Genomic DNA, 69,189 nt, shown 5'->3' on the forward strand with positions numbered 1-69,189 from the left:
AAGACAAAAAATTGTTTTCCGTGTTATATAATTATTAATTAACAATTTTCGGGTCCTTTCGTCTGCCTGTACTATGAAAACTTGCTTCTTGCCCAATTCAATGAGTTTATGTTAACAAGAGGAGTACACTGTAGGTTTTAATGAGCGAGTTTTCGAGTACCAAAATGTGTGACATAAATGGCCGTATCTTTTGATTGAATTGACGTAGGAGCTTAAAAGTTTTACCCCAAAGGGATCATCGAATTTAATGTGATTTTCTATAACATTGTTGGAGAACAGCGATCGTATTGTGATAAAATTATTTGAAAGCACTCTTGATCGCAGCCGATGATAACTTCTGATCGGTTTCGGCCTTTTAATTACAGGCCATCATCAGAGTTTGCACTGTAATAACAAAATAACAGTGCTATATTACATACAGAAGCCAATATTGCAAACGTATACCGTAAAACAATGTATCATTACCCACCTGTATGACGGTGATAGCGCCTGACCCGCTGTCGATGCCTCGGTTGCTGTAACTGATACTGATGGCTAAGCAGCCGCGAGTTGCATAGGGTAGAGAGAGGGCGCTCAAGAGCTTAAGGCATCGCCGTCAACCAATGAGGAACGACTTACGTATCGTTTGGAGACTTCATTCTTAAATATTTTTCTTTCAAATTTAACTAACCAAGAAACGAATTTATATTCATTTGTGGTTCATAATCTATGTTACAGCCAGCCTCATAAAATACATGACAATAATCTAGTGTAATTCATTAACTGACGTCCAGAATGTGCTCTGGATGAAATAATTAACATTATAAGATCTTTAGTTCTATAGGTACTGCTATTTATTCGTAATGAAGCCAAATGAATGAAGTATTAGTATGGAATTACACGTATTGAATTATTTGTATCAGTAGCCAGTTATTTCAAGTCTTAAAAAGCGCTGGAGAAAACTAAATGCATTGTTGTATATGTGTCTCATGTCTTTATGCCTCTAATAACGCACTAGGACGCCGTTTCCATGGACACATTTGTCATTTGTCATTTGTCAAAGATGTACTTGATGCTCGTATGACACTGAAAGTCGATATCACTCCCAAAAATAAAAGAAGCCTTGTTTACAGAAGTAGCGTCAGTTTAGCCACATTATGTTGTTATGCATTACATCACTGTTCGCAAGAGGAAACGATTTGTTAAAAATAATTTAGAAACATTTGGAGCTTACAACAAAAATATATCATACGAAGAGCAGTAAAAATGTGGAAATTATGTATATATATCATTTGTAATATCGCTGACGTTATTGGTATTATAAATTAGTATTTCTGCCACTGTTCCACGTTTTATATCAGAAGAGAGTCGCAACTATTACAATAAGGCGGTACATTTGAAAGATTTGTTGTCTATTTTGTGCTAAAAATCGTAAATCTGTCTGTAACATGTTGTTGTTGTTGTGGTCTTCAGTCCTGAGACTGGTTTGATGCAGCTCTCCGTGCTAATCTATCCCGTGCTACCTCCCTCATCTCCCAGTACCTACTGCAACCTACATCCTTCTGAATCTGCTTAGTGTATTCATCTCTTGGTCTCCCTCTACGATTTTTACCCTCCACGCTGCCCTCCAATGCTACATTTGTGATCCCTTGATGCCTCAGGACATGTCCTACCAACCGATCCCTTCTTCTACTCAAGTTGTACCACAAACTTCTCTTCTCCACAATCATATTCAATACCTCCTCATTACTTACGTGATCTACCCACTTAATCTTCAACATTCTTCTGTAGCGCCACATTTCGAAAGCTTCTATTCTCTTCTGTTCCAAACTATTTATTGTCCATGTTTCGCTTCCATACATGGCTACACTCCATACAAATACTTTCAGAAACGACTTCCTGACACTTAAATCTATACTCGATGTCAACAAATTTCTCTTCTTCAGAAACGCTTTCCTTGCCATTGCCAGTCTACATTTTATACCTCTCTACTTCGACCATAATCAGTTATTTTGCTCCCCAAATAGCAAAACTCCTTTACTACTTTAAGTGTCTCATTTCCTAATCTAATTCCCTCAGCATCATCCGACTTAATTCGACTACATTCCATTATCCTCGTTTTGCTTTTGTTGATGTTCATCTTATATCCTCCTTTCAAGACACTGTCCACTCCGTTCAACTGCTCTTCCAAGTCCTTTGCTGTCTCCATGGATTTTAATGCCTACTGCGAACTTTTCTTTTGTTTCCTTTACTGCTTGCTCAATGTACAGATTGAATAACATTGGGGAGAGGCTACAACCCTGTCTCACTCCCTTCCCAACCACTGCTTCCCTTTCATGCCCCTCGACTCTTATAACTGCCATCTGGTTTCTGTACAAATTGTAAATAGCCTTTCGCTCCCTGTATTTTACCCCTGCCACCTTTAGAATTTGAAAGAGAGTATTCCAGTCAACATTGTCAAAAGCTTCCTCTAAGTCTACAAATGCTAGAAATGTAGGTTTGCCTTTCCTTAATCTTTCTTCTAAGATAAGTCGTAAGATCAGTATTGCCTCGCGTGTTCCAACATTTCTACGGAATCCAAACTGATCTTCCCCGAGGTCGGCTTCTACCAGTTTTTCCATTCGTCTGTAAAGAATTCGCGTTAGTATTTTGCAGCTGTGACTTATTAAACTGATAGTTCGGTAATTTTCACATCTGTCAACACCTGCTTTCTTTGGGATTGGAATTATTATATTCTTCTTGAAGTCTAAGGGTATTTCGCCTGTCTCGTACATCTTGCTCACCAGATGGTACAGTTTTGTCAGGACTGGCTCTCCCAAGGCCGTCAGTAGTTCTAATGGAATGTTGTCTACTCCCGGGGCCTTTTTTCGGCTCAGGGCTTTCAGTGCTCTGTCAAACTCTCCACGCAGTATCGTATCTCCCATTTCATCTTCATCTACATCCTCTTCCATTTCCATAATATTTTCCTCAAGTACATCGCCCTTGTATTGACCCTCTATGTACTCCTTCCACCTTTCTGCTTTCCCTTCTTTGCTTAGAACTGGGTTTCCATCTGAGCTCTTGATATTCATACAGGTGGCTCTCTTTTCTCCAAAGGTCTCTTTAATTTTCCTGTAGGCTGTATCTATCTTACCCCTAGTGACATAAGCCTCTACATCCTTACATTTGTTCTGTAGCCAAGCCTGCTTAGCCATTTTGCTTTTCCTGTCGATCTCATTTTTGAGACGTTTGTATTCCTTTTTGCCTGCTTCATTTACTGCATTTTTATATTTTCTCATTTCATCAACTAAATTCAATATGTCTTCTGTTACCCAAGGATTTCTACTAGCCCTCGCCTTTTTACCTACTTGATCCTCTGCTGCCTTCACTACTTCATCCCTCAGAGCTACCCATTCGACTTCTACTGTATTTCTTTCCCCCATTCCTGTCAATTGTTCCCTTATGCTGTTCCTGAAACTCTGTACAACCTCTGGTTCTTTCAGTTTATACAGGTCCCATCTCCTTAAATTCCCACCTTTTTGCAACTTCTTCAGTTTTAATCTACATTTCATAACCAATAGATTGTGGTCAAAGTCCACATCTGCCCCTGGAAATGTCCTACAATTTAAAACCTGGTTCTTAAATCTCTGTCTTACCATTATATAATCTATCTGATACCTTTTAGTGTCTCCAGGATTCTTTCATGTATACAACCTTCTTTTATGATTCTTGAACCAAGTGTTAGCTATGATTAAGTTATGGTCTGTGCAAAATTCTAAAAGACGGCTTCCTCTTTCATTTCTTAGCCCCAATCCATATTCACCTACTATGTTTCCTTCTCTCCCTTTTCCTACTGTCGAATTCCAGTCACCCATGACTATTAAATTTTCGTCTCCCTTCACTACCTGAATAATTTCTTTTATTTCATCATACATTTCTTCAATTTCTTCGTCATCTGCAGAGGTAGTTGGCATATAAACTTGTACTACTGTAGTAGGCATGGGCTTCGTGTCTATCTTGGCCACTATGCTGTTTGTAGTAGCTTACCCGCATTCCTATTTTTTATTCATTATTTTACCTACTCCTGCATTACCCCTATTTGATTTTGTATTTATAAGCCTGTATTCACCTGACCAGAAGTCTTGTTCCTCCTGCCACCGAACTTCACTAATTCCCACTATATCTAACTTCAACCTATCCATTTCCCTTTTTAAATTTTCTAACTTACCTGCCCGATTAAGGGATCTGACATTCCACGCTCCGATCCGTAGAATGGCAGTTTTCTTTCTCCTGATGACGACGTCCTCTTGAGTAGTCCCCGCCCGGAGAGCCGAATGGGGGACTATTTTACCTCCGGAATATTTTACCCAAGAGGACGCCATCATCATTTAACCATACAGTAAAGCTGCATGACCTCGGGAAAAATTACGGCTGTAGTTTCCCCTTGCTTTCAGCCGTTCGCAGTACCACAACAGCAAGGCCGTTTTGGTTATTGTTACAAGGCCAGATCAATCAATCATCCAGACTGTTCCCCCTGCAACTACTCAAAAGCCTGCTGCCCCTCTTCAGGAACCACACGTTTGTCGGGCCTCTCAACAGATAATCCTCCGTTGTGATTGCACCTACGGTACGGCCATCTGTATCGTTGAGGCACGCAAGCCTCCCCCCCAACGGCAAGGTCCATGGTTCATGGGTTCTGTAACATACAAGCTTAAAAATCAAATAGAACGATAGATACATGGTGGAGCAAATATCTTCTATTTCAAAATACGGCTTCAAATAATTCAAAAAAGGCTTTTTCATGAAAATCAACTGTTCATTTAACAGAGCTAGCGGGCTTTTCCTGTAGTGAACAAAAATTTCCAATACTTCCAACATATTTAAAAGTAAACCTTTAGGGCTGGTGTACATGACCTGAAGATTATTCATGATGTCGCCTTCCGAAATCTTGCTGTTAGTAAGGTATTGCCCAAAAATTGATTTGTCACGTAATGTACCTGAGACGTGTAATTTAAAGCGACTTTTAACATTACAGTTAGTCTGGCCGATGTGTATTTTGTCACAATCCTTAAATCCTTACAAGTTAACTTATACACTCCTGATCGATAGTGTTGTTTATCAGATTTTCCAGTAATGTGTTTGAATTTATTGAAGAGCATGTTCGTGAATGAAAAAGCAGTGGTTATGCTAGAATTTCTAAAGCATCTGTTTATTCTGTTAGATACTGTTCCCATGTACATCATTTTAAAAAATGTCTGTTTTTAAGGTGCCTATGCTGTTTTGCTCGTATATTTTGGAAAATATCATTTACTATTCTCCAAATACAGTCATTATCAGATGCAACTTCTTTTAAAGCTTCGAGTTCTTTCTGTATTTGATATGTGCATAAATGAAGTTTGATCATTTTGTTCAACATGATTAAGAAGAAAGCTCTTTTTTTATTTCATGGGGTGGCACTAGTTAGCACTGATAATGGCATCACTCATGGTTGGTTTCCTAAAAACATTAAAAAAGTGTTTCCCTTTTCTATTACAAATAGTCACATCTAAAAAGTTAACGGTTCCCTGTTTTGCATGTTCTATTGTGAATAACAGCTTTGCAAATCTATCAGAGAACTCATTACAAAATTAAGATCTTCTTAAGACACATTATATAGCAATAACGCGTCATCTACATAATGTTTATACTATATGACTTTATTATGTATTTAAGGGTTGTCTTCAAACATTTTGTTTCAATATAGCTGACAAAAATATTGGCAATTGTACTCGCTAGAGGAATTCCCGTAGCTAAGCCATCCCTCTGAGTGTAAAATTTACCATTAAATGTAAAACTATTAAAATTTAAAGTGGTTTTCAGCAGAGTTGTGAATTCAGAAATTTCTTCACAGTTCATCGACTGAGGCATCCACAGCGGGTCAGGCGCGATTGATGTCAACCCATATGGGTAATTATACATCGTTTTAGAGTCTCTACGTAATATAACACTGCTACTTTTGTTATTACAGAGCAAACTCTGATGATGGTATGTAATTAAAAGGCCGAAACCGATCAGAAGATAACATCGACTGCGATAAAGACTGCTTTTAAATAACTCAGTATGTGACACAAATTTTGAACTTGATATGTCTTCCTGTTGCTAAGAAAAAGGGTTCTTAATAGTAGGATGGACCGACAGACAAACAACAAAGCGATGCTACAAGGGTTCCGTGTTCACAGAATGAGGCACAGAACACTAAAAATTATTAAATTTGTTGCATAATGTATACGTTATATTATGTATGGATGCCCACACACGTGCACACGCACCGCTCAGCAATGATGCTGTGCGTGCTGCATCGTCATGCATAGGAACATGTGGGGGAGTAGCGCACATCGTAAGCTAATCTTACCCAAATACCCAGACATGTGAGGGCAGCTGACGTTATTGCACATACATTAGCTTACTTTCTATCAATCGTCGTAACAGAACTATTGATAAACGAGTGCAGCTGCAGATAAGATCTAGTATGCATTAAATGAAATGGAAAACGTAAGTCGGAACTAACACTGCCTAATAAAGGTAAGGATTCAGTCTCGTGTCTTCTCCATGAGGTTCAAAAAATAGCGCATACTCCGTAGCAGGATGAAACACTCATGCTTGAGTACGAATACCCTCATTATAATCTACGATCTAGCACGAACAAAGCGGAAAAGAGGCTACTTACTCTCTTTTGTCTAACAGTCCGTGACACTATTTTCTTTATTACTTCAAAATTTTAAAATTATTCTTCATTGTGTGCAAGAGGAGACCCATGACTGCCATGAACGAAATGTTTCGTCACTTAACTCATCCTCAGGAATGCGCTCTGTTACAGCCAGCCAGCTGTGTATAGTGCAACGGAAGGAGTGGGGAGCGCTCCCGAGGAAGAAGGAACCCACACCGTTGCCCAAGCCTGTCTCCATCGTGGTTATCTGTGAGTATCCTACTCCACAGTGGCTCGGTCACTCTAACGAGTCACTAGCTTTCTCTTATTGGAGTGGAAATTCTTTGAGCGGTTTACAGGGAAACCTTATGGCACTTACTACTGTCGTCATATGTACCTGGCGCAAACATCACATATCCAGAGCTTGTTTCCTAAATTATCCGTAAACTCACTCGTGTTTTATGGACAATAAACCTTAAATTTCCTTTCCACGTCATTTGTTTCTACTCGTACAATAAAAAAATCTGCAAGTGTGTTTGTACCAAAATATATATTACCTTTGAGATTTGGTGTTGAACTCTCGTCATATAGGTCCTCAGGAATTTTCGAAGAGGCATATTATTTTTCTTTGTCTTGATTTATCATTATTTACAGCTCTAAATGCTCAACAGCTTTTAAAAATAAAATGTTTAATGGTATTATTTAAACACGTTGAATGTTATTTCTACTTCCAAGTACCTAGGATTGTCTAACCAACCTTTGCTCCATTTTTTCACACGTCTATTTTAAACCATTAAACCTTCTCGGGCATGGTCCCATTTATTCGTGCTTCGTAATTATGAACAGTATCTTTATAATAACTGTAACATTGTCCACTCGGCTCCCATTTAAATATCGAGACACTTATCGAAGAGTGTTTCTTCTGTTTCTTAAGTAAATACCGTTCTGGAATTTAAAAAAAAATTTAGTACGCTTCTCATAGCAAATTTTATTTTTCATGAAAGCCTGTACTTTAATTTACTTTCTTACAAAATTCCCGTCAATGGTAAGGCACTTTTCATTTCGTACAACCGGCTTTGAAACCATCCCCGTACAAATCTGACGCATCAGTATTAAGGCATTATCGTTTCGTACAGTCAGCTTTGAATACCACATTCGTAGGAATCTGACGCCTGAGCGTAATTTACGATAATTTAAACAAAAAAAATGTTCAAATGTGTGTGAAATCTTATGGGACTTAACTGCTAAGGTCATCAGTCCCTAAGCTTACACACCACATAACCTAAATTATCCTAAGGACAAACACACACACACATGCCCGAGGGAGGACTCGAACCTCCGCCGGGACCAGCCGCACAGTCCATGACAGTGGCGCCTTAAACCGCTCGGCTAATGCCGCGCGACGATAAGTTAAACGTTCTGTACCATATGTATAAGGCATATTTCTTGACGCTTGAGCCGCGCGGGGTAGCCGCGAGGTCTGGGCGCTTTGTCACGGTCCGTGCGGCTCCCCCGTCGGAGGTTCGAGTCCTCCCTCGGGCATGGGTGTGTGTGTTGTCCATAGCCTAAGTTGGTTTAAGTTAGATTAAGTAGTGTGTAGGCTTAGGGACCGATGACCTCAGCAGTTTGGTAGCATAAGACCTTACCACAAATTTCCATATTTTTGACGCGTGAGGAAGCTCATCACATTACGTTGAAATCTCAAATCGTCTATTCTCTGTCATTTTTTCATCAACTTTCTGGAGCAAATCGTAAGTAATGACTGAAAGTCGCCCATTTCGTTCCTCATCATGCGCATTCGTACGACCATTTTTAAAACTTCTCATCCATTTCTGTATCATATCCGTACCATCCCAGCACTCATAAAAAAGTGTCAGAAAGTGTGCTTTTAAAGATGGCAGTACGAATGCGTATGATGAGGAACGAAGTGGACGACATTCAGTCAATAGTGACGACTTGGTGCAGAAAGTTAATAAAAACAAAACAAAAAAAGAGAGAGAACGTACGCTTCACAATTTCGACGTTATGTGATGAGTTCCCTCAAGCGTCAAGCGTGCTTTATGCAACTGCTACAGAACGTTTAAGTTATCAAATGCTATGCTCAGGGGTCAGATTTCTATGAGGATGGTATTCAAAGTTGGTTGTACGATACGATTAGTGTCTTAAAACTAGTAGCAGCTTTGTAGAAAAGTATACTGAAGTACAGGCTTTCATGCAAAAATAAATTGCTAGGAATAGTCTACTTGCCTTATTTTTTGTTTGAAAACGGCACTTTCTTAATAAATGCACGGCGTAATTTCAGAGAAAACTTTTTAATTGTAATGCTATTGTATTGATTGATTCATTGAGAGCATAAAACACAATAGGGAGCAAGGAGCAAAACGACTTTTTACATTTTTGTAAACTCGCACTAGCCTCTCCTGTCTTGTTCACAAAATCCTTACACGAAATATACACAGAAGCGCCAAAGAAACTGGTATAGGCATGCGTATTCAAATACAGAGATACGTAAACAGACAGAATAAAGCGCTGCGGTCGGCAACGCCTATATAAGACAAGTGTCTGCCGCAATTGTTAGATCGGTTACTGTCGCTATAATGGCAGGTTATCAAGATTTAAGTGAGTTTGCAAGTGGTGTTAAAGACGGTGCACGAGCGATGGGACATAGCATCTCCTATATAGCGATGAAGTGGGGATTTTCCCATACGGCCATTTCATGAGTGTACCGGGAATATCAGGAATCCGATAAAATATCAAATCTTCGACATCACTGTAGCCTGAGAAAGATCATCCCAGAATGAGACCAACGACGACTGAAGAGAATCGTTCACCGTGACAGAAGCGCAATCCTTCAGCAAATTTCTGCAGATTTCAATGCCGGGCCTTTAAAAAGTGTCAGCGTGGGAACCATTCAACGAAACTTCATCGATATGCGCTTTCGAGGCCGAAGGCCCACTCGTGTACCCTTGAGGACTGCACGACACAAAGCTTTACGCCTCGCCTGGCCCCGTCAACACCGACATGGAATGTTGATGACTGGACACTTGTTGCCTCGTCGGTCGAGTCTCGTTTCAAACTGTATCGAGCGGATGGACGTGTACCGGTATGGAGACAACCTCATGAGTCCGCTAACCCTGCATGTCAGCAGAGGACTGTTCAAGCTGGTGGAGGCTTTGTAATTGTATGGGGTGTGTGCCGTAGCAATGATATGGGACCCCTAATATATCTAGATACGACTCTGACAGGTGAACCGTACGTGAGCATTCTGTCTGATCACCTGCATCTGTTCATGTCCACTGTGCATTCCAACGGACTTGGGCAGTTCCAACAGGACAATGTGACACCCCACACATCCAGAACTGCTATAGAGTGGCATTCTTCTGAGTTTAAACCCTTTCGCTGGCCAGCAAACTCCCCAGAAATGAACGTTATGGAGCATATCTGGGATTCATTGTAACGTGCTATTCAGAAGAGATCTCCATCCCCTGTTACTTGATATGTTTTTCCTTTCGTCACATCGAAATTAAACATATAACCAGTTTGTAATTGCCGTACATTTCTTTATTACAAACATGTGCTGTTAATAAAACCAACAGTAACAACGATTATAATACAAGGCACCTGCCCTACAGAACCAGCAGCAGTACTCAGATTAGAACGTTAATGCATTTAAGTGCGACAGACACAAATCTTTCGAAATTTAGTCAACCAATTTTCACTAATTACAACAATGCTCATAAAACCACCATTAATTAAATTTAACTGACATAATTGAATGCTTCATGACTGGTTTGCACATAACTCATATCCTGTTCTAAAACTGCTTCCAACAAATATCTTCCATGGACTGATCTTAAGCAATTGTAACAAATTAAAATTATTATCAGATTAATACACTTAATAAAACCACCATTAATTAAATTTAACTGACATAACTGAATGCTTCATGACTGGTTTTCACATAACTCATATCCTGTTCTAAAACTGCTTCCAACAAATATCTTCCATGGACTGATCTTAAGCAATTGTAACAAATTAAAAGTATTATCAGATTAATACACTTAATTAAGCTTCTCTTTAGTATTACTCACAGGTACAAAGTTCACATTCATTTCATGGCCATAATATAATAATAACATATTAAATACTCTTAAAACGGAGCCGTTTCAATTTTACGTTGAAAGTTAGTGATGGACGCGAGCAGACCAAAAGGCTCTACCAGATACAGGAGATCCAGGGACCAGAAGGTAAAGAGGAAATATACTCAACTTTGATATACAATCATGCTTCCAGTAAACCACAACGTTCCACCGGAAAGGTGGAATTGCAGAACACTAACAATGTAACCATAGACACCGATCCCGGTCCTTAAATTTCCCTCTTCCACCGTGATACCCCAACCAGAGTTTGCTCGCGTCGACCACTGCCAATTATCTGAAACATAAACACATCAGCGGTAGACAACATTCTGGCGCATCAGACACACAAAACACATCTGATCAACTCGTCATAAATAAGCCTTTAATTATACACTGCACAAATGAGCCCAAGCGGAACTAACCTACGTGACCACTTGCCCAGTAGCGGCTCTTAAAATTTGATTAGCCAATTCTCTAGAATAAACAAATAAAATAATAACATAAAGAAGGGAAATAGGAAAAATTATTTTGGCCCGCTCTTGAACGTCAGGCACAGGCTTATGTACTACATGACCTCTAGCTACGCATTAAGCACTACTTCATGTCTATTTGTTGTGCGTAGCTAGCACTCCCTTAAATACCATCAACATATCAGGCGCCCAGACCAAGTACAGTGACAAATAACTGAAAAAATCAAGATAGTTTTCAGCGCTCTCGGGTATTCAACTAACATGATCAGAGCCACCAGGAACAATTCGACGACTACTGTGGGGCGGCGGATGGAATTAATTGTTTAACTGTTGCATAAATGTTTGTTTGAATGGAGAAGCACTGCATTTCCCGATATTTAGAATGTTATTTATGCTGTCTTTCGCCGTTCTCAACACTGGCTCTCTAACTACAATATTGGCAACCAGAAAGTGATTAGCAAAACGTGAAGCCTGTAATTAGAATTCCTAGTGCCCACTTCATCTGAGAACACACTTATAGTTACAGCTCACAGCTCTGAGGAATTAGGAGATTGTCCGGGATTTATAATCGAAAACGATTTTCTAAAATAGTTGAGTATATTCTGAAAGTCACAGATGAAAAGCAAAAGAATCCACACAACCTAACTAACAGAGCAGTTCAGAGTCTAATGCGCTGATGCAACTATAAATGTCCAAATTAAATATTTAAATGAATGCTCGCCATAATTTGATGATTAGGTTCATCAAACGCCACGCTAAATAATGGTAGAATGTTTGTCCCGCGGCGGCACGTGAAAATACGACAATACGCAAACTGAAGCTAGATAATGAAAATCATCCCAGAATTAACACTTCACTTGAAAATGATTTCATGGTTACGCGTATCTCGAGTAACTTAATACGGCATCCGAGGCTGTTTGTAGCAATGATACCGACGCGACGCGACTCCCGACACAGATGGCGTGCTGTTCAGAGTCTGGAGAGAACTGGGGCCTTGCTTCCTCGCGCAGCGTTCTTATATATAAAGCCGCGGTGCGGACGGCCAAGGGAACGCCTGATCAAATCGGCTCTCCCGACTAGCCGCTGGACTAGTAATGCACCACTTTAAGTCATTGAATAAATCATAGCTTCTCTTGCTGATGGCCGATGAAGCTCTTAATTTAAATGTGCATTCAGCACGCAGGTAAGTATTGATAATAAAATTTTGACGTGGCTAAGTTAAATATTTTGGGCGAGAGAATTAATTTAATTACACTGCACGCAGTAGACGAGCTCTGAACTGGCCTTTTGGAGATACGCTATCGCTATAGTTTTATAGCTATTCAAATTAAACTTCTCACATCTTCATAGTTATAGCGGATCTCCAACCTACTTAAATTATTTATTAGCCTACTTAATCTATCTTGCTTCCTTAAGTTTTAAGACGAAAACCAGAAAATCATGAATCTCCACTAAAATTTTAATTTGTGAAATCCAAAGTACTGTTTTTATTAAATTATTATGAAAGATGGATCTAAATATAAAATTTTAACTTTCTAGCTCTTTTCTGTTGCGCCAATGATTTTTACAGAAAAACGTCCAAATTTCGAAAATGGCTAAAGTTATCGAACTGATATTCAACACATATTAATTTAGTATTACTCCTGACATGCTAGAAACATTTCAGGTTATTTATTTGATTTTTAAAGTATTGCGCAACATTTATGACGTCAGAGCTAGTTACAACGGACTGGCTGGCACACAATGGAAAGACTGCTGTGAATTTACTACGGCGTGAGTAGGCTGCTTCCCTACACTACAGTTCATTCACTTTGAGTAACTTGTAACAGACGCGAAGGAAATTGTCCAAATCTCAAGGAAATCCTAATCACCGTCGGCAGCGGATCTGCATTCAAACGGCGAAACACGCCACAGCAGCTGCCCACGCTCCTCCGTCGTACCGACTTGGCCATTAGCCAGCGCCACACGTCACTGCCGCTCACACAGCTGATACCCGAACGCAAGCCCCTGCAGAGCGCGCGCACCGCAGTTAAATAGCCATCCGCCAAAGATGCGAAGAAGACAAGCAGGCATCGAAAGTCGACTCACAACGATCGGGATGACAATCGATGGAGACTGGCGCCAGCAGCGCACCAGCTCATTACTTTTACAGATTTATGGACGTCTCTGCAGGATTCACGGTTTCAGTTCCCTCCAGCACTACTTCAGACATTTGTTGAGTCCGTTACACGTCGTGTTGCGGGACTTCTGCGTACTCGTTGCGGCCCTACACAATATTATGCGTGTGTATCAGTTTCTTTAGCTCTTCAGTGTGCAATGAATACGATAGATTATGGTATAGTCTATATAGGATACCGGCTCCCTCAGTTAACTGGAGGTGATTTCTTTCAACGATTTCCTATCAATTTCTCTGAGTACATCTGTTGTATTTTCACATATGCTGTTCCGTCCTGTTACGATACCAGCAGTGCTTCTTTGATTTCCTTCGACTTATTGCTTCTGCCCTACCAGTGATCACTATCTATAAGGAGTTAGGGCGTTGCTACAGCGTACATGCAACGTATCACCACTCCCATGCGGGTATATAAGCACCGACATAATGGCAAGCCATGTGGCATTCGTGTCGTTCCGACGCATTTACCGTGTTGTAAATGCAGAAGCCTGAACTATGGCAATGTTACTATCAAATGTGTCCAAAGAGTACCAACGTGCTGTTATTCTTTTCTTGGCTGCCGAACGACAAACACCGGCACACATCCATCCGAGAATGATGAATTTGTATGGGACTGAATTTTTGTTGAAAACCACCGTTGTGGTACGGTGCATCAAGTTCCGTGCTGACACGATTCGACATAAGAGGCCACCATATCGTAAATGTCGTAAAGCAGAAGTTGCGCCAAGTGGGAGACACACGAGCACCCGTCCTACAGTTCTGATGTTGCCCCATGTGATTACCAATCCTTCGGTCCTTTAAAAGAGGCTTTAATGGCCATGGGACGAGGACGTGCAGCAGATAGTTATGGACTTCTACACGCAGCAAGATGGGGTGTTTTACCAAATGGGTATTTTATATCTGGTGCGTCGGTGGAATGATTGCCTCAACGATCACGGAGATTTTGCCTGATTGGCGCACCGATTTTTGACTGGACGACCTTCGAACGGATACTTTTTCATCGTCCCTTATAATCAAAGTGTGCCGCATGAAGATCCTCATATTTCGCTTCTTCCCTACTTGAAAATGGAGACCATGAAGTACCAATAGAATGCAAAAGAAAATAATTTCCGATCCTGCACTCAGACGAGCCTAATACTCGTACATCGCATGTTCCAGATATCTGGGGAAGAACAAGATAAACTGTTTTAAACCAGTGTAAATAACGGTTATAATTCTAGTATATCATTTTACAGATCTCGTGTAATCCGGATACTGACAGGCTTATCAGAAAACTGACTGTTCATTATATCATATATGTTTTACACGCACATTCCTTTGCCATGAGAAAGAATAACATGAGATGCAGTATACACCAATAAATTAAGTACTAAATTAGTCAAACCTTTAAATACCTAGTAAAATCAAGAGTTGTAAACAACGCAGACGCGTTTTTATTGTAGGTGGGATGGTTTGCTCAGATATGCCTCTACTAATAAATATCACGCATGAACAAAGCAAGTACTTACTAAGTGTAAACCGATATTAAAACATGCAAGGGCACATACACCTCACAAGGGTACTGCGGCTACCCATCAACACCGATTACGTCCAAGTTGATAGTTCATGCAGGGATTAGCCACAAATGAAAGTGACGGAAGTGGGAGTTCGAGATGGTCAAGCATTTGGAAAAAAAAGAGTAGAATTTTTGGCGCGGGTTCGGCGACACATGAGCAGTTTATGTTAGTGTATTTTCCAGACAAGTGTTGGCGCAGTAGAAAGAATACAGTGCGGTATCCGATGATCGTTGAGTCGAGCCCCTATGCGGAAAGCTTTTATTTTCCGTTGTTACATTACTCACACTGAAAATAAATATGAACAAAATAACCCATAGTTATACAGCGCAATACGCTATAACCCTTTCCGGAAAATCGTTGCCGGAAGTCGACGTAAGCCTACCGTTGCGATAGGCTGTCACAGTTTAGTCGGGTTCTTACGAGGTGATAAATGATACAATTACTGCAAGCATTAAATGTAAGAACTGAAATACAGGGTGAGTCAGGGGGAAAGGTACATGCTTTAAGGGGTGATACTAGTGGTGATTATGAACAAAAATCTCCTAATAAACGTATGCCCTTTTCTGAAGCGTTTCCGGGTAAACCAATGAAAACAACTAGGAGCGGGAAACGTGTTGCTAACCGTGTCAGTACGCAGTTCACTTGCGCATGGTACAGTTGTTTACCTCAAGTATCAGTCCACCAGTGCTTGTCGTAGTGTACGGTACCACAGTTTTGTTACGTGAACAACGAATACAGTTTTGTGTAGTGAAAATGTCGCGGATCTTGAACACATGCAGAGTATGCTGACATGGTGTTTGACTATGGTTTGTCCAATGGGAATTCCAGAGCTGCTGTGCGAGAATACCAACAATGATTTCCGAATCGCATAGTGCCAGATAGCAGGGTGTTCAGCAGGGTGTTTCACGGATTGCGTGAGCGTGGTACGCTCCCCAGCGTAAATTTTGTCTCTGAACGTCCCGTGCAACAAACTCTTAATGAAGCTGAGATCATTCTTCAAGTAGTGGAACGCATCCCTACTACTAGCTCTAGAAGAATTGCTGCCCAACTTGCTATTCCACAAACACGAGTGATACGCACAGCACACGAACACGGTCTGTATCCCTTTCATCGGCAGAGTGTACAACATTTCCATGAAGAAGATGCTGCCGCCCCGCAAGAATTCTGTAAATGGATCATTGCCAGTGATCGATTAATTCCACGTATTTTCTTCACTGATGAGTCAACATTTACCCGCCACCGTATCAACAAAAAGCGCAACCTTTTACGTCAAGACGCTTCAGCGCCATCTATTGGCAATTTTTTCCCATGACGGTTCCCCCTGTGTCAATAAAATGCCGTTGAAATCTCATATTATTCTCTGACGTCACTCTGAGCAGTGGTTGCCTTTCTACAACGTTTTGGAGCTGGGACTTCAATTATGGACAACCAGTACGTTGTCGACGTACGGAAACGCGTGCAGTATTCACTTATGTCCATCATCTGTGTTTGCATACATTTATTCTGTAATGTAATGCATCTCATGTAGAAGATCGTGATATCTGGCAAACCAAGATCGCATAAATACCATCTGTGTGTGTGTGTGTGTGTGTGTGTGTGTGTATGTGTGTGTGTGTGAGAGAGAGAGAGAGAGAGAGAGAGCATGTGCATAGAGGGGGGGGGGGAGAGTTGATGCGTGGGTGGTTCTGAATGTGTGTAAGAAAAATTAATTTTGTAAACATATTGTTACCTACCTTCCTGTTACTTCTAAAACAAAATGGAACACCTGCAGCCGCCTTTACAATGTTATTTATTATATAGTTTCCAGTTTCGGTGATTCAGTACACCATGTACAAGCCTTAACTGACGCTGAGGGGCTTAGCTCCAATCGTATACACGATTCATCAGTGACCTACATCTATAAACTGGTTTTCGCAGACTACCTCTAACAACGATATTGTGTCTCCAACCAGAGGGAGGAAAGCAGTTGATCCGATGTCTGTCGAAGATGTGACCACAGCACTGCAAGAGAGGTCGAGCGTTGGTGTGCAAAGATGCAGTGCGTGGGGAACTACTAGAACTTTTGAAATGCCTACAAGCATAGTGCATAAAATAGTACCATACCTCCCGCGTTGATATCCATGCAAAATCACTCATATTCAGGAGCTGCTTCCTGCTGACCTATGACAAACGTTCGGTCAGAAATTTCTTGCTAGCATGGAAGTGGGCAATGAACAGCTATGGAACATTCTGCGGACAGACGAAGCTTATGGTTGGAGACACAACTTTGTGTTGCAGGAAGCCTGGGAAAACCCTGTTCATAGATGTTGGCCGCTGCTGAATCGTGTGTACGATTGGAGTTAACCCCCCTCAGCGTCAGTTAAGGCCTGAAGATGGTGTATTGAAGCACCGAAACTAGCAGATGTATAATAAATAACATCCTAAGGACGGCTGTAGGTGTTCCATTTTATAAGTGAATGCCTGAAGTCCCTTAAACCTCCAGTCAGGATGCACATACAAAAAATATTGTTATTTCAGTCGGCGCCGCGACCCTAGCGTTTAGCTGCATATAGTCAAGAATACAATGTTTAAAAAAAATGTTAAAATTTGGTTGAATTCCTAAGGGACCAAACTGCTGAGGTCATCGGTGTCTAGACTTATACACTACTTAAGCTAACTTAAACTAACTTACGCTAAGAACAACACACACACCCATGCCCGAGGGAGGGATCGAACCTCCGGCAGTACGGATATAATGTTCCTGTGACTCGTCCACCTAATGATCGTAAAGTTTTGTGAGCCTCACTCCCCTTTTTTTAACTAATTTGTGCCTGATTTTATTCTGAGAAGCTCAGTAATGTATGTAAATACCGTAAATGTAAATTTGATTCATAAAGTAGTTGAAGTGAAGTGAAGCGCAGGTGAACAGCTACAAACTCCTTAGCGCGCAATCCCCGCAGCGATAGTAGTTGTGAATCTTTGAGTACGGACTTGAACCTATTGTTACATTTAATGAAAATTGCTATTTAAGTGATAAAACCGAGTAAAGTATGTGTAAGAGTTGCCAAACATTTCTGCATACAATTTTTCTGGACGTGAAGAATAGAAATATCTTGTTTTTGGAAAAGGATGTGCACTTCATTGTCGTCGCCTTCTATCAATCGACAGAACTGTAAGTGAACAAAGTTCACTAAAATACAGGAAAGGAAATGCGTTCTCTATAGTTTTTATTCAATACGTAACAACCTCTCATAATTTCTTAATTGCAGTAATTGGATTACGTTCTTGTATAATTGTATGGTGCTGAACTCCACTGACCAATTTTGATGCAGCAGGACGTGTAATTTGAAGGAAGTTTGTGTGCCAAGCAATCTCCTTTTCTCACGAAAAGCAGATTGCTGTTTGATGTTATTTACTTATAACATTGGTCCCTTGGGTATGAAAAGCTACAAAAGCTTGGGCTCAGAGCTATCCGCAATACGGCCAAGTAACTAACAGAGTCGTATTTTAAACCTTAAAGAACGATAACTTCCTCCAAATTATAATAGTCACCAACTGGTGCCGAAGCTCATGATTCAAGGCGGCAAGCTTGAAGTACCAATTACGATTTAAAGTAAAAATCTCAATCAAAAATCAATCTCTCTGTCTCCAAACACATATATACACTACTGGCCATTAAAATTTCTACACCAAGAAGAAATGCAGATGATAAACGGGTATTCATTGGACAAATATATTATACTAGAACTGACATGTGATTACATTTTCACGCAATTTGGGTGCGTAGATCCTGAGAAATCAGTACCCAGAACAACCACCTCTGCCCGTAATATCGGCCTTCATACGCCTGGGCATTCTGTCAAATAGAGCTTAGATGGCGTGTACAGGTACAGCTGCCCATACAGCTTCAACACGATACCACAGTTGATCAAGAGTAGTGACTGGCGTATTGTGACGAGCCAGTTGCTCGACCACCATTGACCAGCCGTTTTCAATTGGTGAGAGATCTGGAGAATGTGCTGGACAGGGCAGCAGTCGAACCTTTTCTGTATCCAGAAAGGCCCGTACAGGACCTGCAACATGCGATCGTGTATTATCCTGCTGAAATGTAGGGTTTCGCAGAGATCGGATGAAGGGTAGAGCCACGGGTCGTAACACATCTGAAATGTAACGTCCACTGTTCAAAGTGTCGTCAATGCCAACTAAAGGTGACCGAGACGTGTAACCAATGGCACCCCTTACCATCACGCCAGGTGATACGCCAGTATGGCGATGACGAATACACACTTCCAATGTGCGTTCACCGCGATGTCGCCAAACACGGATGCGACCATCATGATTCTGTAAACAGAGCCTGGTTACTTGTTGAGTACACCATCGCAGGCGCTCCTGTCTGTGATGCAGCGTCAAGGGTAACCGCAGCCACGGTCTCCGAGCTGTTCGTGCGCATGGTTGTTGTCTTGCAAACATCCCCATCTGTTCACTCAGGGATCGAGAAGTGGTTGCACGATTCGTTACAGCCATGCGGATAAGATGCCTGTCATCTCGACTGCTAGTGATACGAGGCCGTTGGGATCCGGCACGGCGTTCCGTATTACCCTCCTGAACCCACCGATTCCATATTCTGCTAACGGTCATTGGATCTCGACCAACGCGAGCAACAATGTCGCGACACGATAAACCGCAATCGCGATAGGCTACAATCCGACCTTTATCAAAGTCGGAAACGTGATGGTACGTATTTCTCCTCCTTACACGGGGCATCACAACAACGTTTCACCAGGCAACGCCGGTCAACTGCTGCTTGTGTATGAGAAATCGGTTGGAAACTTTCCTCATGTCAGCACGTTGTAGGTATCGCCACCGACGCCAACCTTGTGTGAATACTCTGAAAAGCTAATCATTAGCAGATCACAGCATCGTCTTCCTGTCGGTTAAATTTCGCGTCTGTAGCACGTCATCTTCGTGGTGTAGCAATTTTAATGGCCAGTAGTGTAAATATTCATATTATTAGGGTAGAAACATTTTTATATGATGAGCCAAAGTTACTAGAAAATGATTTTGTGGTACGATATATAGTATCATGGGAAGATACTCGAGAGCGATGTCAGAGTATGCTTTTGGGCCAGGCCACACGGAGACCAGCTGCGGCGCCACGTTGGAGGAGGAGGCGCGGCATGTGCAGCAGCTGCAGGTGCACGCCCTGCAGACCGACGTCCTGATCGACATCCGCTACAACTTCCTGGTGGGCGCCACTGGCTACGTGTTCGAGGGCCGCGGCTGGCGTTACAGGTCCGCCTTCGCTCGGGGCTACGACTTGACCAGGTTGGGAGTCGTCTTCATGGGAAACTTCAAGACGAAGCCCCCGACCCCGGAGGCGGTGGAGGCCTTCCACCAGCTGATGGCTCTGGGGGAGCGCGAGGGCCACCTGAGCCCCGACTGGCGCGCCATGGCGCAGTGCCAGCTGGTCACCACGGACAGCCCGGGCCGCGCGCTCTACCAGCTGCTCAAGGGCTGGCCGCGCTGGGCAGGGCCCTCGCCGTCGGAAATAACTGGTACGTCTCGCCGACTGTTTGACTCGTCCTTCTCTGATATGAAATTCTGAGGCTACATAAAATGCAGACTTGCCTTAATAGATACTCATAACCAACGACTGGTAATTGACGGGGAATATCAAGATGACTCCATATTTTTCGATTTACAGAACGCTTTTGACACTGTTACTCATGAGCCGGCTTATAATCAAATAGCGTGTCTATGGAGTTTCATCTTAGTTGTGCGACTGGATTCGTGATCCACTGTCAGAAAGGCCATAGTTCTTGGTGATTGACAGGATGCCATCTATTGAAATCAGAGTGTTTTTTGGGGTTGCCCAAGAAAGTACCATAGGCCTGCCCGCCCGATTGGCCGTGCGGTCTAACGCAAGGCTTTCCGGGCGGGAAGGAGCGCCGGTCCCCGGCACGAATCCGCCCGGCGGATACGTGTCGAGGTTCGGTGAGCCTGCCAGTCTGTGGATGGTTTTTAGGCGGTTTTCCATCTGCCTCGGCAAATGCGGGCTGGTTCCCCTTATTCCGCCTCAGCTAAACTATGTCGGCGATTGCTGCGCAAACAAGTTCTCCACGTACACGTACACCACCATTACTCTACCACGCAAACATAGGGGTTACACTCGTCTGGTGTGAGACGTTCCCTGGGGGATCCACAGGGGGCCGAACCGCACAATAACCCTGGGTTCGGTGTGGGGCGGCGGAGGGGAGAAGTGGACTGCGGAAGTCGTCGTGGGGTTGTGGACCACTGCAGCTGCGGCGGGGGCGGAGCCTCTCCGTCGTTTCTAGGTCCCCGGTTAACATAACATAACATAACTGTAGGCCTTTTGCATTGATCTATATAAATAAAAATGTAGAAGTTCGTTTGTACAAAGTTGTAAATGTCTGAAAGTTCTTTGAAATGTTGACGCAACGTTACATTCGAATCAGGTCATGTTTTTATACATCTACGGGAACACCATGTACAGGATGTCCCGAGAAACACCGACAAACCTTAGGGAAAGTTTCCTTACACGGAATTAAATAAAAGGTGTCTGTAAACATGGGCTGTAAAGAGCATCCCAAGTGATATGAGGACTTGTTCAACTTCGATTCTATGAGACATCTCTTCTACTGCAGGGTCTTTGTTTTCTATATTTTACGTGGAGAAAGTGTTGACCAACACATGAAAAGTGTCTGGTAAACGTGGAGTCTAAAATGCATACTTTCAGAGCTATGAGCACTTGTTCATCTTCGCTAGTGCGAAGCACGTCTCTTCCACTGAACAAGTGCGCATAGCTCTTAAGGTATGCGCTTTCGAGCTCTTTTTTACAAAGGTATTTTTCTTGTTTTGGTATAAGGAACGCAGGGACATAAGTTATACAGGTTGAGTTCATTAACGTTTAAAAACATCCGAAGCGACGTAGATGACCCTGGGAGAAGCAATTTAATATAACGTATATGAGCCGCAGATGTCGAGCACTACTCCAAAAATGGATAAGAAATGCTGAACATGTGACGTCACGAGATGACGTACCTCACCGCACGTAAAGCGGTTAATCCTTTCGGTCTGTCGCATCTCATAATCCCAACCCAAGACAAATATTCACGTCGCTGTGGCTCTGAGCCCTAGTGCGCAATTTCAGCACGTAGAGCTCAGGGCATGAGTCTTGCGTCTAGCAGGAAAAAATTTCGGAAATTTGTGATAAGGTCTTATGGGATGAAACTGCTGAGTCATCGGTCCCCAAGCTTACACACTATTTAATCTAACTTTAACTACCTGAGGCAAAGGACGACACACACACCCATGCCCAAAGGAGGACTCGAACCTCCGGCAGGGGCAGTCACGCGGAACGTGACAAGACGCCTCGTCTGGCAGGCAATTATGTGTTTACATGAAGGTAGATTTATTATTCCATTTTCCGGTCTCGCAATCTCCAATGGTTTATTGCAAAATATAGCAGAACAAAAACTTAACGTATTGCGTCACAAGTAAATGATTATAAGCCTTCGAATTGCGTCGTTACCAGTTAATTACCTACTTTTTCTTTACTAAATAGCGTCTGTAAACCAAAAACGAAGTGAAAAAAGAAAAAAAACGTAAAATGAGAAGATCTTTTACTTGATTACAACGAGGACAAATTTTTTTTTAACTTCTATGTTTACAATAGACCACATTTAAAAAAGAGAAGAAGGTCTTTGAGAGGCATGTCCACAAAGCTCCCGCTAAGTGAAGTGATTAATATTGAAATAAGAGCCAATTTAGTTAATATTACATTTTACACTAGTGCATTTACTTCTTCTCTATTCTATCTATTGAAGATTTCGCTTTTCTCAGCGTAATCAGTTCGAAGAATAAGATTTCGTAAAGGCTGGTATTCGTTAGTTTTGTTTACATTCCAGGCGTAAATTTCGTGCGAGCTTAGATATTTATTTTTCACTAGACTTAGAAGTTCAAAGTCAATTAAATTCGCCTCTGTCATATAGAGTTTAGGTAGTTAACTAGAACTTTCGAAACTAAGTTTAAAAGTTTGTTACATTAGCATTTAGTTACGTATTAGCATAGGTTACGAAATTTCAGTGTTCTTGTGCCAAGTTATTCTTTGCTTTTGTATAAATTTTTCTGTCAATCCATAATAATAATAATAATAATAATAAGGTTTTATTGTCATTAAACTTACAGAAGCAATAGACAACGTCAAATTACAAAATATAAACAAAATTATATGCAGGAGTTATGAGTACAATATTACAATAGTTTTATAAATAGTCAATAGTCAGGAGATACAATATATAAAGTGAGGTAGTACAACCAAATCAGTCAGAATGTACCAGTACAAAATACAGGAAAAAGTCAGAGTACAGAATACCAAGACAGGAAAACATATTATATACAAAGAAATATTACATCAGATTATAATAACTGTCCTTTGCAACTGTGCAGAGAAAAACAGATTAATATTTATTACTAGCTACTAACAAATAGGTAACTATAACTGCTAATGAAATAGTTAATATAGTATATTGGGAGCAGCCAAAGTTTATAATGTTATTTGTTTTTTACTGCAATCATGAAATTCATCAAGGGAATAAAAAGGATGCTCGACCAACCACTCATACAGTTTTGGCTTGATCTTTTCAATAGGACAATCGAATTTACAAAGAGAAAATTTATTGCAACATTTGTAACCTATTACATGATAGCTTTTTAAACGCTGAAAAGGTACATCAATGTGTTTCCTGTTTCTCGTATTATATGAATGTATATTTTCTCTTAATTGCTGGTTTGGTAAATTGTTCATGGTATGTAGAACAACAGTATATATATATATATATATATATAGATATTAACAACAGTCATAACTTTAAGTTTCACAAACAATGGCTTGCAGGAATCAAGTCTACCAAAATCAGTGATAATTCTTACAACTTTTTTGCTGTAGAAGAATATCATGTACATGGCTACAGTTTCCTCATAATAGTAAATCATAAGAAATAATGCTCTGAAAGAAGGCAAAATATGGTGATTGCAGTAGAAATCTGAAGGAGAGGGTGTTCTGTGAAGACTGTATGTTATGGTTTCATTGGGGCGAATGTAGAAGCGACAAAAAGGGGTAGATGGGTAGATAATGAAGCATTTCCATGGTAATATAGGTTATGAAGAAAGGACAGAAAAATCGCTGAACAGGTGACAAAAATTTGTGCCCTTAAAGTTGAATTTAAAAAAGCAGTTTTGGAATTATGTAGGCTAACGGAGGAAAACAGATGGTGTGCTGGGAAAAGGTAGCAAGCAAAGGACGCAAAAGGGAAACTGTTGAAAAAACTTTCGAAATTCAGTTAGTAAACCATTTTGGCTTGCTATCTGAAGTAGTGGAGTAAGGGCCTCATTTAGACGTGGTTGAATGTAGGTTTAATAAGAATATTAGATTAAAGAAATAAGACAGTTCGTGATCAAATCAGAACGGGAATAGAAGAATTCTGCTTCTAGTTAGCAGTCATGAGAGTGGTGTAAGCCAAAAGCTTCTGGAGAAATTAGGTACAGGGCACAAAGCCACCAGCTTTGTGAAATCAAGTGCTAGCATTACCCAGGTGACAGAAAATTTAGGTTAGTTATGAAGAGACCTTGAGACGGAAGCCAGGTAACTATGGTTGGAGGAGGAGGAAACAGCCTGGCAATGAATACAAGATACAGTATTAGGAGTGACCTTGATGAAATAGGAGCAGAAACTGGGCACATACACGTGGGGTTCGTGGATGTCTTTCAGTGCCATGATTGGCCCTGGGTAAACACTGCTGTAAGGCGTGTTAACACTGAGCTGAACAGGATGCTCCAGACACTGGCAATATCTCACATAAGTGTTCCAGTTGATGCTATTGGTAGGTGGGGATACATTACGTATGACATGCACCTAAAGAGGAGGGGGAAAGATAAGTTAGCTTCTCTATTAGCAGATAGTGTAACGGGAGACACAGTCACAGAAGGGATGATCACTATACTTAACAGGACCAGGCAGACAGGTTTTTTAGCTTAAAGCCAAAGAAAAATAGAATAAAAGAAGATTCAGGTGCAGTAAATAGGGATAAAGGTAAGGGTAGTATCATCTTACTTCATCAAAATATCAGGGGAATAAAAAATAAAGTAGATAAGCTGTTAGTGTGTTTAGATGGTCTCAAAAATAAGAATGAGATTGATATACTTTGGCTGAACACCTTGTAACTACTGTTACAAATAGTGTCAGTATAAATGAGTATAATTTAGCGCCTTACACTTGCACATCGAGCATGGATAAAGGAGAAGTTGCCATTTACACAAAACAAGGGTATAAGTAAATAAGCGCAGAAGTAAGGAAATTTTGTGTTGATCAGAACTTTGAAGTTTGTACATGTGAACTAGAGCTAGATAACGTAGTTTTGATGTTAGCAACAGTGTACAGGTCCCTATTAGGAGATTGGGAGCTATTCATAAAAAAGTTTGACTCCCTATTATGCTGCCTGTCAAACAAAAAGCAGAAATTATTAATCTGTCGTGATTTCAGTGTAAATTTTCTAGGCAATTCTCACAGAAAAAGTGAACTAGAAGTGTTGTTAATGACATATAACTTAGAATTAGTGATAAATTTTCCTACACATATAGCTCAAGACAGTAGCGCTCTAATAGATAATGTATTTCTACAGCTTTCCCTTTGATAAACGGATTAGGAGACAATGATGTGCAATTGATTAACTTACAAAACCTAACAGGGTGTACAGTTCAGAAACCATTGAGTAAACGTGCAAGGTTGCTCAATAAAGTATCTATAGAGCACTTCAGAGAAAATTTAAGAAATGTTAATTAGGGAGATGTGTATGATGAGCCAAATGCTAATGATAAATGCAACATATTTCTTGATAAAATTGTATCCCTTTTTGAACACTGTTGCCCAAAAAATTACTAAATGTGACACCAAACAGTTTCAAAAAAACCTAGGATTACTAGAGATGTCTTCAGGAAGAAAAAGAAAACTGTATATGTAAAGTCCCAGAAGTAATTTTACACCATAAAAATTATTGTAACATACTGGGAAAAGTTGTCAGAAAATCAGGAAATATGTATGTTAGAGATGAAATTAACAAGTCAGGCAATAAAACAAAATCAATATGCAATGTTGTTAGAAGGGAGACAGGAAAAGTAACCACTTGGGGAGGTAGTCCTACTATTAAAGAGAATAAGACCATCCAAACCAAGAGCACAAAGTAGCTAATGTATTTAACAACTATTTCTTTAGTGTAGGTGAAAAAATTGGTAAGAATAGTGTAAAAGGAAAAGCCAAGAAATACGTGTAAGAATCAATTTTGAGAAATCTTAGATTAATTTTCACCAAACAGCCTCTTGTGAAATAAGAAAAATCATTAAACATTTCAAAAATAAATGTGTTGGAGCAGATGACATCTATAACAAGCTATTAAAACAATGTGGAGCAGTTACAGCTGATGTTCTGAATCATATTGTAGTGGTTCCACCTGTTTTACCTCATCATTTGTTGTCCTCGGTGTCGACGTACTGCGTTGCTACATTGGCTGAAAAATGGGGTTTTAAATTTGGACACTGACTACAGTAAATAACGTAGCCGACATTTGCACAGTTACGTTTCACAGTCTTTTACATTTGCTGTTCACAACCCCCCCCCCCCCCAATAATACACAATTAATATGGCCAGTGCACTATTGTTTTACCTTCGATAAGTCTCATTAATAAGTTGCAGGCGAACATTCACATACTGCTACAATAGTTTACTGCTGAACATCTACGAGCAGTAAACGGAGTTCACAGTTCTTGAATAATAGAAATGTACATATGGAGCAGACACTGTCACTGTTTTAACACACAGCCTATTGGTGCAACACTTATTTCACTGTTAAGATGATGCATTGTCGTCGTTATAACCAACACAGGTTCCTCGTCTAAAACCCGGCCATGGACTTACTGTTTCATGACCAAAAATTGGGCGCTTATATATCCTCACAATAATACATACTGAAACTACATATTGTTCGAAATTAAAATTACAGAATTACAATTAAAACTTAATTCATTCGATTAACTGAATACAGCGAAAAATTGCATCTTTTTAACAGTTTCTTTTACTGCAAGAGTTAGGCCAAATTATTTGTTTAAATCATGAAATTAATAAATATCCTTAAACAAACAATTTTTTGAGAAAACTGTTAATTATTTTGGAATTAATTCAGGGTTGGTTTTGCTAACATGTTTCCGACTAGAGCCAAATAGATACTTTAAGATTACTAGTATTTCGTCTTCCAAAGGTTTATAATTAGTACAAAATTTATATTTGTTTATATGTCAACAATAGAATTTAAGTTGTGAAACAATTACTGATTTCACCCAGTAACAAAAGATACTAACTAGGAATAGTAAAAATAAATTAGAAAATCAATTACATACATAAATTAAGCAGAACATTAGATCTGGTGTTATATTCTTTAAAACTGAGGGCCAACCTTTCTCTTTCATGGAAATGCAGATAACATTCACGTATGTTAATGGTAAATAGTTAAAAGTAACAAAACTAGTATAAGGAGGCAGATGGCAAAACAGGAGGGGAATTAAAATTATCCCACGTTGCTTCATCACAACATAGGTAATGCATCACTAACTCAAGGTATTTTCTCAGACAGTTTAAAATATGGCATTGTCAAGCCTCTCTATAAAAAACAGGCACCACAAATGTCAATAATTACTGCCAGTATCCTTGCTTACAGCATTTTCAAAAATCGTCAAGAAAGTTACGTACTCAAGAGTGGTTAGCCATCTCAACAGCAATGGGATACTAAGTAAATCACAGTTCAGATCTGAAAACTGCTGTTCCACTAAGACAGCACTATACAATTTCACTGCCCACATAACAGAATCTTTAAATAGTAAAATGTCACCAATAGGAATTTTTGTGACTTATTCAAAGCATTTGACTGTGTGAAACTTGACATCATGTCACAGAAATTACAATTCTATGGTATAAATGGAACAGCATATGAGTGGTTTAAGTCTTATCTACAGAAAAAGAAGCAAAAAATTTCTTTATATGGTTTAAGTGATGTAAGGAAGTTTGCCACTTTATCTAGCAGGGTTGAATTTACATTAGGTGTTCCACAGGGTTCGATCATGGGTCCCCTTCTGTTCTTGATATAAGTGAATGACCTTGCTTCTTGTCTGAAACAACAAGCTAAACTGACACTGTTTGCTGATGATACAAGCATTACTATTAATCCAGTAAAAGATACTCTGATAGGAAATGATACAAATAAGGTCTTTGGAGAAGTTATTAATGGTTTTTCTGCAGATGCGCTTGCACTAAACTTTGAAAAAACATAGCACATCCAATTTTCTGTTGCAAGGACTACAGTTTCTTCAATAAATATAACACATCAACAGGCGTCAGTAGCCATGGCAGAGCACAGTACGTTTATGGGTGTTCATGTAGATGAGAATCTCAATTGCAAACATCATATTTTGGATCTCCTAAAGCGTCTAGGTTCAGCAACTTTTGCAATCAGAACAACTGCCAATGTTGAGGATATAGAAATTAGAAAGCTAACATATATTTCATATTTTCACTTTCTGATGTCATAGGGAATAATATCTTGGAGTAACTTAACACTTAGGCAAAAAGTATTCACTGCTCAAAACAAAGTGTTTAGAATAATGTGTGGGGCTCATAGTCGCGCGTCTCGTAGGCATCTGTTAAAAAGGTTAGGAATTCGTACAGCAGCCTCACAGTACATTTTTACTCGGTAATGAAATTTGTTCTCAGTAACATGGACCAGTTTAAAAACAACAGTGGCACTCACGATTATAACATCAGAAGAAAGAAATACTTACACTATATTTGGCACAGAAAGGGGTAAAATATGCTGCTGTAAAACTTTTTGATAAATTAACAGATGAAATAAATTGTCTGGCAGACAGTAATAATAGCTTCAAAAATAAACTGAAATCATATCTCCTTGACAACTCCTTCTATACCATAGATGAATTCTTTAATAGGAATAAATACATGTATTGGCAAAATATATGCATTTTGTGCCATTTAAGAGAATGGGGTAGGTAATAAAAATTTTAAACTTAAGAAAACCTTGATTCATGTCTGCATTTCTTATGCACTTGACACGTCCAGGTCATAACAGTTACCGTGAGATCATAAATGGATTCTGTAACTAACTATCTAAAGCTTCTCTAAATTTGCACCATTTGCTCTAATGCAAACGTTTCATCGCTCCTTACGTCCAAGCCCAACCGCTGCACGAGGTATGTCGTTCAACATTTCTCATCCATTTTTCAAGTATGTCCCGACATTTGCGAACCCAAGTGTTTTATATTAAATTACTTGTCTCGTCAGCGTCACTTTCTCGCTTTGAGGGTTTATGGACAGAGAAATATGAACAAATGGACGTAGAAAGCGTAAAGGAGGAGATGGACAGGGAGAGGGGGCACGACGAGATGGAGAGAGAGATAGACAGAGGAGAAGGTGGACATAGAAACAGTCGAGAAGACGGAGGACAGAGTGGGGCGGACAGAGAGGGGGCAGGAGGACATAGAGGGGGAGGATAAAATGGAGAGAGAAAGAGCGAGGAGATAATGGACAGAAAGAGGGAGAGAGGGGGGCGGAAGGATGCGGAAAGAGAGGATAGGATAAGATGGACAGAGAGAGAGGGAGGAGGTGATGGACAGACAGAGGGGAAAGCAGAAGGAGATGGACAGAGAGAGGGGCAGGAGGAGAGGGACCAAGACAGCGGAAAGAAGGAGGATGTGTATTCAGTTACCATACATATTAGAAACGTGTGTTGCCTCTTTTCTTTTTCTTTTTTTTTTTTTCATTTAACCACACTGAGCCACAGCAACGTGTGGCTGGAACATCTGGCTGTACTATATTACAAGACAATCTCAACAACCCTGCAAGATTGTCCTTTACCGTCAACTGAAGCCATCAAATGGTGTTTGATTCCAAACAATAAAACGTGTGATGTTCTCGATGCAAGTACTAAAAAACTCCGTTACATTTCGATTATACGATAAATCATGCAAATTTATACGTTGTAGATTCAACTAAGCCACCTAGGGTTTACGCTTACAAACAACTCAAACCGGAGCCATCGCACAAAGGAAGTGATTTTTATGGGCAGAACACTCGGAAGATGCAAATCATCCATAAAATATACTGCCTCACCACGCCTGCCACTCCTCATTTGGAATATTGCTGTGTGGTATGAGGTCCATATGAGATAGGATTGATGGACGACACCGAAAAATTGTAAAGCTCGTTTTCTATTACACACATCAAAAAAAGTTCTGCATCACCTCGCTTCCGAGAGTTACGGACTCTGTACAGAAAATTGGAATAGAGATCAACATAAACATCATTTCCGCACTTTTTATTGCTCATGAAAACTACACATTGCATGTTGTCCCACCATACAGCGAGACCTTCAGAGATGGTGGTCCAGATTTCTGTACCAAAGGCACCTCTAATACCCAGTAGCACGTCCTCTTGCATCTATGCATGCCGATATTCGTCGGGGCATACTATCCACAAGTACATCAAAGCACTGTTGGTCCAGATTTTCCCACTCGTCCACGGCAATTTGGCGTAGATCCCTCAGAGCGGTTAGTGGGTCACGTCGTCCATAAACAGCGCTTTTCTATATACCCCAGACATGTTCGATACGGTTCACGTCTGGAGAACATGCTGCCCACTCTAGTCGAACGATGTCGTTATTCTGAAGGATGTCATTCACAAGATGTGCTCGATGGGGCCGCGAATTTTCGTCCATTAAGACGGATGCCTCGCCAATATGCTGCCGATATGGTTGCACCGCCGGTCGGGATTGGCATTCACGTATCGTGCAGACGTTACGGCGATTTCCATGACCACGAGCAGCGTACGTCGGTCCACTTAATGCCACCCCAAAACAGCAGGGAACCTCCACCTTCTTGTACTCACTGGACAGTGTGTCTAAGGCGTTCAGCCTGACCGGTTTGAAGGCATATGCAACACTAATCGGCGAAGAGAACGCGATGCCAATCCTGAGCGGTCCATTCGTTGTTGAGCCCATCTGTATCGCGCTGCATGTTGTCGCGGTTGCAAAGATGTACCTCGACATAGACGTAGGGAGTGAAGTTGCGCATCATGCAGCCTACTGCGCACAGTTTGAGTCGTAACGCGACGTCCTGTGGCTGCACGAAAAGCATTATTCAACATTGTGGCGTTGCTGTCAGGGTTCTGCCAGCCATAATCCGTAGGTAGTTGCCATCCACTGCAATAGCAGACCTTGGGCGGCCTGAGCGAGGCATATCATTGACAGTTCCTGTCCCTCTGTATCTCCTCCATGTCCGAAGAACATCGTTTTCTAGAATGAAATTTTGTGCGCTGGTATGAAACTTCCTGGCAGATTAAAACTGTGTGCCAGACCGAGACTCGAATTTGCAACCTTTGACTTTCGCGGGCAACTGCTCTACCAACTGAGCTACCCAAGCACGACACACGCCCCGTCCTCACAGCTCTAATTCCGTCAGTACCTCGTCTCCTACCTTTCAAACTTCACAGAAGCTCTCCTGCGAACCTTGCAGAACTACCACTCCTGGAAGAAAGGATATTGCGGAGACATGGCTCAGCCACAGCCTGGGGGATGTTTCGAGAATGAAATTTTCATTTTACAGCGGAGTGTGCGCTGATATGTAACTTCCTGGCAGATTAAAACTGTGTGCCGGACCGAGACTCGAACTCGGGACCTTTGCCTTTCGCAGGAAAGTGCTCTACCAACATCGCCTTGATTCACTCCGAGACGCTTGGACACTTCCCTTGTTGAGAGCCCTTCCTGGCACAAAGTAACTATGCGGACGCGATCCAACTGCAGTATTGACCATCTAGGCGTGGCTGCACAACAGATAACACGAGCCGTGTACCTCCTTCCTGGTGGAATGATGGAACTGATAGGCTGTCGGACCCTTTCCGTCTAATAGGTGCTGCTCATGCATGGCTGTTTACAGCTTTGGGCGGGTTTAGTGACACCTTTGAACAGTCAAAGGGACTGTGTCTGTGATACAATACCCACAGTCAGGACTACTGGGAACTGCGGTGTTGCAAAACTTTTTTTGATGTGTGTACTATGAATCAGAGGAAAGATTGTAACGGATGTGAGCCATAATTTAAAAAAAAAAAACGTTTCTCTAGCGGTCTTTCACGAAATTTCAATCACAGTTTTTTGCCTCATATTGCGGAAATATTTTGTTGACTCTCACCTGCATAAGTATAAATGATCATCGTAATAAAGTGAGAGAAAACAGATCTCACATGGAAAGATTTAAGTGATCATTTTTCCCACGTGCTATTCGAGAGTGGAGCGGTAGAGAAATAGTCCGAAAGTGGTTCTGTGAACGCTCTGCGAAACACTCAAGTGTGATTTACAGGGTAGCCAAGTAGACGTAGAAGACTTGATGTGGAATGGGTGACAGTATTATACATCGTCTTCTGAGAGACAGGCGTGTGGCACTACATGGTCAGCTGACTTAGCGACAGCCATACAAATAGAAGAACACTGAGCAGAATTTCTCGTCCTTTATGAACTCCAGATTGAGCGGAACTCGCGCCCCACTTTCTTTTGCTGTTCCACTAGAGCTACCGTGGTCATTTAAATGTCTAATTCTGACATCAGATTTTTTCGCAATCTGCCTATCCACATCTACATCCATACTCTTCAAACTACTGTGAAGTGCACGGCAGACGTTGCGTCCCATTGTACCATTTATTACGGCTTCCCGTTCCACTCACGTATGGAGCGCGGGAAGAATAAACCCCTCTGCGAGTGCTGTGATTAATCTGATCTTATCCTCACGGACCCTACGGGAGTGACATGCAGGAAATCGTAGTATATTTTTAGAATCATCATTAAAAGCCAGTTCGCGATATTTCATAAGTAAGCTTTCTAGCAATAGTTTACGTTTATCATCAAGAGTTTGCCAGTTCAGTTCTTTGAACATTTCTGCGACACTTTCGTGGGTCACACAAACCTGTGGCCACTAGTGCTGCTTTTCTCTGTAAATGTTTAGTTTCCCTTGTCAGTCTTATTCTGTGCGGCTCCCAAACACTTGAACAATATTCTAAGATGAGTCGTACAGTGATTCGTAAGCAATCTGTTTTGTAGATTGAGTGAATTTCCCTAGCATTCTACAAATAAACTGAAGTCTTCTACGTGCCCGACCCACAACTGAGACTATGGAGCATTCCGTGTCTACAAATTCTTACTATCAATTATTTGTAAGAATTGACTGCAGGTCCCAAACATTTCCCTGGGGCACGCCTGAAGTCACTTCTACCTCTGTCGACGACTCTACGTCCAATATGTTGTCTCCCGCATACCAATAAATCTTCCTTTCCATCTAAAACATTGTTTGATACTCGACATCATTGTAGTTTTGTCGATAAAAGTTGGTGTGATGACGCACCAAGTGTTTTCGGAAGCTTATAAATACTTTATCTACCTGATTTCCTCGATCCACGATTTTCATGCTGGCATGTGAGAAGAGCAAATGCTAGGTTTTGCATTATCTTTGGTTACGGAATCAATGTTGATTGGTATGGAGGTGGTCATTGTTTTCGAGATAATTCATTACGTTTGAGTTCAAATAATGTTCTGGAATTGTGCAATAGACAGATGAGAATGAGATCGGAAGATATTTTTGTGGGTCACGTTTGTTACCATTCTTATACACAAGTGTGGCCTGTGCTTTCTTCCGATCACTGGGCACAGTGTTTTGATAGAGGGATGTACGTAGAGAGACTTGCGGTACGTAATGCTGAAAATGGGTTCTAACTCAGCAGCAAGATCTGTTTAGAAACTGACACGGATCACATGCGGCCTTGGAGCCTTGTTTAACTTTATCGATCTCAGCTCTGTCTCAACGCCATTGAAACTAGTATCTACATCACTCATTTTTGCAGTGGTCCGATAGGTGCACTAGGACTGTATCTACAGCTTCCTTCGATAAAGGAACATTTCCTAACGGAGTTAGTGTTTCTGCTTTTGGCTTGCTGTTCTCTATTATTGTTCCAGAGTCATCCATAAGTGCCTAGACACTATCTTTGGTGGCACTGACAACCTTTACATGTAATCCGAATGTCTTTGCGTTTTTTAAGAGATCGCTCGATAAGATGCTGGTGCGATGTAGAAGGTCTCACACATTGACCCCTTGATAGCCAAATTGGTTTCGTTCAGAATCTCTGTATAGCCTCATGTTTTGTTTTAACCTATTATGCAGGAGTCGCTATTGCCTTACAACTTTCTTTACGGCGATTCAATACCAAGGAGAGTCCATATTTTTTGAGGCCATCTATCTGCAGAAACCTCGCGGTGCTCTGGACGGTCTTAGGTTCAATATCAAAGGAGCTTCAGGCTTCCATGAAGAGTACAGTCTTGAGTCACTCATTATTTCACGACGAGGCTGGATGTTGATAAGTATCGTGTTCCTTTGCCCACGTCGAGGCTTTGGACATGCTTAGCTGTTCACTCACATCTTCTATATTTCTTTCTTCACTCAGTCTAAAAATTAGTCCATGAGCATAAACTGAACAAAATGTATTTGAAAATAATACTGTGGTACATAACGAATTTCCGAAACAGACTGAAAAGTGTTTCTCGTACTCACCGTTAATTCAAAACGGTATCATTGGGAAATGTAAGTTTTCTAACAGAAACTGGAGCCAAATGACATCGTTAGCTGGGAAGCCTCAAGGTACTGATGAATCACAAAACTGGAGATAATCTCCACCCCCCGTATTTAAGGCTTCTATACAAGTCTGTTGTGTTGAGTACTACTAGTGAATGTATTTTCCTCACCAAATACTGGCCTTTGAGGGAAAGAAACGTGGAAAGGATCAAATTGGGGAAATTTTGGGGAAATTAAGCTCGCGCCACCTTGGTGCTATTTCAGACGAGTAAGCTATCTGTAGTTACAGATTTTCGCTATTTACCTCCTTTTTAGTGGTCGTCAACATATTACACCCGACATTATACTCTACGTGCACTCAGCAATTCATCCCCCTCAAAAGAACTGCCGTTAGTGTCATATTCCCGGAAGACTCTACACAACTGTCTTATTATTATTAACGTCGAACTGAGAAACGAAACAAACCTCCACGTTCTGGCCCGTGTCTGACCGACCGCCGTGTCATCCTCTTCCAGTGGACGCATTGCGGAGGACGGTGGGGTCAGGACACCGCTCTCCCACCCGCTTTCGGTTTTCTTGACCTACTTCTCACTCGAGCAGCTACTCAGTTGGCATTACGAGGCAGAGTGCACCCCGTTCTCGTTATTCCACCATGGAAAAATTCCTTGCAGTACCAGGACTCGAAACTGGGACCTCTGCATAGCAGCCAGAAAGAGCTATGGAGGCTTACTTGAACTGAGAATGGAGATATTAAAGCCTAGTACTGGCAGCCATCTTCCCTTCAACAACACCACGATGGCCTCCAAAAAGAGACTGTGCAACATTAACCGTGTCCCACCCTCTGAAACTATTAGATATTATAAAACATTTTGGAATTTATTCCCGAAGTTTGTGCACAACTTCGTGATCTTTAACAGTAAGCACTCACCTTTCTTCCAATTGCTGCCCATATTTCACCGATGAATATTACTTCCAAGTCTGTATTCCAAACATCCGGCTGAAATGCCACTGCAGAAACCTTGAGGATGGTGGCATTTTCATTCCAAAGGTGGAATTTTTTTTTTTAGTTACTCTCTATGCTATACTCCAGCAGTCTTTTTTCTATGTATGGTCCAAGCTTCGTCGAGCTATGTGACTTGGCAGTGGCAAATCGTACGAAAATTACTTTCATCAATAAGTTTTGTGCACCAATAAGTGAAGGTGCGTTCGCCTTGTTTTACACTTTACTTAGCATTTCCTTTTGTTTGGAGAGTGCTGTTATTCGCTGAACTCCTGTCACAACAGTTTTCATAAACTATTGTCTCTCTATACATGACAGATGATAATATTTTACAAAAATATATTTTATAATACAACAAAAAATACAGCAATAATACAAGGGCTATTCGGAAAGTAAGGTCCCACAGGACGCGAAATGGAAATCATAGTGAAAAGAAGATGGAGCTTTGCGCAAGTGTCTTGGACAGTGTCTCTAGTACGCCTGTCGATCGTATCACGTCTCTCAATTCTGATCGCACAGTGAGCACGTAAAGATGCCTAGAAAATAGGGCCTCCCACCAATTATAAAGGCCTGATGAGAGATTTCGCCTGATGTCATACAGCCTACATAACATAACTGTCATAAATTTCTTTCTACATTTCAATTCTCAGAAGCTCTCTGAAGGGGCAATGAAGATGCTCCTGCAGCGTTTTCGATGCGAAGTGTTTGATCACCCACAATACAGCCCGTAATTGGCTCCTCCTGAGATTCTTCTCTGCTCACATGAACTGCTGGCTATGCAACAACATTTTGGCAGAAACTAGGTGTAGACCAGCTTAGTGAGCTGTAGACCAGCTTAACAAATTGACTGAATGCACAGGCGGCTGCCTTCTATGACGAGGACGTAGGAAAGTTGGTACAACGCTAACACAGATGTCTAAGTCGAAGTAGCGACTATGCTGGAAGATGTATCTAGTTGTTGCAAATGAAACATTTTTATTTTCACAGTGGCTTCAATTCCACAACCGGTCGGACCTTACTTTCCAAATAGCCCTCGTACATATCGCCTAGTTACGCCCACTGTTACTCTCTCTTTTAGTGACAAGTCTCGTTAAAGAGCTCCTCACTGAGTTTTAAAGTAAATGATATTCTCGCATAAGAATTTATTTAATGCTGTAACCTCCCAACAGAATAGATAATTATAATATTCACATTTAGTGTAACCTCCCAACAGAAAAAATCTCGTTTAAGTTCCCAATAGAAAAATTTCTTTCCAGTAATAAAATTTCAAATTTTAATGTGACCTTTCATTAAAGGCTGACTGCATATTGAGATTAATACGTTTTGACGTCAGCTGCGCTGCGTCATGGCCCTGTGAAATCATCCCGAATAAACTGAAAGATTCTTACCTCACAATGATGTCGCCGGATAACGCTATATATATCTGCTGCTATAAGAAATTTTTTTGACACAGCCCAGTGCTAGGCTGCCCACTTGATTTTCATTTGTAGGAAAACAGCTCATTTTCTTTTGCTTAATCAACATCAGTACGCACAGGAAAAAATTCGTAAAATCTGTAAACTCGGATAAATGACTGGCAAAAGTTTTCTTCAGAACAAAAGTTATTATTGAAACATTTTTGCAAGGAATTACATGGGACTTCAACCTTACAATTGCGGTTAAATCAGTTATGGCAATTAACATATGCGCGCGCCAACAGAGAACAATAATATTTTTTGTACCTGATACATCGCTCAGGCACTGCCATCGTTCTGTACTACCGGCCCAACACAAGTCAACCGCTGCACTGCCCTGTCAGAGCTCCAGAACTCAAGTGCTCTGGGCGAGCTACAAAACACGACTGCTCTCTGCGAGCTACTAAACTTGACTTACTGCCAACACTGTTCTGACCTGCGATTCTATTGTAGCATAGATACTCCATATCGCAGGCAGCACGTGAGCAATCCATCGAAATTACATCTGCCCAAGCGCGCTAGCGAATAGTAAGAAAACCCTAATGCTAGCGAATTGTAATGAACCCCTAACAATGTCCATTATTTCTAGGAATACTTTTGCCATTAAGGTTCGCTACAATGTGAGGGAGCACTTTTCCCAGTTTTATAACTGCAAACCTGTTCAGACTACTACTAAACGAACTTTAAAGTCTAAATTTGAATGAAACACGACGAAATTCGCTCTGCGGGTTTCGTATGTATGCTCATTCTAAGATTCGAGATTACCTTGTTGTAACACATTGATTGGTCTTAATCAAATTAGCTGAGTTTCAATAGGGGCCACGTTAACTGTAACATTAAAATTATTTGTGGCTGAGGACTCTCACTGGGAATAATTCTGGAAAGTAAATCATATACGAGGGCCGTTCAGTGAGTAAGGCAATACATTTCCTTCTCGACCAACATCACTTTAAAAAATTTAGAATTTTCTGTAGTAGATCGTGGACTGCTCTTCCTCATCCACACTATTGCGCGGATCTCGCACCTTCCGATCTCCACCTGTTTGACACAATGAAGGATGCATTTCACGGGAAGTAATACGTGGATGATGGGGAAGTTATTGATGCAGCAAGGCCTTGGCTCTGACGTCGACTAGTAGAGTGTAGACTTGACCATTGTTTCTATGTTTCGATACAGTGTATCGATACGTGGAACTGCTGCAGTGTTTAGAAACGGCTATGTTTCACTGTTTCGAAACAGTGGTGTTTCATTCCGCTCTGTGTCGGATAACGGGACCAGATTCGATCTCGAGCCAGCCACAGAAACTGAATCGTTGTTTCAAAATAACGCTGTTTCAGTCCACTTGTGCTTGGAACGGACTGATTGTATCGAAACAGTGATGTTTCATTTCGCTCTGTCTCGGACGAGATTCGGGCACGACACGAATGCTGAAATACATCTACACTCCTGGAAATGGAAAAAAGAACACATTGACACCGGTGTGTCAGACCCACCATAGTTGCTCCGGACACTGCGAGAGGGCTGTACAAGCAATGATCACACGCACGGCACAGCGGACACACCAGGAACCGCGGTGTTGGCCGTCGAATGGCGCTAGCTGCGCAGCATTTGTGCACCGCCGCCATCAGTGTCAGCCAGTTTGCCGTGGCATACGGAGCTCCATCGCAGTCTTTAACACTGGTGGCATGCCGCGACAGCGTGGACGTGAACCGTATGTGCAGTTGACGGACTTTGAGCGAGGGCGTATAGTGGGCATGCGGGAGGCCGGGTGGACATACCGCCGAATTGCTCAACACGTGGGGCGTGAGGTCTCCACAGTACATCGATGTTGTCGCCAGTGGTCGGCGGAAGGTGCACGTGCCCGTCGACCTGGGACCGGACCGCAGCGACGCACGGATGCACGCCAAGACCGTAGGATCCTACGCAGTGCCGTAGGGGACCGCACCGCCACTTCCCAGCAAATTAGGGACACTGTTGCTCCTGGGGTATCGGCGAGGACCATTCGCAACCGTCTCCATGAAGCTGGGCTACGGTCCCGCACACCGTTAGGCCGTCTTCCGTTCACGCCCCAACATCGTGCAGCCCGCCTCCAGTGGTGTCGCGACAGGCGTGAATGGAGGGACGAATGGAGATATGTCGTCTTCAGCGATGAGAGTCGCTTCTGCCTTGGTGCCAATGATGGTCGTATGCGTGTTTGGCGCCGTGCAGGTGAGCGCCACAATCAGGACTGCATACGACCGAGGCACACAGGGCCAACACCCGGCATCATGGTGTGGGGAGCGATCTCCTACACTGGCCGTACACCACTGGTGATCGTCGAGGGGACACTGAATAGTGCACGGTACATCCAAACCGTCATCGAACCCATCGTTCTACCATTCCTAGACCGGCAAGGGAACTTGCTGTTCCAACAGGACAATGCACGTCCGCATGTATCCCGTGCCACCCAACGTGCTCTAGAAGGTGTAAGTCAACTACCCTGGCCAGCAAGATCTCCGGATCTGTCCCCCATTGAGCATGTTTGGGACTGGATGAAGCGTCGTCTCACGCGGTCTGCACGTCCAGCACGAACGCTGGCCCAACTGAGGCGCCAGGTGGAAATGGCATGGCAAGCCGTTCCACAGGACTACATCCAGCATCTCTACGATCGTCTCCATGGGAGAATAGCAGCCTGCATTGCTGCGAAAGGTGGATATACACTGTACTAGTGCCGACATTGTGCATGCTCTGTTGCCTGTGTCTATGTGCCTGTGGTTCTGTCAGTGTGATCATGTGATGTAACTGACCCCAGGAATGTGTCAATAAAGTTTCCCCTTCCTGGGACAATGAATTCACGGTGTTCTTATTTCAATTTCCAGGAGTGTAATATACTACTTTCTGAAACACTTTCAAGAGTGTCGAAATCTTTTTGACACACAGCAGCATGAAGCTTATGATTTCCGAAAATTAAGCTTCGTTTCTAACTGACTGCTCTATTCCGAAACGGCGTAATATATGCTTTTTAAACACTAATAACAATAAAATAAAGCAAACTACTCGCATTCAAAATAATAAAAGTGTGAGAAACATTCAGTTAAATTACAAATCTCCTATAAAATACTTCGGTTCACGTACAGTAAACATAATAAGAAACGCAAGTAAACCTACAACAATTTGATTTAAAAAAGGCACAGAGTGGCAATTTTTAGACATATACAGGCCGGCCGCTGTTGTCGAGCGGTTCTAGGCGCTTCAGTCCGGAACCACGCGGCTGCTACGGTCGCAGGTTCGAATCCTGCTTCGGGTATGGATGTGTGTGACGTTCTTAGGTTAGTTAGGTTTAAGTAGTTCTAAGTCTAGGAGACTGATGACCTCAGATGTTAAGTTCAATAGTGCTCAGGGCCATTTGAACCATTTTTAGACATATATATATATATATATATATATATATATATATATATATATATATATATATATATATATATATAAAAATTGGATGAACTTCTAAGCAATGTGATTGACGGATCATTGATGATGTAATGGTGAACGGGAAGGGCTGGGAAGCATGGTGGATTTATAGCAATGGTTCGAAACACCTTGGGAAAATTTTTTTTCTCTTATATTTTCTTATTTATTCGAATTATGTGGCTTTATTTGTGGGTCTATAGTCACAATATTTCTTTTGTGTGCATGGAAATTAGCAGGACGGGTATATATTATCCAACCCAGTAGCAGATCCGTTGTTTGTGCAGTTTGCTCTCGCCTCCAGTTCCGTTAACGTGTTGATTCTTCTGTTTCAGCTATGGCGTTGCGAAACCTGGTGTGGGATTATTTTATGAAGATAAATCCTGAGAAAATTAAATGTAACTTGTGCTAGGCAGTGTTGTCGTTTAAAAGTAGTTCAACTTCTTGCTTAAACAGACACATGCGACATAAGCATCCAACAGTTAATTTAAGTGAAACTCGTTCGAAACCAGTTTTTATGAATCTGGGCAGTGACGAAGCCAGTTCAGGTGGATTCACAAACAAAACTGTCCTATTAAGACTGGTCAGTTATTGAAAAATCTTGTGAAATACTATCTCCTTTTTAACAAACTACAGCAGAAATCAGTAGTGAAAGAAATGTAACCTTGTCAAAAGATTTCTTATTACGCAAATGTTTACAAAGTCATTGTCTGCGACTGAAAAACTCACATCACAGCAATACAGTAATTGCTAAACTTGAGGACGGAATCTGTACCCGTCTCGTTCAAAAGTTTGCAGATAAAGTAATTGCGTGTGAAGCAACGTTATTGGATCCTCGCTTCAGGGAGGATGGATTTCCAAAAATTGGGCATCGATTAAAAGAAACAAAAGATGCCATAATTAACAAATGCTGTGCAATACGACAGAAACCCACTAGATGTTCCATAGACAATCCACCACCAGCCAGACCAGTAGTGGTAAGCCCATTCACATCTAGCAGTGGCAACATTTGGCAAGATTTTGACCAAGCTGTAGGTGGCTTGATGCGAAGTGTAGACAATCCACGTGCTCCAAGAACAGTCGAGCTTAAGAAATATATGAAGATACCACTGATACACAGATAACAAGATCCATTGCTGTGGTGGAAAGAAAAATCATGCACGATTTCCTACACTGTTTGAAACGACGTCTTTGTATTATGGCCACTTCTGTTCCATGTGAGCGCATATTTTCAAAGCAGGGGCAAACAATAACAGACATACGATCCCGTCTTTCAAGCGAAAAAGTATCAAAAGTGACATTTCTAAACTACAACTTAGAATAAGTACAGCAGTTCTACTCAGAAATGAAACAGTAAAATTGATTTTGTTCTTCTCTGGACAGCGTGCACTGAATTTATATTTGATTTTATATTGTTTAGTCCACTAAATCGTACATGTAGCTTCCTTACAAGAACATTTTTCTCAAATTTGTTGCACACAGAAGACACATTTTTGCCCACCATTCAGTGAGTTTAATTTTTTTGAGTATGTTATTTATTCATTTATGTGTTTGAGAATAATTATCTGATTTGTGTTTGTATATGTTTGTGTGTTTGTTTTGTAAATGTGCTATGTTTGGTTATTATACTATATACATCTTGATACTTGTGTATCACAAATAATTCTCAGGCAAATCAATAATGGTAGGTGCTTCGATACTTTTGGTTTTGGTGTTCAGATATGGTAATGCATCTGCTTGCTGTGAGTACTTGAGGGAAATCCATGTACCTGTACCTCAAATAAACTTCTTTTGCAAGAACTATAAGTGGTGTAGAGGCATATCTGCCATGATATAGGTATCACAAAGGCATTACACTGTATGAATTATTTTAAATTTTAGTCTGGAGTTGGTGGGAATTAGAAACCCTTGGGTAACAGAAGAAATATTGAATTTAATTGATGAATGGAGAAAATATAAAAATGCAGTAAATGAAGCAGACAAAAAGGAATACAAACGTCTCAAAAATGAGATCGACAGGAAGTGCAAAATGGCTAAGCAGGGATGGCTAGAGGACAAATGCAAGGATGTAGAGGATTATCTCACTAGGGGTAAGATAGATACTGCCTACAGGAAAATTAAAGAGACCTTTGGAGAAAAGATAGCCACTTGTATGAATATCAAGAGCTCAGATGGAAACCCAGTTCTAAGCAAAGAAGGGAAAGCAGAAAGATGGTAGGAGTATATAGAGGGTCTATACAAGGGCGATGTTCTTGAGGACAATATTATGGAAATGGAAGAGGATGTAGATGAAGATGAAATGGGAGATATGATACTGCGTGAAGAGTTTGACAGATCACTGAAAGACCTGAGTCGCAACAAAGCTCCGGGAGTAGACAACATTCCATTAGAACTACTGACAGCCTTGGGAGAGCCAGTCCCGACAAAACTCTACCATTTGGTGAGCAAGATGTATGAGAAAGGCGAAATACCCTCAGACTTCAAGAAGAATATAATAATTCCAATCCCAAAGATAGCAGGTGTTGACAGATGTGAAAATTCCCGAACTATCAGTTTAATAAGTCATAGCTGCAAAATACTAACGCTAATTCTTTACAGACGAATGGAAAAACTGGTAGAAGCCGAGGTCGGGGAAGATCAGTTTGGATTCCGTAGAAATATTGGAACACGTGAGGCAATACTGACCCTACGACTTATCTTAGAAGCGAGATTAAGGAAAGGCAAACCTACGTTCCTAGCATTTGTAGACTTAGAGAAAGCTTTTGACAATGTCGACTAGAATACTCTCTTTCAAATTCTGATGGTGGCAGGGGTAAAATACAGGGAGCGAAAAGCTATTTACAATTTGTACAGACAGCAGGTGCAGTTATAAGAATCGAGAGGCATGAAAGGGAAGCAGTGGTTGGGAAGGGAGTGAGACAGGGTTGTAGCCCCTCCCCAATGTTGTTCAATCTGTATACTGAGCAAGCAGTAAAGGAAACAAAAGAAAAATTCGGAGTAGGCATTAAAATCCAAGGAGAAGAAATAAAAACTTTAAGGTTCGCCGATGACATTGTAATTCTGGCAGAGAAAGCAAAGGACTTGGAAGAGCAGTTGAACTGAATGGATAGTGTCTTGAAAGGAGGATATAAGATGAACATCAACAAAAGCTAAACACAGATAATGGAATGTAGTCGAATTAAGTCGGGTGATGCTGAGGGAATTAGATTAGGAAATGAGACACTTAAAGTAGTAAAGGAGTTTCGCTATTTGGGGAGAAAAATAACTGATGATGGTCGAAGTAGAGAGGATATAAAATGTAGACTGGCAATGGCAAGGAAAGCATTTCTGAAGAAGAGAAATTTGTTAACATCGCGTATAGGTTTAAGTATCAGGAATCGTTTCTGAAAGTATTTGTATGGAGTGTAGCCATGTATGGAAGTGAAACATGGACGATAAATAGTTTGGACAAGAAGAGAATAGAAGCTTTCGAAATGTGGTGCTACAGAAGAATGCTGAAGATTAGATGGGTAGATCATATAACTAATGAGGGGGTATTGAATAGGATTGGGGAGAAGAGAAGTTTGTGGCACAACGTGACTAGAAGAAGGGATCGGTTGGTAGGGCAGCGTGGAGGGTAAAAATCGTAGAGGGAGACCAAGAGATGAATGCACTAAGCAGATTCAGAAGGATGTAGGTTGCAGTAGGTACTGGGAGATGAAGAAGCTTGCACAGGATAGAGCAGCATGGAGAGCTGCATCAAACCAGTCTCAGTACTGAAGACCACAACAACAACAGTTTATACCTCAAAGAAACATACCGATCTCTGCATTTCAGTTACCTTGAAATGTTTTAACATGTTTTCCAGTTCTATCAAGTGTACTTATAAGAGATGTATCCAGCTAACTTGTGAACGTTTGATGAGAAGCTGCCATACTTGACCACTGTCCTATATGCTCCAGTCTGTTATGGGAATTTTTCTCCGCATCGTGCTCTATGTGCCAAACAATGGAAAATTTGACTGTGAGTAATAAAAGTGTGAGTGGCACATTCATAAATGGTAATTCAGTGCCTCGCTTCCCAGAACGTAATCTCAATAAATTATATCTCATGATATGCCTTTTCAAGAGCACATACAGATTATCACTCATAAAACCTATCAAAATTATGCTCTAGAATTCTGACCGAAGACCTCATAATTTGGTCCCTTCTCTCTCTCTAAACCAACCAACCACTAGAATACTGGGAAACGAGTTTTGCAAAATCTGGTACGTCAAACATATTTAGTCTATACTCGGCCAATTGTTAAGTATGAAAGTCACATGACACGAAAGCAGCGCATTTGCTACAGGAAATACTGAACTACAAAGACGCCTAAGTGAAAGTTTCATACTTTCTGCGATATGATTGGCGCTCTCGCACCTCATTTGTGTTTTTATGACAATATTTAGACAATATACACTCAAGATGATGTAATGTGAAGGCCTATACTATTACAAAACACAAACAGTTTCACTGTTTCGAAACAGCTTTTCGAAACATTGCATTGTACCGTTTCATTTGCTTCGAAACGTAACGTGTTTCAGTTTCTCCATCTCCAGTAGAGTGGTATCATGCGGGCATAAAGGGCCTCCCAGTAGGTGGCGCAATGCCGTCGCCTTGGAGGGATATTTAGCTGAAAAATGGGGTTTTATAGCCAAAAGAATGGGGAATAATATGGTCTATTGAAATCCTGAAAAACCAACCTCTTGTAAGAAAAAATATGTTGCATTACTTATTGAACACGTCTCGTATTTTATTAATCAATAATATTCAAGATGACTGTGCCTAATGGCAAGGTCATAGCAACTATGAACCTGTTCAACACAGCTACATCACAAACATTGAAGGTTAATATCTCATGAATTATACATTTCCATAACAAGTATGGTGGGTAGCAGAGTTCAAAACAAATATCGCATTCGATAATATCTGTGCTGAGATCTGTGTACTACTATGCAGTTACGGGTGTGATGTGACGAAGTGATCGTACGTGTTTCAGGTCTGCTGGACATGGACGTGGTGTCACGGGAAAAATGGCGGGCAAATCCGCCGGCAGCGCCAATCCCGAAGCTGGAGAGTCCTGTCCGGGTAGTTGTCATTTGTAAGTATAGCTCACTACCACAGCGAGTTGGTCCTGTAAGGAATGTTTTTATATACAATTCTACGAGTCTTAATATAAGAGGAAATCATTATGTTTCAACGACTGACAGTAATAGAGAAATACCTACTTCTCAGTAGATGGCGTTTCGCTTCGTTCTAAATTTTGTTCAAGACTAATAAATCAGAAAGCAAGCTACAACAACCCTACGGAACAAAATTTGAGTGTCTGTAGAGCTAACAGATTGTAGTTATCATGTTTAGCTTTGATATCAAAATTTGTCCAGCCTCCATAACCGAGGTTGTCTGCATGATCTTGCATGTAGAGGCGCTCAAATCGGAGGTAGGTAATTCGAACCCTGCTTGTGGAAGTAATTTAGGTGTTTGGTGGAAGGTACCTCAAACACTTTTAGTCACTCCCTTTCTTATTCCACTTCCATCTGGGGCGAGGGAAAAACAATTGTCTATATGCTTACGTGAGACTTGTGCTGATGTCAGTAGGATCGTTCTGCAGTCTATCGTAAATGCCGGTTCGCTATACGGTGTTTCGAGAAAAGGAGGCCTTACGCCCTCAATTCATTTCCATTTGAGTTCACGTAATATTTTCATAATATCTAAGTTCGAACTTAATGGTAAGAAATCTAGTAGCAGGCCTCTGAAATGCTTCCACATCTTTCTTTAAACTTATCTGGTAGGGATTCCACACGCTCGAGCAGAACTCGATACAGGGTCGGACTAGTGTTCTGTACGAAGTCTCCTTTATAGTACTGGCTCAGTAAACGACAGTCGACCATTCCCCATACCACAACTGACTGTATTCGTTGCATTTCACGTCGTTTTGCAGCGTTACACCCAGATTTTTAGTGTAAATGACTGTGTCAAGCAGCCCACCACTAATACTACTCGAACACTACAGTATTATGTTTTCTACTTGTCATTGTTAATTTATATTTTCCAACATTTAGAGTAAACTGTCGTTCATTACAGCAAACAGAAATTCCGTCCAAGTCATCCTGTGTTCTCCTATAGTCACTCGAAGACGCCACTTTTCCCGTGCACCACAGCGTCGTCAGCAAACAGTCGCAGATTGCTGCTCACCCTACCGTCACATTGTTTATCTACATAGAGAAAAAGAGCGCTTCTATCACACTTCCCTGCTACATTTCTGACGTTGCCTTTGCCTCTGATTGCCAACACTCGCCGTCCAGGACAACGTTCTCGGTTCTATCACTGAAAATGTTTTCAAGCCACGGTGTTCCGTAAAGTGACGGCTTCAGTTAAGTTGATCCAAATGAAGTTGAGCCAAATGAAGATGTTAAACAGGGTGGCCCCCTACACAGCACCAGTACTTAGTTTTACCTTGTTCTTTACACTCACCCATAACAACACATACTCAACTCCACACCATACGAGCACTCAACACACTCATCCATATGACAACGCAAAAAACAAACCACCTCCAGCAGAATCTTGCCTGAATCTGTACTTTTTCAAACATTTCTTCGTTTTGAAGTGAAAATTATTCCTGTATTTGCCTCAATTAATGTAGGGAAACCACAAAAAACCTAAACTGTGATGACTGGAAGAATAATGGAGCCACCACCCTCCGAATACAGGGCCACCCTGTATATAACAGTCCAACCTCATTCGGTTACTGCCTGGTGTAAATTACTGTCTTTGAAATAAGTTATTTAATAATATAAAAGCCCAGTGCTGCACTTATCATTCGTTTATTGCTCGCATCACTACACACCCTATCATACACACAGTATGTTTCGTAATTTAACACTACTCACACTACAAAATATATATATATATATATATATATATATATATATATATATATATATATATATATATATACCCATAGTGCTCAGAGCCAATTGAACCATTTTATACATATAATGATTCCAAAGTATATGTGCATATTTATATTACATGCGCTGCCCACAATTCCCCTGCACGGTCTGCCTTATCATTGCCGGCAACCAGATCGTCCATTGAAACAGTTTATGATAGTTTCCTGCAATTGAGCAGATACTGGTGGTCTTGAGGTTCACCGCATTCACACAGTTCGTCCCCTGGGATGTATCCCCATGTCTTCATGTTCACCTTACACCAAGATACTCCAGTTCTCAGTCTACTGAGCGTCTTCCATGTCTCGTATGGGAGATGCTATCGTAATAGTCAGAGAGTGCCTTAAGGCCGGTTGTGAGTTTTCCTTCCACCTCCTCAAAAGTTCTACCTTGCGCAGCAGGTGCTGTTTCATCTGGATAAATGAACGATCATGTGACAGGGCTAACTGGCTGGTCATTAGTGTAAATATTAAACAACAGTGGGGCTAGCACACTTCCTTGGAGAATACCATTTCTCTGTGTCAGGATCATAGAGAGGTGATGTTTGGTTTCCATTTTATGTAGCCAGTTCATATCTGCCCGTCTGAAAAATTGAGCCAGAATCCCTCTATGAAGAGTGAAGAAACGCATGCTCAGATAGAGGATAAGGTGTTAGTATTTTAACACTTCGTAGTTTGGGTGTAAGGTTTTCCAGAAAAGAAGGAATGGAAAAAAGCAAGTGTAAAAGTAGTATGTAAACTGATAGCTATTTTGTTATTATTATTATTATTATTTACTTGTGTTAAAATTTTAAGCAAATACTTACTCTTGTTACTTACGTAGTCATTTACTGAATAGAATGTGATATTGCAGTGTCTGAGTTGTTTAGAAGTACGGTGCCATGAGGCGACTACAGCCGTTATAAAATACATTAAATGTACTCGCAGTTGCGAGTATCAACAACAATCAGCTGAATAATGGAAATCCAGGTTCGAGTCCCAATCGGGCACAGTTTTCATTGCTATTCCATTGTATAGCTGATGGTTGTCCATATTCACAACTGCGAATACGTTTCATGTATAGAATGTATTGCTTAATAGGTACCTTTCAACTGCCTTCTTAAATAAGTTGGTTTTATCAATCTTTTGAAACTTCTTGGAGAATACATTGTACAGTTTTATTCTTGGTACAAAATATTTTAAGTTTTATGTTCATTGTTTCTTAGTAAATGTAATTTCAGTCTAGATCTTGTTCCATGCGCGTGAACGGAGCTGTTAGTACTCGCGTAACATTGCTATATGTGAGCACATGGTCTAGCTAAACTCTACTACTACTTTTGGTAACGAACTCTATGTTTGGTAACGGAGAATTTGGCTTTTCAATCACAGAAAAAGTACTCCGATGTAGAATGGAATAAGATAATATAATTACATTTAAACTAACATACAGGTAGCCATCGAAGTGCTGTAATGCAAATATATCTTCAGTGGCCCTAACAGATGGAAACTATTGCTTGTCAAAATACAGCTGTTTGGAAGACATCACTGCAGTTTTTCAGATGGGAGTTATTTGATCATTTTTCCTGCTGCTCCAACTGTGGTTACTTTCTGCAAAAGCCAAAGTTCCTAGCTAGAGTCGCAGCCCGGGAAAAAGTGGTCGCCCGTCAGCAAGTTTCGTTATAATGTACACACTAGGGCAGACTGAAAGATCCATCCCGGAAACCACCAAGAGCATGTGGCTTAGCTAATCTTTGCCACACCATTTTCAGCAGATTTACTTAATCAACAAAAAATACAGTGTATCTTCAGCGGGAACTGTAAGAGGAGAAGAATTTCACTGGTAGATTTATAGTTTGAAGAATTAATGGAAGGTATATGGGGCAGATTATGACATTTTGTGAAAATAGATGGACCACTAAGTCAGCAGGACTAGGATAAGAAAAGTAACCGCACAATACCTTTTGTAAACAATCTTTCCGGTATGTAACTGAAGCCTGCAAGTTCAGTTGGCATTTTTACGGTATTGTTGTCAGCCAACCAGTCATGAAACGTCTTCTAGATTAATTTGTATAGTTAGGGATGGCAAGAACGATGCTATACCATAATGAACACAAGTTATCTAATAACAAAAATTTATGTGTTATAAAATATTTCTATGTATTTTGCGCAGTAAAAACTGACAGTGCATACAAAGAAATCACGTTGATTTGACGGTGTCAGTAGCCAATTATCAGTCAACTTTCAGGTGTTAATTGCATCTTCCTTAGAGGTAACAAATATTCAGTTCAAAGATACTGAAGATTAATTGTGGTTTCCGACTAATTACGAATTACATTTCTGACATATGAAAATATATAATCAATTTTGACTTTTGACCTGTGTAGTTCTCATGCTTCATGGATGTACAGAAAACAGTTACCCTTCTCTTGGATGTACAAATGAACGTTACGCTACACAGACAATAACAAAACAATGTCTACAGACTGATACTTTTTGAAAACTAGTAACTCACTAAACAGATCCAAATAACACTACAGTAAAAATACAGAGATAAAAACCAAAACTTTACTATTTTCAGAGCTACTTAATGTTGAACCCATATTTGTTGGCACACAATTACCGTGATCATGAAGATCGCTAGATACGGCAATCAGGCATCATCACTCTCTCCATCTGCTCCGCATTCCAGCTGAGTGAATACAGCCCCTCCTTTCCATAAAATTCTGTAGGATTAATTTTCTTTTTTTAAAAAAAAGGATTTAATTCTGAATATCTGAGTTTAAAAATATGTAAAATTTCTAAAAATGCTCACTAATTTTTGGATTAATGTCAGCCACGGTACTTTTTTATTCGTATGTATTCCCGAATTACCGACATCATATAGCATTCTTAATGCCCATAACTTACCTTTTTGGGATCAGTAACAATAACAGCTGAAACAAATGTGCCCATACTACACAGAATTCCCAAAATGCAACTGCTTACATAGTTCTATAAATTTTCACAGCACGCCATCACATTCTATAACTGTAATATGAAACGTTATAAATCTGCTATGTGTGGCAATTGCAACAAAATGCTTCTCACTATACAACATGTTGGAAGAGTTTGAAATTTTTGAGATCCTCTACAAAGGAGTAAGCTATACGAGCAGGTCTGTACCTTCAGAAGTCATCATGGAATTTCATACCATTTTCCAAAGACTGTAAACTGCTACTTTGTGGAGCCACATTTGAGATGTGCCGCCTACGGTAACTGAGGCAAGCACATGGCTAGTAAAATAAAAACAGCTACAGTAGCAGAGAGAGTGCCAGGACAGGGAAAGGAATCGCACAGTACAACTTCAGAGTAATTGGCGTCACATGATGTTGAACCCTGGTAGACGGGGATTGGATCCCATTTGTTGACAGTCACTGGTCATGACTCAGCTTTCGGTCCTCATGTTGAAGCAGTGTTTCCATTCCCTTTACTTGAATGCAAACACTGATTACAAGCTCTGCGTATGTTAAGAGTTTAGTCCACTACACAACCTCCTGGTTCTCTCCTGTTACACAACGAATTAACACTGTGAAATACTAAATATATTATAAACTGGATGACCATCGGTATGTATGTATATATGTACACGTATCTACGTATGTATGTTCCATATCACGTAAACACTGGACCGATTTCAACAAAACTTGGTACAGATATCACGTGCCGTCTCAAAAGAATCGCTGTGGAGGCGAGAGCCACCTAGCTATCAAAAAGGTGGGGGCGGAAAATCAGTGTAGCCCAAGACACGCGAAGACCCGTAATTTCATCGCCCAATATTTCCGAATAAGACCACTTAGCGATTTGCAACAAACATTACAGACAATTTCAAGCCTTAACGAAAATTTTCTCGCTGGCAACTCTCTCAAAACGATGACCGGGAAAAAATTTCCCACTTATCACGTTTTCACTGTTCATGTAATAATACTGCCGCATGAAGCACGACGTTTCATTTCAGTACTTCTTTACTACTTATGCATGACATATTATGTAGACAGTATTCAGAGTTACCACTGAACGTACCAACTACATCAGACCATTCTACGACACTTAGTTCACGAGATAAGACATCTTAAATACTGAGATGCATGAAAAACTGTTACATTATGTACTACGTTTTAATTTATTATTTTTTTTACTGTTAAATCTATTCACAACATATTTCGTAGGCGGCAAAATTGATGTGAAGGTCGATGGCAGCATGTCATGACCTCACAGAAATGCAGGATGCTTTTCGATCAGTACCCGTGGGATTTTCAGTGGGATGATAGAGACTAACACAAGTGGGGTGGTTGTAGAAATCTGGAACATGCTATAATAATTAGTACTAGAATAGGTTAGTAAATAACTTTTATCTAAATTTGTCCTGTTACTGCACTCCAGGAACATAACTAATAACAACTATCTTTCTTGAATACAAATGACTCGTTAACAAACATTAACTGGATTATACAACAAGCAAGATAATACAGTTCTGGTATTACGCGCGTAATACATGCGCGAACTAGAGGCTGCGAACCTAGCGAGCTGAAGGCTATTCTAATCTGACTTCGCTCACGACCGGTGCAATCTGCGAGTCTCTGTCCGTGTCATACCGCGGCGCTGCAAGCGCCAGCGAGTCCAGAGAGGTTGCAAGTGCTGGACCGCTATCGATTATCGCAACCTCTAGTGTGGTGTCTAAGGTTGACACCACAAAAATTATGTCAATGTAGGACACGTAGTTATGGAGGTATGATGTCACACCCACCAAAATGGCTGAAAACGAAACTGCAGGGCGAAATTCGATACGTATATAGTGAAATGTGTCCACTAATACGTGTGAAATTTGTTAAATACATGTCAAATGTGTTTAAAATGTGCATACGTGGGCAAAGCCTTGGTAAATAGCTCGTCCTAAAGCCCTAGAACGATTCAATCAAATTTAATACAAATATTCGTTACGATATGCAAAGAAATACGGTGGAAGTAAGACACTGCATTGAAGACACATAACGTGTATCCACAGGACATGGGGCTTGTAACTGAATAAGTGTCATGATCATCTCTCTATTGGTAAAAGATTCCGAAATAGTCCCCCACTCGGATCTCTGAGAGGGGACTGCCGAGGGTTAGGTGACCATGAGGAAAGGCATGAATAACCAACGAACGGGTGACGTTTTAAAAGTCTGGGCGTGGAATGTCAGGAACTTGAATATGGCAGAGAAACTAGAAAATCTGAAAAGGGAAATGCAAAGGCTCAATCTAGGTATAGTAGGGGTCAATGAAGTGAAACTGTAAGACGACAAGGATTTCTGATCAGATGAGTGAAGGGTAATATCATCAGCAGCGGAAAATGGTATAACGTGAGTAGGATTTGTTATGAATATGAAGGTAGGGCGGAGGGTCTGTTACTGTGAACAGATCAGTGATAGGTTTATTCTTATCAGAATCGACAGCAACCAACACCGACAACGATAGATCTGGTACACATGCCGACATCGCAAGCTGAAGATGAAGAGATAGAGAAAGTATATGAGGATACTGAAAGGGTAATAGAGTACACAAAGAGAGATGAAAATCTAACAGTGATGGGAGACTGGAATGATGTTGCAGGGGAAGTGTTCAAATGTGTGTGAAATCTTATGGGACTTAAGTGCGAAGGTCATCAGTCCCTAAGCTTACATACTACTTAAACTAAATTATCCTAAGGACAAACACACACCCTCATGCCTGAGGGTGGACTCGAACCTCCGCCGGGACCAGCCGCACAGTCCATGACTGCAGCGCCCTCGACCGCTCGGCTAATCCCGCGCGGCTTGTAGGGGAAGGAGTAGAACAAAAGGTTACAGGAGAGTATGGGCTTGGGACAACGAATGAGAGAGGAGAAACACTAACTGAGTTCCATAATAATTTCAGCTAGTAATAACGAATAATCCGTTCAAGAATCACAAGAGGAGGAGGTATACATGGAAAAGGCCGGGTGATATAGCAAGATTTCAGTTAGATTGCATCATGGTCAGACTGAGGTTCCGAAATCAGATACTGGATTGTAAGGCGCGCTCAGGAGCAGTTGTAGACTCAGATCACACTGCAGTAGTGATGAAGAGTAGGATGAAAGTTAAGAGCTTTGTCAGGAAGAATCAATATGACAAGAAGAGGGATACGGAAGTACTAAGGAATGACGAGATACGGTTGAAGTTCTCTAAGGCTATAGATAAAGCAATAAAGAACAATTGAAGAGGAATGTACATCACTAAAAACGAAATCGCAGAAGTTGGAAAGAAAAACGGAGATACAAAGAAGGTAACGCGAAGAACCATGGGTAACAGAAGGAATACTTCTGTCGATCGATGAAGGAAGAAAGCAAAAAACGTTCAGGGAAATTCAGGAATACAGGATGTGCAGAGAAGCTAAGACGAAATGCTCCATGAAAAATGTAAATAAATCGAAAAAGAAATGATTGTCGGAAGTATTGACACAGCATATAGGAAAGTCAAACAACCTTCGGTGAATTTAAAAGCAAGAGTGGCAACATTAAGAGTGCAATGGGAATTTCATAATTAAATGCAGAGGAGGGATGTAGATAGGTGGAAAGAGTACATTGAAGGCCTCTATGTGGGGAAAGATTTGTCTGATGTGATAGAAGAAACACGATTCGATATAGAAGAGATGGGGGACCCAGCCAGGATTTAAGACAACTTGGTGGCAGAAGGGATGGATAAAATTCCATCAGAATTTCTAAAATCATTGGGGGACGTGGCAAAAAAACCACTTTTCACGTTGGTGTGTAGAATGTATGAGTCTGGCGACATACCATCTGACTTTCTTATAAATATCATCCACACAATTCCTAAGACTGCAAGACCTAATACGTGCGTGAATTACTGCAGAATCATCTTAACATCTCATGCATCCAAGTTACTTACTAGAATAATATATGGAAGAATGGAAAAGAAAATTGAGGATGTGTTTGATGGCTATCACTTTGTCTTTAGGAAAAGTAAAGGTATGAGAGAGGCAATTCTGGGATTGCGGTTAATAAAGTAAGCAAGACTAAAGGACTTGTCGTCCTAGAAAAAGCGTTCGACAATGTAGAATGGTGCAACATATTCGATATTCTGAGAAAAATAGGGGTAAGCTATAGGGAGAGGCGGGTCACATAAAATACGTACAACAGCCAGGATGGAATAATAAGAGTGGATGAACAAGAACGAAGTGTTCGGATTAAAAGGGGTGTAAGACAGGTATATAGTCTTTCGCCCTTTTGTTCAATCTGTACATAGAAGAAACAATGGTGGAAATAAAAGACAGGTACAGGAGTGGAATTAAAATTGAAGGTGAAAGGATATCAATGATACGATTCGCTGATGACATTGCTATCCTGAAGGAAATTGAAGGAGAATTACATGATCTGCTGAACGGAATAAACAGTCTAGTGAGCACAGAATATGGACTGAGAGTGAATCGAAGAAAGACGAAGCTGATGAGAAGCGGCAGAAATGATAACAGCGCGAAACTTAACATCAGGCCATGAAGTAGATGAATTAAGGAATTCTGCTACTTAGGCTGCAAATAACAGTGACTGAAATCAAAAGCAGACTAGCAGTGACAAAAAGGGTACTCCTGGACAAGAGAAGTCTAATAGTATGAAAGATAGGATTTAATTTGAGGAGGAAATTTCTGAGAATGTACGTCTGAAGCACAGCATTGTATGGTAGTGAAACATGGACTGTGGGGAAACCGGAACAGAAGAGAATCGAAGCATTTGAGATATTGTACTAAAGACTAATGTTGAAAATTAGGTGGACTGATAAGGTGAGGAATTAGGAGGATCTCCACAAAATCGGAGGAAAGGAGTATGTGGAAAACACTGACAAGGAGAAGGGTCAGGATGATAGGATATCTGTTAATACGTCATGGAATGATTTCCATGATACTACTAGATGGTGTTGTTGAAGGCAAAAAATGCAAAAATGGTTCAAATGGCTCTGAGCACTATGGGACTTAACATCTGTGGTCATCAGTCCCCTAGAACTTAGAACTACTTAAACCTAACTAACCTAAGGACATCGCACACATCCATGCCCGAGTCAGGATTCGAACCTGCGGCCGTAGCAGTCGCGCGGCTCCCAACTGAGCGCCTAGAACCGCGAGACCACCGCGGCCGGCGCAAAAAGTGCAGCGGAAGACAGAGATTGAAATATTAGGTCTACAACTTTGCTTCCGCCGTTTTGCAGTAGCGGAAAGTGGGGTTCAGATGGTTGTTTCAAATGGCTCTGAGCACTATGGGACTTAACTTCTGAGGTCATCAGTTCCCTAGAACTTAGAACTACTTAAACCTAACTAACCTAAGGTCATCACATACATCCATGCCCGAGGCAGGATTCGAACCTGCGACCGTAGCGGTCGTGCGGTTCCAGACTGTAGCGCCTAGAACCGCTCGGCCACTTCGGCCGGCCAGGTAGTTGGTCACAGGTGTAATATTATAAGCTTATGCATCTGTAAACATAATTCCATAAAAATGTTAGTCGATTTGTGATTGCATCATAAGGTTATTCTCGCTTAAGTACGTAAACTTACGTACCCATTTCTCGCCATTTGCGGGAAGTTTTAATTTTCTGCTTTAACATGAAGAAATCTGAGGCTGTGGCTCTTAAAATGCTGGGTAAGACCAATGGTGAGGGAACTATTTGTGGAAGAACGTGCAGAGAATGTTTTCAACGCCTTAAGAACGGTGATTTTGAAGTCGAAGACCGGCATGGCGGGGGAAGACAGAACGTTTTCGTAGCTACTGAAACAGACGAAGACAGTCACAGGACATCACTATCGAAAGCAATTCTTGCGTTAGAACCCAGCAAAGAAACACAAACGGCTACAACACAGCGATAGACACGTAAAGGTAATTTTGCAGCAGGTCAGTGCTCGACCCCATGTCGCAAGACCCTTCAAAACACGGAAACGTTGAAATTAGAAGTCCTATCCTTCCTGCCATATTCTACATACGTTGCTCTCTCTGATTACCATCTTTATCGATCAGTGGCATACAGTCTGGCTGACCAGCACTTCCGATCATATGAACAAGTGCAAAATTGAATCGACTCATGGATCCTCACAGAAGACGCCCTGTTCGTCAGCCATGGGATTCGTGTGCTATTCGAAAGATGGGAGAATGTAGTCGCCAGTGATGGGTAATACTATGAATCTAATTTCTTTGTAAGTTTTTCACAATAAAGCAGCGAACTTCGAGAAAAAACGGCGGAAGCAAAGTTGTAGACGTAGTACATACAGCAAATAACTGAGGATGTAGGTTGCATGTGATTCTCTGGGATGAAGAAGTTGGATCAGGAGAGGAATTCCTGGCAGGCCACATGAAGTCAGTCAGAAGACTAACGACAAAAAAAATACCAGCCTCCTATTGGAACGGGGGTGATAATACGGAGAAAGGAATGCGTAGGAGGTGTTGGACAGATATAGGGGACAGGCAGAGGGGTAATGTTCATAGAGAGGGGGAGTGACAGGTGGACAGAGAAAGAGGAAGAGATGGTCAGATACTGCGGGGAAGAAGAGACAGAAGAAAGGCAGGAGGAGATGAGCAGAAAGATGGAGAGGAGGGAATGGACAGAAAGAGGGAATGAGGAAGGCAGACAGAGAGAGAAAAGGAAAAGGTAGAGAATGAGAGTAGGCAGCAGAAGATGGAGAGGGAGGAGGAGGTGATGGACAGGAAAAGAGGGTAGGAGGAGACTGATAAAGAGAGGTGGAGGAGGAAATGAACAGAAGGGGAAGGGGGAGACGGATAGAGGTGAAGGAGCAGATAGAGGGGGGGGGGGATAGGCAGGGGGGGCAGAGATAGGCGACTAACAGAGGAGCAGGTGGAGGTGGACAAAGAGCAGGGGGTGGGTAAAGTGGACAGAAAAAAGGCAGTAATAGATGGATAGAGAGGCGTGGAAGGAAGATGGCTGGCTCTGAGCACTATGGGACTTAACATCTACGGTCATCAGTCCCCTAGAACTTAGAACTACTTAAACCTAACTAACCTAAGGACAGCACACAACACCCAGCCATCACGAGGCAGAGAAAATACCTGACCCCGCCGGGAATCGAACCCGGGAACCCGGGCGTGGGAAGCGAGAACGCTACCGCACGACCACGAGATGCGGGCTGGAAGGAAGAGATCGACTAATAGAAGACTGGAATAAATACACACCTGGACAACGCCAGGTAGTCAACTACTCCTTGATTAAAGCCCAAGTGCTTCGTGATGTTAAGAGAAATCTAGCCAGAGACAAACACCAGTATAGTTCATAGCGTAGCCAGCTTTTATCTTGTAAGCATATTGACTCAATACGGCATTGGCTTGCTGTTGCTGTGTAAGCTGCCTTACCGGCTTTCGAGACCACGTGATCACGCCAAGTGACGCGATGTGGCGGAGGAAGGTGTATGTGCAGCAAGTTGTGGTATGCTCGCAGCCTGCTGCACGTACGGGCAACACCGACTCAAAGGAAGGCCTCGGCGCTTGTTCGTGACGTCACGTCAGCTAGGCACGGCGAACGCCACGTCTGTTGCAGGCATACTCATAATGGTGGTGTCTCCCTCTCTGACACAGAAAAATGTGAAACTATTGGCGGTAGTTGACCAACACACATTGTTCTGAGAGATTTCTGCAATCAATTAATTGTGCAATTCATTAAACTTCTTAACAAATAGTGTACTCCTGAACTTAAATTTCCCCCTGTTTTAAGGATTCACATACAAAAACAACTTCATGGTCCAGCAGCAACAGAATTCGTGCTTCTTTACCTTATTTGTAAATCTGAGGAAGTTACGTTTGTACTGGGTTGCTTTTACAAGAAACTGTGAACATAATGGTGCTCTTCTATAGGAATCTTGGTTGACTATGGGATGAGGAGCACTGATTGTTAACGAAACATCTTGCGATTGTACACGTTGGAGGAGGGGGTGGGGGACAGAAGAAGAGGCAAAAGAGAGATACTTGTTTTATCAAATAAATTTTTTTATCGTATAAAGTTTCTCCTTTCAGTTGTAAGAGGGGAATATTTATCTTTTGTAATGTGCATGTTTAAAAAAGTTTAAGCTCAGCAGTATTTTCGATGTATGAAGCTATTTTGTTTCCTGTTTAGAATTCCTTTCGTTGAAAACGACTGTAATATAATGACTGGCAACAGTTGGACATTTACACATGTAAATTAGTTCACATTTCCAGCGGCGATGTCAAACGAAAATAAATAAATAAATAAATAAAAGAAACGAGTTCACTGTAAGGGGGTTGGGGTAAGTTTCGATAACAAAATGGATCAAGTAAATATAGTTACTTGAATGTACAATTTCCGAAGTTTGCAATGGGGCAAAGCATCTTCTCATATTGATCTACGTTTGTTTCGACAGGATTAAGTAATACAGAACTATGATCTTCATTTGTAGCTTTACGATAGTAAGGAAATCTTTCATCTAAATAATCCTGCAGAATCCAGAACAATACCAAACATGTTTTCCAAAAATAAGAGATTTATATTGATAAGCACGCCCAGGCGTTTCTGCCTGCAACAGACCTGGCGTTCGCCGTGCCTAGCTGACGTGACGTCACCAAGAAGCGCCGAGGCCTTCTTTTGAGTCGGTGTTGGTACAGGGCGCCGCCACTTGTGGAAACTAGGGAATTGTCTCTCGGAGACACTGGCTGCAGCATTCCAAACACAAACCCACCATTCAAAAAGTACTGATTTTATGCATATTGCCACAGGCCACACGGGGACGACGGCACGTACGAGCGTGGAGCGTGAGCGTCGTCAGATGCGCAGCCTGCAGGACTTCGAGGTACACTGCCGCGGACGGGCTGACCTGCCGTTCAACTTCGTGCTGGCGCCGTCTGGTGCCGTATACGAGGGCCGCGGCTGGACGCTGGCGGCAGACCTCAGACTTCTGGGTCGAGACCTGGAGTTGGAGCTTCCAGACGATGGCAATGGCCGCCGCTGCCTGGCCGTGGCGCTGCTGGGCACCTTCTGCAGACGCCTGCCGGCGCCGCCAGCGCTGGACGCTTTGCCCTACCTGCTGGCCGAGGCGGAGCGCAGAGGGGTGTTGGCGCATGACTACCGCGTCGTGGGCCACTGCCAGCTGGCGGCCACCAGCAGTCCGGGCGGCGCGCTCTTCTCGCTCCTCAAGACGTGGCCGCGCTGGACCGACCGGCCGTTTGACGACGGGGATCACGACGCTGATGAAAGCGACAGCGCCCCAGGGCGCTAACTGTCAGCACGATCTCATTTTGCCAGAACAGGCAATTATGCACGTCTCCAAAAAATTGCACTCTGGCCAGTAAAATTATGGTATTTCGCTGGTAGAGTCCCATTAGACAAGACTGTTCTGTCACCGGTAATATGAAAGACAGGGGAGTTGCCTTCAGAAATAATTTATTACAGCCACAGTCTGGAACACGAGACAATTGTTGTTGTTGTTGCGGTCTTCAGTCCTGAGACTGGTTTGATGCAGCTCTCCATGCTACTTTATCCTGTGCAAGCTTCTTCATCTACCAGTACCTACTGCAACCTACATCCTCCTGAATCTGCTTAGCGTGTTCATCTCTTGGTCTCCCTCTACGATTTTTACCCTCCTCGCTGCCCTACAATACTAAATTGGTGATCCCTTGATGCCTCAGAACATGTCCTACCAACCGATCCCTTCTTCTAGTCAAGTTGTGCCACAAACTCCTCTTCTCCCCAACCCTGTTCAATACCTCCTCATTAGTTATGTGATCCACCCATCTAATCCTTAGCATTCTTTTGTAGCACCACATTTCGAAAGCTTCTATTCTCTTTTTGTCCGAACTATTTATAGTCCATGTTTCACTTCCATACATGGCTACGCTCCACACAAATACTTTCAGAAACGACTTCCTGACACTTAAGTCTATACTCGATGTTAACAAATTTTTCTTCTTCAGAAACGCTTTCCTTGCCACTCCCAGTCTATATTTTATATCCTCTCTACTTCGACCATCATCAGTTATTTTGCTCCCCAGTAGCAAAACTCCTTTACTACTTTAAGAGTCTCATTTCCTAATCTAATTCCCTATCACATGACTTAATTCGACTACATTCCATGATCCTCGTTTTGCTTTTGTTGATGTTCATCTTGTATCCTCCCTTCAAGACACTATCCATTCCGTTCAACTGCTCTTCCAAGTCCTTTGCTGTCTCTGACAGAATCACAATGTCATCGGCGAACCTTAAAGTTTTTATTTCTTCTTCATGGATTTTAATACCTACTCTGAATTTTTCTTTTGTTTCTTTACTGCTTGCTCAATACACAGATTGAATAACATTGGGGAGAGGCTACAACCCTGTCTCACTCCCTTCCCAACCACTGCTTCCCTTTCATGTCCCTCGACTCCTATAACTGCCATCTGGTTTCTGTACAAATTGTAAATAGTTTTTCGCTCCCTGTATTTTACCCCTGCCACGAGACAATTACAGTTCACAAATTGAAACACCCCCGTTTAATTCCTTTACTGGATTTTGTGTAATTTATCAAAGGCCGCCAAACAGTTAATTATTATGATTATGTGACCGTGTGCTTAATGGATAAAAGGCTATCGGTTTTCTGCTGTGGTTTTAGGGGATATTTCAACCGAGTGCGGCTGTTTTGCAACTGAATAGTGGAACGATTGAAAGTTTGTCTATTATTAAGGACCACAAAGGTTGCGATGTACAAACTAATATATATTTCCTACTAACACACAAATAACGAGGCAGTTGCTATCTTCGCCTTACACATCTGATTACGATTATATCTCTTATTGGTTGCTGATTTTAGGTATTTCGTCACACTCAGTGATGATGGTTAACATCCACAACAATCCTCACTGCAATCCATGGTTCTTGCTGGCCGACGCGCTTGACGCGAAACACGAAATTCGGCACTTGTCACCTTCTGTTGCGTATCACTCGCCACCCCACAACGATCAGGGGGACGCGCTCACTCGTCATACTCCGTTGAATTTACTCGACCACCATTCTTGCCCGTCTCTCCAGCACTACTTCTCACTCGACACTCTCCAGTACTACTTCTCAGTCAACACTAGTCTCACTACTTCCTGCAGCACTCGACAATCGACTCCTGTCTACTATCGACCTTGGCGTCGGATACTAGCATCTATGTTCGTGGGATCACCGATCCCTTACAAAATCCATATTCCACATGACAGCTAACCGCTAGCCACTGCTTTTTTCTATATTTCCATCAACTAGAATCTCTTTAAAACTTATCTACACTCATCAGAAGAGAACTACACATTCAGAGGATGGTGAGGCTGGGACACTAATTGAGGATTGATTCTTGCTGTATCTCTACAGTTGTTAGTGTAGTAAACGACTGAAATGTCTTTAAGACAAATGCTGTCATCAGATAGAAGTAAAATTACTAGTCATAAGTGTACGAATTCTGTTCTAGGTAATACTGTTTGTAAAAAAAAAATACGAATAAATGTCTGACCTCTTCATTCCTGGTGGTCTAGGCCACGGGTTCCCAACAAAATTTTCTCGAGGACCCCCTCACCGAGCATGACTGCTACCTTGTCATACCACATTATCGATTACCTAAAAAAGCCAAATTAAGACTCTTTTTATACGTTTTCTATTTTTGGTACTTAGAAAAATTATTGACATATTCATCATTGAAAAAATTTTGATCTTAAATCTTTTTCAATTTAGCCATAATTGTTATTGTCAAATTTTTGTTTATCGCTCAAAATCTTTTTCTTCAAATCTGGGTGTTTAGTATAACTAAATCCTTAAAAAAATTAAAATTGAGTATGAACTGAAAATGACAGGAAAAAATTAAAACTGAGTGTATTGGTCTTTCAAGTGCACTACTCTTGAGATTGCATTGAGTAGACATGTGAGATAAATAATAAAACAGTAATTTCCTACTAGGTGTGCTAGTGTCAGTTGGCTCTAGGAAGACGCTAGACGCAGAAGTTACCATTCGCTAAAGCTCTGCTCATGCTGGAAGAAACCAAAACGAAAAATCTGCTATCATATGAAATATATTTAATATATTTTTAATTCTAATAGCACCCTGCGGACCCCTCTGGCATAGCTCGCGGACCACCTGTTGGGAACAACTGTTCTAGGCAATACCTTATCGGTTCAGGTAGGTGTTATAATGCATCACACCAGTTTCCTACTGCATACAGTACTTATAGGTCCTGAATTGCCTGTCTTCGTAAGATTATATCCAAAACAAGCACTAGAAAAGAGATATTGTCTTTAAGAAAGTTCCACAATCAGTTTTGATAACCTAGTGTTCAGAATGGCTCTGAGCACTATAGGACTTGACATCTGAGGTCATCAGTCCCCTAGAACTTTGAATTATTTAAACCTAACTAACCTAAGGACATCACACACATCCATGCCCGAGGTAGGATTCTAACCTGCGACCGTAGCAGTCGCGCGGTTCCGGACTGAAGTGCCTAGAACCGCTCGGCTACCGCGCCGGCGATATCCTAGTGTTCCTCTTTGCTTAATGAGAGAAAGTAGTGATATTTCAAAGTTCGCTACTTTATTTGTTGTTGTATGGAGGATTATGTAGTTCAACATTGCAGTAATAACGTCTTGTGACTTATTTATAATCATGATCTCCTGTCTGCATAAACTGTAAACTAGCTGACCTATACATTCAATAATGTTTATTACGTTATACAGTGAAACATCTGAAGAAATCTTGCTATGTAAAAACAACGAAATAAATAAAAAGATGTTTAACACTAAATGCATGCTTAATAAAAACTGCGTACTTGGAACTATTAATGAAGTAATGCTCCTAACATATTTTTGGTTTGCATAAATTGTTAAGTAATGTATGTGCTGGGAACGACAATGTGGGAAATTCCAAGCAGAAATAAACTCTTGATGTCACAGGAAAAAGGACTAAGCAGCATGACGTAAGATTCTCTAAACTTCTTAGTACCAACGGAGGTACTGCAGGCACTTTATTGACATGTTACCACTTACAATTGAAGAGTTTTCAGTGCGTTTTGCAGCAGGAATGTCTAACGTTCACCTCTCATATTGGTACGGTATTAATGCGTTCGTACTAATTCTAAGGTATGCGAAGTCCTCAGTCAAAGGCTGTCTCATTTACCATGGTATGTCGTTAGTGGATGGGGGTCATGCTCGATCCACATACGCTTGGGAACAGCAGTCAGTCGCTCAGCCATGTTGATCGAAGCACAGATCGTGCCTGTCACCCATCTGCTAGTGCTTTGGTTTCCTTCATCACATTCTTGCTGCACTTCTCGTAGTCAGCATGTGCGAAATTTGGCTCCAAAAGTAGGAAGTTGACAATGGTTAGAAAATTATAACAGGACCGTTGAGTGCATGCCACATTACGACGATATTGCCCCTTCTCTCACCTCCAATATCTAAACCACACATGTTCCAATGACTCATAATTTAAGAAAGTAGATAACGACGGATTCGATTAAAGAACAGTTATTGTTAGCAGATCACGAACTTTGTGGTTTGTTGCTGAGAGCAGCACTCTTAGCGAACACTTCAAATATTATTCTTGAAGGTTCCAGTTATCCAAGACCAATAGCAATTATTTTTATTACTACGACCGGTTTCGGCTGATCGACGCTGTCGTCATCGGCTCTTGTAACACTTTTAAATATGCACAGTTTAGCATCATTCCACATGCCACTAAACGTCATCAATCTTTCACACTGAAAATCTCAAGTGAACAAACGCGGTGCGTATAATCATATTCCAAACGACTTAGTAATTTCATACGAACAGTGCTAGCCTACGTATCGTTCCGATCCAATCGTCTGGCTCGGACGCTCAGACTGTACTTCGATAGACTGCCTCAGTAAGTGCTCGCGACCAGCAGCAACTGGCAGGCATTATTCAAAACACTGTCAGCGGGCAGCGATTACTTTGGAAATCTGGTTCGGCTGAACCAAGGGTAACTGCAACATAGTCACTGCAATAAAGCAGATCGATAAATTTACTCTCGAATGTAACATATAATGAAATGTGCTAGTACGGGGTCCTCACAAAATAACGCCAAAGTCACGGACGACTTTTAAAAGCAATATTTAATTGAATTTATTGATCGAGTGTCAACTCTATGCAATACAAGAAAACATTTTTCTTGATCACTTCTTAAAAAAGCCAAGAATAGCATTTAAAACCACTTTCTCATTGATCTGACGACAGCGGTATTCAGCGCCACTGTGACATAATCGTCTTTGAGAGATACAGCTGCTGTTTAAATAATTAAGAATATTCTCATTTATTGTTCTCACTCAGTTGCACATTAAAAAAAATAGATTACATATTTCCATCACTCTGGATCATCTTCAGATCAAAGTAATTGCGTCAGTAACCCCTCTGTCTGCTCAGAACCACATATCAGAATATTCTGATATGTGGTTCTGAGCAGACAAGATGGGTTGCTGACGCAACTATTTTTGTCTGAAGATGGTTCACAGCGAACGAAACATATAATGTAATTAAAACATGCGTAACTGAAACGGAACAATAAATGAGAATTATCTTATTGTATTCATAGTGTGAAAACATCAGTCAAACTCATAAATGGTGGACACTGAACAATAATTCACAGATATTCAAAGTCAATAAACTTCACCAACAGCCGTACACTTTAAGATATTTTATTTTATTCTAAAAGCAACCAGTTTCGGCAATTCATTTTGCCATCTTCAGGCTCCATATGCTGTTTTCAAATCAACGAACTTGTCGTATAGCTCCATAAAACTGGATATCGTGAATTCCAAACGTTGTACAGATGCTTCATACGAAGACGTGACACGTATAGTCACACATCAAATGGCGCCACACGCACTAAACTGACAACATGACTTTCCACGGGGAAAATACACAACCTTTCTTTTACGGAAATTTTATTTCAAGGTATAATGCCCGCAATATGAAACACGTAAACAGCGGTGTGAAGCACCGTACTAGCTCGTACACTAACAAAATACCTCAGATTCTTTTTGCATTGCATCTTCATTGAAATTAATATTGCTTTAATGTCATGGATTCGCATAGAGAAATATTATTGTGTGTTATATTTATCACTGATCATCTTGCAGTAAGCTAATTTCGGTGAATTTACGTAACTGAGATAAAAGACAGCCGTTATGCGGCAACCACAAGAATTTAATGAAAATTGCTATTAATCCTTGCAAATAAATTAAAATGATACTGAAGTTAAATAATGTAATTAAAATGCAACCTTTTTAAGTTATTTCCGCGGCTCTCTGCCGTTTTATATTAGCAATACCCAAATAAAACTTTGCGGGCTTGCAAATGGCCGACAACAATTAATCATGGGTACGCCCTGTACTGCGCGCTCTGATACTCTCAAAACAAAATGTTTCCTAACATGTAGAGATGCTAAAGATTCATAGGGAATGTTTTAAGAGCAAGTAAACACATATATTTAACCAAAATGCAACGTAAGTACATTCACAATGTCTCTCACGTCTATCCTTATCCAAGATCAAGACCAGAGTAAGTAATTACATAAAACCATTCGACGTTTCACGGTTATTAATATTTTTAACATAGAACCTACATAATAGATATTGTTTTAAATACAGTTATGTTGAATGATAAATTTTTTTTCTGTACATTTTTACATACATCTTTCAAGAATCGTAAAAGTCTTAATTCATTGGACTGTTCGTAATTCCATATGAATAAATATTGTTCTCCCAAGGGGAACCAGTACAGTTCAGTATCTAATATTTGTGGTGCAAGTGTTAGGTGATTCACCCTGTATATTTGGTGTAAATGATATTTGTGCACAACATAACATAGTGGTATACGGGAAGTGGAGACGAACAATTTAATGTAAGACATTAGTAGTGTATCAAGCCCGTAAACAAGCTCGAAGTGGCCTATAAAAGTCACCCATGCTACAGCGCATAAAACGTTTAATAACCTCTCGCTCCTTTGTGCCACCGCCTTACTTGTGCACTTACAGATTGTGAAACTGAGGTTTGTGTAAATTTTACCTCAGAGTTTTTTTAATTTGAATAGCTTATAGTTAACAATTAAATCTTTTATCCTGGCTGCCTTGCTGTAAGACTACTGTGATTCTAAGGATTTAAGTTTGGATCCAACTGGATACGTAATTAGTTTTTTTGTGTAATATACTCAAAAGTATTTGCCTTTCATTACCCTAATATGAAATGTTTACTTACTAATATTAACAAAAGCCGGTGGCACAAAAGAGCGAGAGGCTATCGAAAATCTCGCATGCCGTACATCTGCTATAGCTTAGATGGCCTTTGTAGGCCAATGTAAAGTTGTTTACGAGCTTGACAGAACACAAGTGTATGAAAGAAATAGTAGATTGTTCGTCTCGACTTCCCCTGCACCATCGCGGTACGTTGCAGAACTTATCGTTTACAACCTGTGTATATAAACAGACTGTTTCACAATTGCTATTGCGGCCTTCTAGGCTTTGTTAAGGGAACTTAGTAAATAACGTTTTTGTTTTATTATAATTCCAGTCTTGGATCGATATGTTTGTTTGTAATTAGATAGGGGAGAGTCCTACAGTACCGACTGTCTTATAGTACCGCCTATCTATAGTTCTCGATTCTACTACTAGGTGAAAGCATATACAAGGGGTGGAACGGGAAGATGCCATGATTCCACTCATGATACGCTGGACATTTTGTCCTGTGTTCAGTTGTTTAGTAGTTGCGAGCGTTTAATGCTATTTGTTTAAGAGGAGCGCACAAGAAGTTAGTTTCAAGGCTGTGATACACTTTTATTTTTGCATACATATTTTAAACTGTATTGTTTAAGGATCTATAGCGGTAACCATTTCAAGACCTCGTCTATTAAACAATACGCAGTCGGTATCGTTTTTATTGCATGATCGGCGTACAGTACCGGCCAGTTGTCGTCCGATAGCGAACAGTCAGAACTCTTTCTCGTCATTCTTCAGAGTCAGATTACTGGGAATAAGGGGAAAATGAAAGAAAAATGGGCTGAGGAGAATTAAGGATGCCAATAAATGAAGAAATATCGGCGAAAATGACAGCAAAGCAGGCAATTGAGTCTTTTAATGTCCCGAGGGGCACTTTAGGTGCTCGAATAAAAGACAAAGAGTAGAGAAAGGGACGTCAGAAAAACTGGAAGTCAGTGCTCAGTAGAGAAACTTCAGATCCATCTGACAGAAGCAAAAAGTGAACAGTTCAAACAGTGACGCAACAAGCAGGATGTGTCAAAAGAAGCTGGAATTTGGTGGGAATACTCTAACAACGGACGAGAGCACAGTGTGTGTAATACGCTGTGAATCGTCTGAAGAAGAATAGGTACAATTCACTAAATGTAAAGAGTGGGCACATCTTGGTTGTGTAGACGAAGTAATTATATTGTACTCTATTTGAGACCACTGCAATAAGTGGACAATGGTTTTTGAAATTAGTGCATTTTTTCATGTAATAATATGTTTATTGGTTTTCTTTACCTGTGTAATGTTATTCATCAATAAAAGCTGAAAATCTTCCTATAGAGTCATTGCCCAGTACTGGAAGATAATCATTGTACCGACTGAAAAACCAACTGTTTTTACTTTTACATGACCTGTCACTCTTGTAAAATTTCAAGGAAATCGTAGCCGTACATTCATAAGGCATTAGTGTAAGTAGCAGATACCTTTATTAAATTCACAAATTTATAAATATTTCACGTTTTACTAGTGAAAAGGGTAAGGTGGGCGCTATTGTAGGACTCTCGCCTAATTAATTTCTGTTGGTAATTATCACCTTCAGAGCAAGAAAAATATAGACACATAGAGGTAGCCTAATTTACAAACACACCCCTAACTATACTAATGTAAAGCAGAAAGTACTACAAACAACTTTACAACATATCCCTTCCTACATGAGTAGAAACGTGTTGCATTACACATACCACATAATTACACATGATGTTGCAGGCAAAATCATTAGCCATTTCGGCTTCGTCAAAGAAATGAAATACTGGTTTGAAAGGTGTGTGTTAATTTTTGTAGGAAATTTTCCTGTTTCTGATGTCCGAAATCGCGTTCGCAAGTTTTGAATTGTATAGGGATGTGCGCGCAGCCTCGACGGAGGTGCTATGCTGTACAGAAATGACTCAGAGGTAATCTTTGCTCAGCGAAGATGCGCGTCAGATTTATCTGTTGTTGGCGACGAGAGGAGAGGGATCAGTTAGTTGAGCTTTGGTCTTACATGTGAACAGTCAAGTTTTGTTTTAGTGGCAGCAAGGGATAAACAATGGAAATTTTTGGCATTGTATTATGAATCAGTAACGACTTATTCCCGAGAGAAAAAAATTGATTTTTACATTGGTACGGTAATATTTGTGAAGAACTAATTACCAGTAATGATTAAGTTCGTTTTATTTGCGGCAATGGCTTGTTAATACTGCATTCTTGATTCATCAGACATTCAGATCAAGAACCTTTTTGCTTTTAATTTTTTTGTTAGGAGTTATCAATCACTGAGAGAGAAATGGGTTTAAGATCGTATTTTGGAATTTTGTTTCAGAAGAAATTACACATATGAAATTCAGATTTTGA

At 41.0% G+C, this 69,189-nt stretch overlaps 1 protein-coding gene across 1 annotated transcript; it reads left to right on the forward strand.

Annotated features, from left to right (window-relative positions):
- The first annotated feature begins 20,064 nt into the window (after nt 1-20,064).
- On the forward strand, nt 20,065-59,823 carry LOC124796085 (peptidoglycan recognition protein 3-like). Its single transcript, XM_047260171.1, has 3 exons — nt 20,065-20,515; nt 45,622-45,723; nt 59,324-59,823. Exons 1-3 carry the CDS (start codon nt 20,065-20,067, stop codon nt 59,821-59,823), a joined length of 1,053 nt encoding a protein of 350 aa, XP_047116127.1.
- Nucleotides 59,824-69,189: the final 9,366 nt, after the last annotated feature.

This window comes from Schistocerca piceifrons, chromosome 4, assembly GCF_021461385.2.
Source record: "Schistocerca piceifrons isolate TAMUIC-IGC-003096 chromosome 4, iqSchPice1.1, whole genome shotgun sequence".
NCBI classification, from domain to species: Eukaryota; Metazoa; Arthropoda; class Insecta; order Orthoptera; family Acrididae; genus Schistocerca; species Schistocerca piceifrons.

Coding starts and splice junctions, on each gene's coding strand:
- LOC124796085 (XM_047260171.1), top strand. CDS start 20,065: ATGTCAGAGTATGCTTTTGGGCCAGGCCACACGGAGACCAGCTGCGGC. Junction 20,516..45,621: donor CTCGCCGTCGGAAATAACTG/GTACGTCTCGCC, acceptor TACGTGTTTCAG/GTCTGCTGGACATGGACGTG. Junction 45,724..59,323: donor TGTCCGGGTAGTTGTCATTT/GTAAGTATAGCT, acceptor ATATTGCCACAG/GCCACACGGGGACGACGGCA.